The following is a 72,089-nucleotide window of genomic DNA, read 5'->3' on the forward strand; positions in this document are numbered from 1 at the left end:
CATAGTTGGCGCTGTTGTGAAGAAAGACTGGAATAAAAGAAGGTAATTTATAATTAAGATTACAACAGGAATGAGCGGGACCTCTATATTTACCAGTAAGATGACAATGGTCTCTAACTTTAAACTCCTTAATTTCCCCCTCACAAATATGACAGATATTGTTCATTCTAAATTCTAATTTTTCTTCTTTGGTTAATTTCATCGGTTCATTTGTTTCTTTCATTAATTTAGTGAGTCTTATACAATCCTTTTCTAATCGTTTTACAAACTCTTGTGAAGCATTTTTTCCACGATAATGTTCAAGTTTGTTATACTTTTCTCCAACAGATGATTTGATATAATAACAAAAACCACAAGGAATATGTTTTTGATATTTATTTGTATATGGTTCTTTTGGATTAGGAGAAGCAGTATTTATCTTTTTAAGGATACATTCAAAATCAGCGTATATCACAAATGGGTGCATGATAGATTTATTATAATCTTCAAAATAAATCTTTTCACCAGGTTTAGGCATTGTAATTACAGCTGATTTATGATTACTACAATATTTTGAATGTTGTTCTAATCGTTCTTTTGTATGAAATGAATTAAGACATCGCTTACAAGGATATATTTTGTTTGCTGTTCTGAATACCTGAGAAGAGATTAATCTTGATAAATTATTGATGTATGTGTAATGTGAATTCTTTCCAACACTAAAATATAAAAGATCAATGTGTGTTTCTTCATTTTTATAGTTGTTTGAAATTTTTAATATTTGAACTTTGTTTGTATCCGTTAATCCATATACATTAATAGAAAGATTATTCTTTTTCTCAAATTTAGGAATATCTGTTAATGGCATTGGGAATTTAAAATCTTTAATGTCCAAGGTATTCTCATATTTCATATATTGTTTTACTCTTTCTGAATTACATTTTGGTGGATGTAAGTGAGCAAGAACAGACCAGAGAAAACATTTATTATCATTGTTCTTAATATTAACAACTGCCTTCTTTAGTTTTATTTCTTTTGGTAATTCAATATAAGAAGAAGCTTTAAGAGGGTTTGATTTTAGAATGTGTATATCTAAAAAGATGATTTTTTTAATATTGAATCCACTTCCTACCACTGTATTATCAACATCCTCCTCTTGTCTTGATAGTTCTTCATAAACCCCACTATTCAAAAAATCTTGAAATGATGTTATAAAATGAAGATCTGTTCTCATATAAGGAGTTTGTTCTTCATCTTGTCTTTTCATATTCATTTTCACTCCCATATAAAACTTTAAAGTTTTCATTTCTTTTAATGTCTTTTTAATAAATTTTTCAACATCGGGTTTCACTATTTCAATTGATTCAGCTATTGATGATGGACCGGGTTCTCCAAATTGAAAAATCCTTATTTTTATATGCCCTTTAAATGCCTCATCAGTGTTTTTAATATAATAGTCTCCCTTTACTTTAAACTCATTTTTCTTGTGTTTTTGTGATTGAAGATGTTGATTATAACTACTCTTCAAAACATCCTTTGAACAGATATCACAATGTTTTCTTTCCAACTCAAGAGGAGATATTTGATGAAATAGATTAAATGTGTGTTTGTTGGTTCGGAGGTGTTTTCTATAATGTTTATATTCGTGATTACAAACATCGCAGTACGTTGTATTCACCATATTTATAGAATAAAACTTTGCTTGAACTAAAATTTTCTTGATGAAAATTTCGTTTAATTTATAGGTGAATCTGTGCTTAAAAACATTTTATCCTCCAACTTTTTCACTTAATAAATACAATGTTTCAAGACACAAAAGACAAGTTTCAATCAATCTCTTCATCTGTTAAAGATACTGAGAAATATGTCAAGGATGTAAAATTGAACAAAGATAAATATAACAACTATTGGATAAAAACTATTATGGTAAATAATATGAGTTCTTCAATTTCCTTCAGTGGAAGGGCTTTTAGTATACCTGGTAGAACATCAATTAAAGTATCTCTAACAAAAGTTTCTCCTCTCCTTCTAGTAATATATTCAAAACTAGAAAAAGCAATGAAACAAGAAAAAGTATCAAAGAACAAAAACCTTATGGATGAAGCTTTAGAAAGAAAAGATAAGACCATCTGTAATATGCAAGGAGAAATTTGTATTTTTTTCAACAACCCTAAAGATGTAAATCTTGATGAAATGAAAGATGTTAATATATCAGGTGAAATGACATTTCGTTCAATAGTAGTTAACGATAATTTTAAAATTACCTTTAATATAAAAAATGTTGTCGTTGAATCTGATAATGAAAAAAAGTATATCGATATCGATGGTAATATACAACTGAAAGTATAGATGAATTTCAGTTTAAGTAAAGTTTTACTTTATAAATATGCTTGACTTTCCTGATTCTCCATATGACAAATTTGAGAATTGTCCTGCGTGTGAAAGACAGGGATTAAACACAGAGTCAAAAGCCTATAAACAATGTATATTCTGTGATTATCTTCTAATTAATGATAATAAAAAATATAAAAAGGAAAATAATTCTTTTAGATTTACACCAAAAATGAATTACTTTACAAGATTGATTAGAGAAATGAATGTAAAGTATGAGGATGATAACACACCTTTCCTTACAAGGGAAGAAACTGAACGTATAAGAGAAATGTTCAAAGGATTGTTGTTGTATATTATTCATGGATGTAATTTTCAGGAAATATCAACACAAGATATTGTATAAATAAAATAATGGATTATCTTGAAATTAAACCTGAACTTAGGATAAAATATAGAGTTTCTAAAAAAGCTAATAATAAATTAAATAACCTGTTTTTCAAATATATAAATGAATGATTTTTTACCTATTTGGGAAAATAAGATAAAATTTAACAACCATAAAAATCTCCCAAATTCATTAAGATGTCTCATAGTTGGTTCAAGTGGATGTGGAAAAACCTGCTTACTTTTAAAAATGCTCCTCACTCCCAACTTTTTAGATTATGATAATTTAATAATTTTCACAAAGTCGAGTTTTCAACCAGAGTATCAACTACTCTCACAAGGTTTTAATGCTGGTCTTCAAAAAGAAGATATAATAGGTTTATTTAAACGTCAAAAAAACCTAAATGATTATAACATTGAAGATATAATTCAACTATTTTGTGATACACAGAGATGTAAAAAGAAATCAAATCTTATAACTTGTATTCTTAGTGATAATACGGATGATATACCGTCTCCCCAAGATTTGGATAAATCAAAAAGAACCTCGTTATCTTTGATGATTGTGTTAATGAGAGAAACCAAACGGTAATGGACAGCTACTACACAAGAGGAGACATTCTTCTTGTAATTGTATTTATCTTAGTCAATCGTACTTTCAACTTCCTCGTCGTTCCATCAGAAACAATGCTAATACTTTTATTTTATTCAAGTTAAATTCAATAGATATCAATAATTTTTGGAGAGATAATTGTTCTACATTATGTAGTAAAAGAAATTTGAGGATTATATGAAGCACACGACTGAAAAATATAAATATATTGTTGTGAAACAAGATGAGATATTAAGGGATATATTTTTTGTTTTATAAACAACTACATATATAAATGACAACTATTATTATAAATCTTGTGGGTAAATCTGCTTCTGGAAAAAACTTTCATAAATCAAGGTTCTTGTGTAGTACAAATGAGAATATTGTAAATTTACTTAAAAAACACCCCGTGATACGCATTGTATCAACAACAACTAGAGCAATAAGACCTGGAGAAGTAAAAGGTGAAGATTATCACTATATTTCAGTGGAGGAACATATGCGATTGAGGAATGAAGGACAAATATTTGAGGAGGTTTCTCTTGGTATAACAAAATATTCACATTGTAAGAGTGAGTTAAAGAAACTAAAATCTGGTGGTGTTGGGATATTAGAAACTAATCCAGAAGGAACGAGACAAATTATTAAATATCTGAAGCGGAGTGAAGATTTTATCATTCGGTTTGATGTTGATGAAGAAACTCAACACAAACGTATGAAAAGCAGAGATGCAAGGATTAGTGAAGAAGAAATTACAACTCGCATTAATGTTAATAAAGAATTTGATGAAATATTTAAAGAAAAGGATTTATTTGAACACATCTACTTGAATGATGAAGAAAAGGAAAATTTCCCTGTTGATCTTTACAATTCATTAAATGATATTTTACAATAAATAAATGGATACAAAAGAAAGAGCAAGAAGATTTAAGGAACATCAAGAGTTGGTTTCAAAAGTTGTAAAACAACAGGAAGACATAAAGAAGAAACGCAGACAGAAACTAACGGGCGAAGAAGCATTTGAAAAAAACAAGAGAAATTTTTTAAACCACTTTTAAAAACTTCCCAAGAAAAAATGAAAGATGTTTCCACAGTTCCCACAGTAGAATATACTCCTAGAAAGCTTCAAATGTTAAAAGATTTCAGTCAAATGACGGAGGAAGAATTAGAGCATTTAGGAGAATTAGAATATGATGATGAAGGTTTATTTCAACAACTGGAAGAGATTAATCAACCCCTGATTATATTGTGAATGCTGTTCAAAACAATGAATATTCAGCAGATTCAAAAACCAAAGCAGGACTCATTCCAACAGAACAACCAGCAATATTTCATCTTGTTCAAGAAAAGGTATTGATATTTAATGATGAATTAAGGTTCTTAAGTTCTGCTCAACCCCCTGTTAAACTAACTCCGAGATTAATGTTTCTTCTCACAAAAGATGGAAGACAAGGTTCAACTGTGAGGGATGAATCAAAGTATATTGATAAACCATTGGATATGGAAAATAATGATGATAGAGTATATATTGATTTGCTGAACACTCTAAATTATAAGGTTATTCTTTCTGGTAAAAGTAGGAAGAATGAGAAGGAGAAACACATTATTCAGGCTTTAAGTATCCTTGGTTCAGGTATTAGTTTTCTTCCAAATGACCCATCGCAATTAGTTAATAGACTGTTATTGTTGTTCGGCAGTAAGAAGGCTGGAAATAACAATTGTTTTAATGAAGCATCAGCCATTTTAGACCAGTTGATGAACATGAAAATAATTAATAAATCTCAATATAAAGACATTTTATCTCATATTAAATAAGATGAGAAGCACAATCCTGAGTTTTAATTTCACAACAAGCGACCACACATCTTCATTCCCATACCCACTACAACTTGACACAACAAAAGAATATGAGGCATCTTTATTGTCCATGGAGACTTATAATACCTTATTTAATATAACCGAGAAAAATGACAAGTTTAGTTATAATCCGGGAAGTGGATACAAAACGATAACAGTCTCACCCGGAGCATACGAGATTTCTCAAATATCTTCCGAAATTGCTCGTCTTATGAAAGAACAGGGTGATGAACCAAAAAATATTGTTATAAACATTCAAAAACATACTTCAAAATCAACGATTAAAGTTAAAAATAACTACAAGGTTGATTTCACAATTGATAATTCATTTAGAGAGTTATTAGGTTTCTCCTCAAAAAGATTGAAACTAATGGGACGTTTTACAGTGATAATGTCATTCAAATATCCTCAGGAATAAATTCGGTGTTAATTCACTGTGATTTGATTGATGGTGCTTATAATGATGGATTAAAAACAAATACAATATTTTCATTCAGCGCATACTCAACCCCAATTGGTTATAAATTCAATATGGAGCCTAAAAATTTGGTTTATCTACCTGTGTCAGGAAAAACCATACACAGAGTAAATTTTAGGATAACCGACCAAGATAATCGTGTGATTTCTTTTAATGGAGAAGTTATATCCATCAGAATTCACCTACGTGAAGTTTTTTCAATAAATAAATACGATGGTTATTGTGAGGAAGCACGAGTTGGGAAAATATAAAATAATTACAGGGGATGGGATGTTCCTTTCCCCGTACTACAAGGGTGAAGGTATGTATCTTGGTAGAGGATACTATAAACCTAAGAGACAAAGGGGTGTCGGACATCAATTTAGAGGAGATGGGATAATTGATACTCTCATGGGTATTGGTTCAACTATTCTTAAACATAAAGACCTAATTGGTTCAACTGCTTCTGCTGTGGGAAATGTAGCAGGTGCTGTAAAGAGTATAAAAGATGCTCAGAAAGAATCTCATAAATTACAAGCAATAAAAGAAATTAAGAAAGGTAAAACTCAGTTGTCCCCCCAAGAACGACAGAAAATAATTCAAATACTTGGATCAGGGTTTCAAAAGTTTTAACATCTTTTTTCCTAAATAAATACAAGTATGGAAGCAATTGATAGTATCTATGATTTGGATGATACTATTATTATCTCAAACTCCACTAAAAAAGAAGATTACTTCAAGGTAAATGCAATAACTGGAACAGACTGGAATACAAATGGTACAAAAAGTTTTGAAATAAATAATCAACAAACCTATTTGAATCTCTCCGAAAGTTTCTTGTTGTGTAAATTTAAATTCACTAAGGCTGGGAATAACACAAACGCTACACTTGTAAATGATTTCTTCTGGAAAATGTTTGATAGTGTGCGATTGTATATTGGAACACAAGAAGTTGAAGCGGTTGATTATGTCTCTGCTGTATCTGAAATGATGAAATTTACACTCTATACATTCAGTGATAGAATGGGAAAGGGGTCTGTCGAAGGTTTTATTCCTGATATGTCAACGGGAACAAACACAGACCCTGGGTATACTCAAAGGAAAGGAATGTATAATGATGATACAAAAGCAGAAAATAGTTTTACTGTGGCAGTTCCTCTTAAAGGTATATTTGGATTTTGTGATTATGATAAAGTTCTGTATGGTCTTAAAATTAGATTTCAACTACAAAGGAATGATAATGAAAATAGATTGCTTTTTGGTGTTGGTAATGCTTTTGGTGATCAGAATAAATTTGTAATTGAGGAGATGAGTTGGTATATCAGTGAATATACTCCTAATCTTAAAACAGAAGAGATGTTGAATCGAAGACTTAACTCAAAAAACCACTCAGTGTATCATACCTCAAAAGAAGATGTCAACACGTTAAACTCAATCAAACTACTTACACGTGGAATTTGGGTGTTCTGGAAGGAAAGCCACGATATCTGTGGATGATTTTTAAAAAGCCAGATGGTGATACTGCGACTGATAAGAATAATGCATTGAGTGATAATGCTAAGGTGAAACAACTTCGCGTTTCTCTAGATGGAACATTTTATCCACGAGATAGATTGGAAATTAATTGGGAAAAAATGATTTTGCTGAAGCATACAAGTCTTACCAAAAGGTGTGTGAAAGTAATGGAAATAAAGAACCTATTTTGGATATGACAGCATTTAAAAGTTTGTATACAATCTATACGTTTGACCTGAGCGCTCAAAAAGAAACTATAAAGTCTAATCGAGTGGATACTTCCCTATACATTGAAAGAGGAGAGAGTGAAGAAGTTGATACATATTGTTTGCTTTTGGAAGAAACAGAATTGCAGATTAATACAGATAATGGTGTGATGATTAGTCTCACATAATTTTTTGTTAAATAAATGAGTGGCAAAGTACCAACTGGGGTATATGTTAATCAAATCAATCTTCATAAACTATCATCTTGTGTTCAAAATCAAAAGCCTTGTACGATTAACGTTAATACAATTCAGAGAAAAGGAGCAGTAAGAATTGATGTTTTGCTCACAAGAGAACAGGTTAAAATCTTGAATGACACTGGCTCACTTAAAATTAAAATGACAAAACCAATGTTGAAAAAATATTCAATAAGAGAGACGAGTGGAGGATTTCTCCCATTTCTAATTCCTTTATTTGCTGGTTTAAGTGCGGTTGGAGCATTGACGGGTGGTATTTCAACAGCGGTCAAAACTGCCAACGAAAGGAAGGAAGAACTCTAGGATCAAAAAGAATTGGAAAGACATAACAAAGAGTTGGAGAAACAAATTAGTGGAAGTGGTGTAATTGTAGATTTTGCTGAAAAACTTGAAGGTCTGCCTGATAAAGCGAGATTGTTAGTTGGAGATATGCTTTCTTCTATAGCACAAGCAGGTGTAAAATTAACGAAAAGAGGTAATGGATTATATCTTTCTAATAAATAAATGAGCATTGATGAGTGGTTGAAAGAATTTGGAAAGAATACAACATCAAATTTACAACTTGCCAAATATTGTAAGAAATTAAAAATTCATAATGTGGTTATTTGTATGAGAGATGAATTAACAAATGTGTCGAAACATACAAAGAATATTATTATGAACTTAGAAGATAATGATGGGAACGGTTCTCATTGGGTTTGTATTTTTAATAGTCAAGACAAATATTATTTTGATAGTTTTGGTCTTCCACCACCTGTTGAAGTCATAAAATTCTTACAGAATGGTGTTTATCAAACATTTCAAGTCCAAGAATTAAATTCCAAGTGTTGTGGTCAATTATGTCTATATGTGTTATTTCAACTCAACAAAAATAAAAAATTTTATGATATTATTTTTAATCTAATATAAATGACTTATGTTGGTAAAGATGGTTCTATCTTTGGTGTATCTCAAGAACTGGATATTGATTTATCAAATTATTACACAAAGGCACAGGCTGAACGATATAAATATAATATAAACAAAAATATTAACATGAAAAATGCTTATAAATTAAAAAATTATCCAAGCCCGACTGACGCGAATGACTTGGTGAGATTAAGCGATTTATCACAATATATATACTTAAATAAAACGGCTGTGTATTCTAAAGATACAGAAGTGTTGATATTATCTCCAGGTCATACAGAATTCACAGTTCGAATTAAAATAAATTTTTATAAAGAAGGGCGTATCGTTTGTATGAGAATAGAACAATGGGGGTATGATATGAATGATTTAGGGTATAATTGGTCATTTAAAATTAACCTCGAAGACCTGGAACAATTAAATCAGTCTCGTAAGGAAGAATATTATCCACTTGGTATCGAGAATGAGTTTTGTGGAGCCACGATTAGTAAACAACAAATAAAAGAATTTAATAAGGGTAAATATAATAATGGTTTTGCCCTTGTTTATCTCATGAAAACAGAAAAAACAGGATTATATATAATAAGTAAGGAAATACAAAATGATTTAACTATGGGAAGATGGGGAGGTGTTTCGTGCCATAATATTATTCTATCATATATTTCTAATACATAAATGACAGCAAGAAGGCTTCAAGAAAATTATCATTTCTGTGTTCAAGCATACCTTCAAGAAAAGGGTATTCGGTATTTTAATAAATATGTTCTACAACATAAGAATGAGGTATTTTCAATAAAAGATTGGCATTATGCTGATGTTGATAAACCGACAACTTTAGATTTAATTAGAATGTTAAATAATGAAAAAATTATAAGGTTAAGAAAAGGTAAGGCTCTTTTAGAAATTCAAAAGAAATTTTATTGGTATCCTGTTGTAAAAAAAATTATTTTGGATACAGGAATAACAAGAAATCCTGATGAATATATGTATAATATTCTATGGGGTGTAAACGATTCAAGTATAGTAAGGGATGAGGAAGGAGTTGAAGAAGAGAGGGAAGAGAGAGAGAAGGAGGAAAGAGAGAAGAGAGAGAGGGAGAAGAAAGAGAAGGAGGAAAAGGAGAAGAGAGAGAAGGAGGAAAAGGAGAAGAGAGAGAAGGAGGAAAGAGAGAATAGAGAGAGGGAGGAAAGAGAGAAGAGAGAGAGGGAGGAAAGAGAGAAGAGAGAGAGGGAGGAAAGAGAGAGAATGAATAAATATCAAAATATGGAAACCAGTGAGATTCAAAAAAGATTGGTGGTATTACAGAAAATAACTCAACCCACCGAGGAGGAAAACAAAGAATTGACAAGTCTATTTGCAATACTTTCGACAAGACTATTAGCATCGACAAGATATGGATTTTAATTCAAGTTTTTTCTTAAATAAATGGAGGAGAGAGTGAAGGCATTTCTAAGGATTCTTTATGTTTTAAAAATTAAGATTCAAATGTGCATGTTGGAAACTAAAAAGGTTTTTGCACTCTGCAGGAATTTTTCTCATAAATAAATGAGTTATTGTCTCAAATGTAAAAAGAAAACTAATACTAAAATATTTCATATATTAAAAGTAAAAATAACAGGGTTATACAAAAAGGTATATGTTCGGTGTGTGGTTCAAAAAAAAATCAATTTATCTCCAAACACAAACTCGGAGGAGATATACAAAAGTTTTTATCAGGAAGTAAATTTACAACTACTGGAATACCAGGGGAATTACATCTTCCAGGTTATTCTTTCTGTGGTCCAGGCACAAACTTAGATAAAAGATTAGATGAGGCAGACAATCCTAAATCCTGGAGTAAACCAATCAATAGAGTTGATGAAGTGTGCATGAGACACGATATTGATTATGGGAATACCACAACGTTGGAAGAAAAGCATGAAGCCGATAGAGAAATGTTGTATAATTTGTCTCTGATACAAAATCCAACCTTGAGAGAAAAAGTTGATAGGTTCATCGTGAAGAAGATGATTAGTGCTAAATTGAAACTTGGACTTGGAAATTCAAAAAACTTATAGGCTCTAATGATGCCATTAAGACTGAAGAGCAATTAGCTGATGAATTACATAAACCAATATTCACAAAGTTTCAGAGAAGGAAAGTTTATTCCAAGGAAGTTGATTATATCTGGTCTGCTGATTTGATTGAACTCAATAATGATAAGGTACAAGTATGCTTTAACCGTTATTGATTTGAGGAGTAGATATGCGTGGGTTGTCCCTTTAAAAAAACAAAACAGGTAATACTCTTATGTTAGCTTTTCAACAGATATTTAATAAAAGTAAGAGAAAACCTAAGAAATTGTGGACTGATGAGGGTAGAGAGTTTTATAACAAGACATTTATGAATTTTTTAAAAATAACAGTATTACATTATACAGTACCTTTAATGAAGGGAAGGCAGTTGTTGTTGAACGTTTTAATCGTACCTTAAAAGAGAGACTATATAAAAATTCACACAACTCGGTTCACAACAATGGTTATCTTTTATTCAGGATATTGTGGATAAGTATAATGACACGATTCACACGTCAACGAATATGAAGCCATCAGAAACATTTACAAAATTAAAATATGAAAAAGAGATTAATGTCAGAAAACCTAAGTTCAAAGTTGGTGATATCGTAAGAATATATAGGTGGAAATCTCATTTTGAAAAGGGTTTTACTGAACGATGGACGAAAGAACTTTTTAAAATTGTTGATGTAATAGATACAGTTCCTTGGACTTATAAAATATATGATTTGGAAGGGGAAGAGATTTTAGGTTCATTTTATTCACAGGAATTACAAAAGACAAAACTAAGCAGATAATACACCTTTGTGGACACTAGAGGGACAAGTCCGAGGTGTATTACAGTATATAATGTGTGTCAAGGGGGACGTTCTTAGATCTGTGAACCCCAAACACAGAATCCTCAACTGAATAGTCAAGGCTTAACTTTTGTTTGTGTGTGTGTGTGCAATGGGAGCAATAGGTTGGCGCTTCACTCCCTCCTACTATACACCGTTGTGGACACTCGAGGGCCAAGTCCGAGGTGTATAACAGTATATAATGTGTGTCAAGGGGGACGTTCTTAGATCTGTGAACCCCAAACACAGAATCCTCAACTGAATAGTCAAGGCTTAACTTTTGTTTGTTGATGTGTATGTGTGTGTGTCCCAACCCTCACATTCAAAATCTCAACCCTAACCCTCACATTCAAAATCTCAACCCCAACTCAATCCTCACCCAACACAATGTCTTTTTCAAAATGAGATTTCCACCTATATATATATATTTTTACGTTTTTTTTTTTTCTTCTTCCAATTCTGTCTTTTAAGGCTTTCAGGTTTGATGACGTAGAAAGAGGGAGTAAGCCTGCACTTTCTTCCCAGAACAAACAATGTATATTTTTTGTTTTTTTTCTCTTCTTCCAATTCTGTCTTTTAAGGCTTTCAGGTTTGATGACGTAGAAAGAGGGAGTAAGCCTGCACTTTCTTCCCAGAACTTTCTTGATCTTGCTCCCATCAAGCACCATCCGACAAAGAACTACATCGATAGGTTTAGATCCCAAAGAGTGATAGCAACTCCAAAAGTCTCCAAAATATAAATAAATAAAATAATAATAATAATAAATAAATAAATAAATAAATAAAAGCCCCCAAAAAAGTTTCAAGTGTCCAACATAAACCCAACTTTCCAAGTCTTCAAGGTATAACCACATTCCCGTTGAGTTTCCAAGATATGTATCACATTGTGAGTTATCAATCCAGAACCCACATTTCAAGTATTCAAAGTAAAACCAACTTACAAAGTCTCTTAAGGATAACTCATTTACTGATTTTTTCAAAATTTGTGAGTCTCCAAGGTAGGCCCCATATTTAGAACCATCTTGGCAGAACCCTTTTCCTGAGTCTCCAAGGTAGTTATTTAAACCATCAAGGCAGAACTCATTTACTGATTTTTTCAAAATTTGTGAGTCTCCAAGGTAGGCCCCATATTTAGAACCATCTTGGCAGAACCCTTTTCCTGAGTCTCCAAGGTAGTTATTTAAACCATCAAGGCAGAACTCATTTACTGATTTTTTCAAAATTTGTGAGTCTCCAAGGTAGGCCCCATATTTAGAACCATCTTGGCAGAACCCTTTTCCTGAGTCTCCAAGGTAGTTATTTAAACCATCAAGGCAGAACTCATTTACTGATTTTTTTCAAAATTTGTGAGTCTCCAAGGTAGGCCCCATATTTAGAACCATCTTGGCAAAACCCTTTTCCTGAGTCTCCAAGGTAGTTATTAAAACCATCAAGGCAGAACTCATTTACTGATTTTTCAAAATTTGTGAGTCTCCAAGGTAAAACTTGTATTCTGGCTCATCAAGGTATAACTTGTTCAGTGGGTATTGTCTTGATAACTCACAATGAGTACTATTGCTGTAAAACTCTTTTTCAGGATTTTGCTGGTCTCCAAGGTATAACTCTTTGGTTGGGTCATCAAGGACGAACTCGTTCTGTGGGTCTTGGTCGCTCATAAGGTCTTCAACCAAGCCAACAATTTCGCCCCAAGTTGTAGCAAAAGCAGTATTTTCATTTCGTATTTCAGACACAATTTCCTGTGAGAGAAAATAATAATGTATTAATTAAGTTATTTAATTATTAAATGAGTATGCTTCAATCAAAGTTTGAAAATAGGAAAATAAAAATCTTACCTCAATAGATAAGAGGTTTGAATCCAGTTCATCAACTTGAAGGTTTAGTTCCATAGAAGACAGAGAGTTCCAAGGAACACCAAAGTCATCCCACTCAAGGTCTTCAACCAAGCCAACAATTTCCCCCAAGTTGTAGCAAAAGCAGTATTTTCAGATACAATTTCCTGTGAGAGAAAATAATAATGTATTAATTAAGTTATTTAATTATTAAATGAGTATGCTTCAATCAAAGTTTGAAAATAGGAAAATAAAAAATCTTACCTCAATAGATAAGAGGTTTGAATCCAGTTCATCAACTTGAAGGTTTAGTTCCATAGAAGACAGAGAGTTTGAGACAAGCACACAGAACACCATTGCCAGCAAGAACAAATGTTTAAAATGGAGCCTGGGTTTGAAGCTTTTATAGAGAAAGACTGGTGGGTGTGGTTTCCTTTGGAAATTCCCTGGGCAAGCCTAGGCAAGCCTTCATTGGGAAATTTTTCAAAACCATAACATCCTGTAATTTTCTAGTGATTTCTTTGTGAGTCAGAGATGAACTGGAAATGATGTAAGAGTGGGCGGGGCTTAGCAAAAGTAGGCGGAGCTTAGGAAAAGTGGGCGTGGCTTAGGAAAAATACCTTATGAAAAGTGGGCGGAGCTTAGCAAAAGTGGGCGGGGCTTAGGAAAAGTGGGCGTGGCTTAGAAAAAATACCTTGTGAAAAGTGGGCGGAGCTTAGCAAAAGTGGGCGGGGCTTAGGAAAAGTGGGCGTGGCTTAGAAAAAATACCTTATGAAAAGTGGGCGGAGCTTAACAAAAGTGGGCGGGGCTTAAAGAAAAGTGGGCGGGGCTTAACAAAAAATAACCTGTGGCTCAGGAGGTGGTCAAACAAGAGCATTAAGAGAAGTTTATCATTTCGTAATGACACAAATGGGGTATCTTAAAAAATATAAAGATTCAAATGTTTTGTTTGTTAATATTTTAGATGGGGATTATTGTGCAAAGAAAATTAAACTATTGAAGGAATTTGAGAATGAACAAATCTTTATAGGTTCAATGAGTGAGCTGTTCAACCCCCAGGTGTTCAATTCAATGAGGTTCAACCTCCAGGTTAAAAGGGGAGACAAATAAATATACCTTGGGATAAAAAGGGGGGTTTATTTTTAGGGAAAAAAAAAAAAAATCGCTGAAAATCCCCCATTCATTTACATGGGGAAAAGTGAGCCAGAATCAGTATTCTTACCCTACTCCCGTCTAATAAGTAGGAACTGCTGTTAAGTGCATGTGACTGTACATAATAAGTTGACGGTTGTAGTTCTTTTGTCGTGCTTTTGTTGCTTGTATAGGTGCATATGTGATTGGCCTTGTTTAATTGCATATGTGCTTTATTACAATAAATGTCCTTGTGTGAATGTAAACCTGTTCATTGTGTCCATTCCCTCATTGAACTGCCCCATCTTGCACTCCGAATCTAGTTGGTTTTTAAATAGAATCGGGTCCGGCGAGGTCTGGCGATAATACCCCCTCGTTTGTCCAAGAACGGAACGGACTGCTTAAGCGGTTCGTGTCCAAGCAGGCCTTCACCGAGGTACGGTCCCTCGGTAGGTTACCCGCGCGGGTACTTAGGTATATCGATATTCGGCGATTGATCCTATTTCGCGTGGGTAGAATACAGACTGGGCCATGGTGGGATGAAAAACCCACCCGTGACTGGTTTCTGGCATTGTTCCAGAAAGTCACGACTGGATTGTCCGTTCGGTGGGCGAAGTGACCGCTATTGGTGAGACGTGGTCGTTCGCACGACGACGGGCGGGAATTCTACAACAATATATATATATATATATATATATATATATATATATATATATATATATATATATATATATATATATATATATATATATATATATATATTTTTTTTTAACATTGTAGAAGATCATGAAGTTGCATGGTGAATGTGGATCTGCAAAAGTTGAAGGAAGATGGTGGATCAGCATAAGTGGAAGAAGGAAGAAGAGGAGGTAGGGAAGTCATGTGGTTTCGCAGGGTATTAGGTGATATTGGAAAATATTTCAATTTTTCTTTGTTTAAAAAAATATATTTTTTAGATATTGTCATGTATGAGATCAACCGGAAGGGCGGTCATCATGATGTGGGAACATTGCGGCACGATGAAACTGGGCTCATGAATGGTTCTGAGGTTTCTGTGTGTGGAGCACAATAAAAGATTGCTGATGCATTCAAACTGCTTTCCTTGCTTGAGACATTACATGGTGATGAGGATTGGATTCTGGTGAGAGCATGTTAAGTAAGCGGAGCTATTGCAGTTAGCTGTTGGAGTACAAACTCATTATTTCCCTGCATATGCTACTCGATCACTATGTCTCTCAGGCGTATTGATGAGTTCAACCCACGCAAAGCAAGCTGGGAGGCATACATTTTGAGCGTCGACAGTATTACTACCAGGCTAATGGCATAGAGGATGATGCCAGGAAAAAAAGCAATCATGATGTCGGTATGCAGCAGTGAGACGTTTACTATTCTGAAGAATCTCGCCATGCCCAGGACCACGATGGATTTAAGGAACGCCGAGCTTGTGGCAGCTGAAGGAGCACTGCGAACCCACACCCTCGGTCATTGTGAGTCGATTCAATTTTTACGAGTGTCGCCTAACTTTGAAACAGTCGATTTCGGCATTTGTGGCTCAACTGAAATGCCTTGCCCAGCATTGCCAGTTTGGTACTATATGTGACGACATGCCAAGGGACTTGCTCCTTGTGGGAGTGGAGCAAGATTGAATTCGCTGGCATCTACTTGCTGAACAGACTCTGACATTTTCCAGTGCTAAGGACATCTCTATCACAATGGAGTGTGCAGACAAAAATTCTGCAGATATTGCTTGCTCCATCACTTATCAGCCTGGAGCTAATTTGTCATCTGTCAATCGTGTGGAACAACATGCAACCAGAAAATCTGACGCCAAAACTCCTGGAAACTGCTTTGTGGCTGGTGCTGATAAATGCTGTTTCCACTGCAATGGTAAGTATTCTCCCACTTCCTGCCATTTCAAGAATTCCGCTTGCAGCAACTGCCACAAAGTGGGTCATATCACCTCTGCGTGCTTGTGTCGAAAACGGAGAGCAAGGAGAGAGGAATGCAAATACCACCTCTTTGACTCAGAGCATAACCAGGAAGCCATGACTGATGGAGACAGCCCAAACAGCCACAGTATTCAGTCGTATGACCTTTTCCACACACAGTCTGGCAGACAGTCTACTCATATACTGGTTATAGTGGATATAGATGGATGGACCATGGAAATTGAGGTAGACATGGGTGCTGCCATCTCACTTATGAGTGATGCAGCTTTCCGTAACCTGTGGGGGAATTCTGAACAACCCAGCTTCCGTTGATCCCCGATCCGACTCACTCCATATTCCGGTGAATCGATACAAGCCCATGGGTCGTATGATGTCACAGTAACGTACGGCAACAATACTCACCAATTACAACTCTTGGTCGTCCCTGGGGATGGCCCCACACTTCTCCAACAAAACTGGCACGATGTTGTCAAACTCAATTGGGAACACATTCATCGAATGTAGGCTTCCAAGCCACCAACCATACTGCAGCACCTCCTCGCTAGATAGCCGGACATCTTCAAGTATGAACTCGGGACATTGAAGGGTTTCACTGGCAAGTTCAATGTTGAGAAAGATGTGAAGCCAATTTTGTGCAAAGCATGCCTAGTTCCTCTTGCCTTGCAAGAGTCGGTTGATGCAGAATTAGCCAGAGTAGAAAAGTTAGGTATCATTGAGTGAGTTCATTCCTCACTTTGGGCTGCTCCAGTTCCTGTCGTGAAGGGAGACAAATCGATACGACTTCGTGGGGATTACAAAATGTCGATCAACAAATGTTCCACCTTGGACAAATATCCCGTAACAAGGATCGATGACTTGTACACAAAACTGAGTGGAGGACAGTCATTCACCAAGCTCGACATGAGATCAGCCTCCCTACAAGTCATTCTGGATGAGAATTCCAAAGAATATCTCACCATCATCACACATCAGGAGCTCAACAGATACAACTGCCTGAGTTTTGTTGTCAAATCGGCATCAGGAATCTACCAACGTTGTATGGATAGCCTGTTCGTTGCTGATCCACACGTTGTTGTTTTTCAAGATGACATCTTCGTCACTGGCCACTCAGAGCTTCCTCATCGTGACAACCTCAAATGGGTGTTATGCATTATCTATGACTCTGGACTATGCCTGCGCAGAGACAAGTGCAAATTCATGGTTCCATCTGTGACCTATTTGGGCCTTTGTGTCAATGCTGAAGGCTTACATCCCACTGAAGAGAAGATCAGAGCAATAAAAGACGTCCCAACTCCGACCAACATTTCTGAACTTAAGGCATACATTGGCATGCTGCAGTACTACAGCAGTTATATCCCAAACATTGCTACGATGCTTGGCCCCCTGTATTGCCTGCTAAAAAAGCCGTCATCTGCAAATGGGACATTCCATAGTCATCAGCCTTCCAGAAGTCAAAAGACATGCTGCAGTCTTCAAAATGCTAGCTCACTATGACCCAGACAAAAACATGGTCCTGTTGTGTGACGAGAGTCAGCACGGGGTTGGTGCTGTTTTGTAACACTTCCTGTCAGGTCACACAGAGAGACCAATCACATTTGCATCTCGTACACTGTCCCTGGCTGAGAAAAACTACAGTCAGCTGGACAAAGAAGGACTTGGCATTGTATCCGGAGTTAAGAAATTTCACCAGTACGTCTTCGGCCGACATTTCATGATTTATGCGGACCACAAACCACTGATTAGTGTTTGGTCCAACAAAAGCTACCTCAGGGGACTTCCCAACTTGGAATATACACTGGTTACTTTCACACTCGGCTTATGATTACGACATTATGTGGAGACCGGGCTCCACAATTTCAAATGTCGACGCAATGAGTCGCCTGCCACTTCCGGACACAGTGTTTAACCCCTCTGTACCTGGCAGCGTGATATCTCTGATGGAATTTTTAAATGACAAGCAATCGATGCCAACCAGATACGGACCTATACCAGGCGTTACCCACTGATTTCCAAGGTCATCCATGCTACTGGGCATGGGTGGGGCCTTCAACACGATGCTGATCCTGAATTGTATGCGTACAAAGCCAGGCAGAATGAACTAAGTGTCGAGAATGGCTGATTGCTGTCGGGATGCCGAGTAGTCATTTCCCCAACCTTGCGCACAAATATTTTGGATCAGCTTCACGATTGTCATCCAGGCATTGTGAGAATGAAATCACTGGCATGGAAGTACGTCTGGTGGCCTCAGCTTGAGTCTGACATCGAGCTGTGTGTGAAACATAGTTATCCATGCCAAAGCCGTCAAAACGGCTCTGCAAAGGTGCCACTGCACCACTGGGAATGGCCCACTGAACCATGGCAGAAGATTCATCTTGACTATGCTGGACCCATCAAAGGCTGTATGATCCTTTTTGTTATGGATGCTCACACTAAATGGATTGATGCCGATTTAAGACATACAGCAACCTCAAATGCCACCATAGAGATTCTGCGCCAGTGCTTTGCCACTCATGGTTTGCCATGCATGATTGTCACTGACAATGGAACCTGTTTCTCAAGCTCTGAATTCAATGAAGTAACATGCCTGAATGATATAATTCACAAGTTTGTGAGGCCACACCATCAAGCTTCAAATGGACTCTCCCAATGCTTTGTGAGTTTCATCAAGTCTGGTCGAAATAAGATACATGGAGTTTCATCAAGCCTTCTGACCAGACTATCACATTTGCTTTTCACTCACCGCATCACTCCCCACACTACAACGCGGGTGAAAACAGCTGAGCTGCTGATGAAACGACGTTTGTGTAGACGACTGGGTTGTGTAAGAGCAGTCGTGGCATCGGTCACATCTCAAAATCAATGGAAACAGAGACTTTATCATGATAAACATGCAGTCCAGCACTCTATAAACATCAGGGACCCGGTGTTTGTGAAAAAAAAAACTTTGGTCTCGAAAAGGCTTGGCTACCAGGGAGGATTTACAAAAATGAGGGACCATTGTCCTACAAGATCAAAGTCGAGGACAATCGAGTCATCCTGAGGCACCTTGATCATGTCCATTATCGGTCTTGTGATCCTGTTATCTTCTAAAATGATGTCTCGCCACTTCCTGAAGAGCGACGTTGGTGCTGCAGATGGAACTGCACCACTCCCTGAGGCTGACCCCAATAAATTTGTTGCAGTGCCCCCAGCGTGGCCGTCTGTCGGCTCTGTATCCAGATGATCATTCAGAGTTCAAAAGGTGCCTCTCCGCCTCGATTTGTAGTCAAAACTCATATATTCATTATCTTTGTATTATTTAATAGTGTCTTCATTAGTCTTGTGTTCATCTTTAATACATGTTCACACTTTAGAGGAGGGGGGAGATGTCATGTATTCAGCTATTAGTTCAACCGGAAGGGTGGTCATCACGAGCGGGAACATAGCAGCACGACGAAGATGCGCTTATGAATGGTTCTGAGGTTACTGAGTGTGGAGCACAATAAATAATTGATGGTGCATTAAAACTGCTTTCCCTGCTTCATACATCGCACACATGAAACAGAGTGTATTGATAGAGTGGAGGAATTGTGAAAAACAATTGACGGAAAGATGTCAAAAATGCAATAACAAGATCGTGCACACAAAGGAAAGGGTAGGCCTCAAGGAAACGTGATTTGAAAACATCAACGCATACTCACCAATTAACACAAGTTTTTAACAAAACCGTATGACAAACACACAGTAAACTCAGACAACAAAATAACAGCAAAACCTGATAAAAAATGACCAATAAATTTATATTTGAGAAGGTCAGCAGAGACCCTATTGGACACCACTTAAACTCAGGAACTGGAACTGGAATTTTGGTGAAGTTCCGAAACCAGATCCTCATCTGATAATTTTTTTGGTGATTCTTCATCATTGTTAGACGAGGCCAAAAAACACGACATAGCATGATATCTCAAAACGTGGACAGAGTATGACAAAACAAGGTGGATGAGTTGGTGATATGACAAGAACAAGTCAATTAGATTTGGGTTCAGGTTGGGATCCAGATCTGGCCTTTCAGTGGGATACAAGACATAAACATGTTCAACCTCGCAGATGTGTACACTGAACGAGTGCTTTTCGGGTTACTACAATAACTACAGAGAAGTGCGACATCAAAATAGCACTAAACTGCACATTTACCACGTTCGAGCTCGATTATTTACTACTTTACCAGTTGTTATTGCCGAGACTTTCTTTGACCGTCCCAATTATTGTGAACACCAGGTATTTCATGACCTCGGGTTCATACTTGTATGGTATGAGAGCACCTTACACATCATGATTTTGACTGTCTTCATCTGAGGATTTTTGATCAGAAAATTCTTCATCAAATTTACTTTCTCATGAGTCACAAGCGAGTTGTGCAGCCATTATCCTTTGTGTGATGAGAAAATCACAGTACATGTTCAAGATAAAAGTCAATTTCAACCTGAAACCAACAATACACAAATTTATCAAAAACAAATGTCAATTCAAGGACTTCGTGTGATGAAAGTAATAATTAAATTTGCTTCCTGATGATGTTTGATCAAAAGTTTAGGAAATAATATTTTTAAAAATTGCATTTCATAATTATACTGAATTCTCGTGGATAAAACATTGATCTGCCTTCCATGATTTACACTTCCCTCAAAAAGACAAATACAAATCATATTGGTGACAAAAATAATGAGATTGCTTCAAATGAAAAACTAAAAAGAGAAGAAAACCCACTTTATTGGAATGAGAAATCATTGAATGACTACGTTGTTGAATTGTGGGAAGACATTTTCAGATGCACCTGGGATGGAGAAAAAAATGGCATTTCATGGTGCTCAGGTCAAGAATCATTGGAAAATGTGCACTCTCATTTTACAGATGTTTCCAATTTAATGTATTCATCCTATACCTATCAGGCTGTATACATTGTAGCACATGCCTTGATGGACATCCAATTGTGTACATCCCAAAACACTCCATTTCAAAATGGATCATGCACCAATATATATGATTTTCAATCCTGGCAAGTAAGTAGAAATTGTTCATTTTTTATTTTACAATTAGTCTTTTCTTTTGCAAATTATTTGGTCAGAATCAGAGCCAAATCTCTGATATTTCCACAAAAATTTAATTTAAAAATTGGTATCTTACATTACTCACCGACTCAAATATAATTGAATTAATTTGTCATTGATTCTTAGCTGTTGTTGTATCTTCGGAATGTGCGATGGAAATCGACTACTGGTGCTTCAATGATTTTTGATGAAAATGGAGACCCACCTGGACCACATGAGCTCATAATTTGGGAAAGAGATGCAAATGGAAAAATATTTTTCAAAAATATTGGACATTTTAACTCTGATGCCTCACCTGACAAAAAACTTTCTGTGAATATTGGTGGATTTTACTGGAGTGGTGGGAGTATGAAGGTAAATTTCCTTATAAATTAATTAATACCAATTATCTGTGAAGTGTAACCTCAATGGAGTTTGAGGGGGTTAGGGTGGATTCAGGGTGTGGTTGAGGGAGTGAAGTGTTGATTTGCTTCTGAAAGCATTATTTTGGTGTCTGCCTTGAATACGGGACTTTCAAAATGACATTTGAATACTAACGCGGCCTTTCATGTATTGTGCCATGGTCCATTTTCAGTGACATGCTTCAACGAACTGGAGCACTTTTAACTTGCTGTTGCCGGGAGGAAATCTGTTGGTCAAATCGTCTTTTAAACAAAAGTTTCAACTTTTAAGTGAAACAGTGGTAATTTCAAAGTGTTTAACCATAATTGTTGTCTTCCTGGATGCAAATCTGACTCACCAGAAAATGAGAAATATCCGTTGATGTGTGGTTTCAAATTCGTAAAATTTCCTCTCTATACAAAAGAGCGAAAGCATTGGATAACACGCATGCATGCGCACACACACACACACACACACACACACACACACACACACACACACACACACACACACACACACACACACACACACACACACACACACACACACACACACACACACACACACATCTTCTTTTAGAAAGAGGTGCAAAAGTCTAGTGCAACTTCTCTTGTGGTACCGGAAACAAACAATTTATTCGTTGATTTTAAAAGTACCATGCACATTCACAAGCCCCGTATATGTCCTTCACATCGGTGTTCAGAAGAACCCAAACAATCAATGTGCATAAGCTTTGCAAATTTTCACATTACAAAGAAGTATTTTGTGGAAGAGTTGTTTCGCTTGACTTGGTAATGATGCACAGCATCATCTTTCCAATATTTTTTTCTTTATATTTACAACGTCAAGGCTCAAATAAGAGCTAACACACATGACGTTTAACAAGAGGATAACACACACGCACAGAACGTGTGCGTGTTTTCCATTTTTTTAGGATACCTTGTCGAGGCTCGGATGAGAGCTAACACACAAAACACCTCATGGGGGCATGAGATGGCCACCCGAATTCCATGACTTATTGCAAAGTGAAGGAACTTAGTGATATTCAGGTTCACAGTTCCAGACACATGGGGAACAACAACATCTCATAACCATCCCGATCAGTTCCAGTCGATGCATTGAAATCCCCCAAGATTAGAAGAGTATCTGGACTGGGGCACTGATCAACCACAGACTCAAGCATGGTATAGAATGCATCCTTCATGGTGAGATCACTCACCTCAGTCGGAGCATAAACAGAGACCAGGAAAATGACACCCAAGGAGTGATGAATCCTTAATCTCATAATACGCTCGTTGACCGGTGTTACCTCAATTATCATTGGAGTCAGCTTATTGGACACAGCGACAGCAACTCCTTGGGGTTGTTAACTATCAGAGCGACCAGACCAATAGTAGATGTAACCACCTGCCATGATCTTGCCGCAATCCAGTCTCTGAACCTCAGAGAGAGCTGCAATACCAATGTTCAAACGCTTGAGCTCAGATGGTAACAGAGACAGTTGATCATCCTCTCTTAGGGATTGGACATTCCAGGCACCCACCTGTAGGGACCGCCTCAGGTTAACCCAAGGATACCGCCGTCTGGTGGACAACACCTCAGCACCTCTTCAACACACTCTCCCACAATCTGACCCGGGATTGTTTCACCGTGGTTTCCCTCCTGTCATTAAAGATTGGGGGTCCCGAAGGCTTTGCCCCAATCCAGCCATCCGGTGAGCTGCTCTGCAAAGGGAAGCTGCACAGAAGGTACTCGCACGGAGTGGGTTTTCAGATTTTTTGATGCTTCGAGAATGTTTTGTGGAAAAAATGGTTTTACGGTGGTCGGAGTGCAAATCGTGCCACCAACCTCCTAATATGAAGTAACCCAACTGCAGGAGGACGTCCGCTGATACAGTTGGGCACTAGCTATCGATGGCTATTGGCTCACAACGAGCTCCTCTGCCCTTTGACAAGTTTTCTTTTTAATCCTGCTGGGTGTCCACTGTCCATATCCAAACACCCTCCTCACCAGGAAACCTGGTGGGGGAGACAGTTTAGTTTCCGACAACCCGACCATGGAACAAGTTTGCGCAGGTTTACATGATACCTTCAGCAAGTCACAGATCTGATCTGGCATGACTGACTCATATTTTCGATACCTATGAATCGCTGGATACATTGTAATGCTTATAAATGCCGGGAGACGCCAGTGATCATGGCTTTATTTCATTTGTGCTTATGCCAAAACCATGCGAATCTCAAAATCAGCGAAATGACAAAATTTCAGATTCTGAGTTGAACTTAGCAGCAGTTCCGACTGCTAAAAATAGTGTTAATTTGTCCAATTTGGACACTGGTTGGGAGTTTCTGGGTGCATGGGTGTATTGAGGGCAATTGTTAATCACTTGCCAAGCCAGGCATTCCATTGAAGTGCTTTATTGCTTAAAACATTGATCGAGCTGGACAGTACAGTTCCTGTTCTGATCGGGATGTACAATCGACAGTTTCTACAAATTAGAGGTACGTTTACAGCACACACGGGCCTGGTACATATGTATAGATTTGGATCTGTATCGACTCTCCGTCGGTGTGTGGTCTGTTCGGCGTGCCATGATGGTAAAGTTTCATCCCGTATATTTTGGAAGTTCGATCAGGTTTTTCTTTGTCCTCACACCTGTTTCTAAAGCATTTGGTTATTGGATTTGCTTTACAATAGTTATATGTTACCCTTTGTGAGTTTCATCGCAAAATATATTTGATTACGCCTGAATTTCCAAGCCATTTGCAGTGTTAACATGTTTTCTAGATTTCCGAGATTTTTTTCCACCCATCACACGCATTTTTTTTTAAAAGAAAAATGTTTGTGAACATGTTCTTAAAACGTTGATATAATTGTAACATGATAACATGTTTTTCAGTGAAATCGACTCAAGGTTTCTGGGTTGTATGCAGACCATACTGCAATCAGTAATCAAACTGACTCTATCCTGCCGATTCCCGAAAAATTGCCGATATCGGCCAAACGTGTGTGTGTGTGTGTGTGTGTGTGTGTGTGTGTGTGTATGTGTGTGTGTATGTGTGTGTGTGTGTGTGTGTGGGGGGGGGAGGGCGGGTCTCCACATGCGGTGGGTGGGTATTCGGACCTGAAACAGATACCGATATTAGAACAATTGCACACACACACATTTTGCAAAATCACCAGAGAACTGGAAGAGAGATCTTTTTCAGGTTCCACTGTCGGTGTGCAGCGAGCCGTGTGTCACTGGAACACGGAAGGTTGCGCGTAAAGGGGAACCGTTCTGCTGCTTTGACTGCATCCCATGCACGAGTCGAGAATATTCCAATGGAACAGGTTTGTTTTTCATAAGTGCTTTTCATTTAAAATCGAGGAGAAAGTGAAATTTTTATATTCAGTCACCGATAACATAATTGTCAGGTCATTTTTTAAAGCATGCTCATGCACCTCTTTTGAAATTTATTGGACTGGGTTGCGTGTGCAGGGTATAAATCCACATTGTGGGGTTGATTGTCAAACTGGCACTCTTGCAGTGGATGTTTGTTCTCAGACAGAGATGCAGGACAACTAGCATAAAGGCCCGGTCACACCTTGACGTTTTAGCCAGCGGTGGCAACGTATTAAAATGTATCTAAAACGCTGGCTTGCGTTGAACGTTTGATATTTTTTTAAAGTTTCGGACGTATTCATAGCGACTTGGTCTTATGTATAACGCATTGGTAATGGACACAGAACGTTTCGTTGTGTTATAGATAACTTATACCAACGAATGCTGAACCTGTTGTCGGCCTACACAACCGATGCCCAACGATAGTCTAACTTAGGCATAGCGCGTTGCACGCATCGCCGACGATGTCGTGACGTAGCCTATTAAAAGGCTGACGCACAACGATTCGAATCATAACTGCCGTAGAAATGGAAGTGCCAACATCGCGGTCACACCTTGGTGATCTTGCCAGTGTATGCCGAACCTAAGAAAAATGTGTCTAAAACGTTGGGGCACGTCAAATACGGTATGAGTAAGTTTGGTATACGTGAGTACAACGCTAAAGTACGCTATCATACGTCGTAGTAAGTAGAGTACGTCAAGAAATTTTAAACATGTTCAAAATTTTACGACGTACTCGGCGTATGACACACGTTCCGCATGTGATGGGGATAAGTTTTACACACGATATGTGGACGCTTACACACGACCACAAAGGCTACTTATAAGCTACTCATAAGTCGAAACACGTCACGTTAATGTCTTTTTTACGCGAAACTTATTTCTAACTTATGTTTGACGTGCTTTGAACCAATTCTTTATGTAGTCCCAACACACATCGAAGTATGTAGACGTATTCCAATGACGTCTTCCGGTCGACAAAAAAATAAATTAACGTGTTTCCAGCTTACAACTGCCATACAAAGACGTGTTCCCAGCGGTTTTGGGAATTGGTATATAAAAATGGTGTTCATAAAAGGGGAACCCAACAGTGTTTTCGAGTCCTTTTTGAGTCGATGTCCATGTCAGCAGTAACAGTATCAGTATCAGTATCAGTATTAGTATTAGTATTAGTATTAGTTTGTTCATGTTGGCAGTAGTAGGTGAGTGTGAGGGGGAGGGTGTGGGTTATGATGGATCGTCCTTGCGTTTAACGATTTAACGATTTAAATGATAAACTCAACGATTTAAATGGCTGCATCTCCACTATTGAAAGTAGACGCTTGCGCTCAACAATTCGATTTTTTTTACACTCAACGACTTTTAAACGGTACCACTCAGCTATTTTCATTGTTTACAATGAACGATTTAAATTGCTGTCACTCGCCTTTGTTTTTTGACGCTGGGGTTTGGAAATTTGAAGCGTTTCTTCTGAACGTGTTAAAACGCTCAAACTCGACTATTTTAAATAGACGCTGCCGATGGACAATTGGAATCATAGCCAAGCTGGACATCGAAGTGTGAACATCCTCGTCATGCCGAAGAAAAGTTTGAAGAATGCTGCAAATAAGTGTCCTGGCCGTGACCGTGGACGCTGACACAAGGACGATCCATTATACCGACGTCTTTCAGCCTATGAGTAACTTAAAAGTAACGTCTGTCGATATGTGGCAACGATCGCGTAACGTGCCAACAACACGTTAATCATAGGTTAGAAATAATTTTCGGGTACGCTAAACATTACCCCGGCGTGTCTCAACTTATGATTAACTTACAAGTAGCATGTGTTGACGTCTGTCAACAATCGCAGACCGTGCATACAACTTGTGGCCAGCGTAGCGGAACGTGTGAGTCATACGCCGGCATACGTCGTGAAATTTCAAGCATGAAAAAATTTGAGGACAACCAAAAAGTACAACGTTTAAAGCCAGCGTACAACGACGTATGGCAGTGTTTTTCAGCGTGCTCTCTATGTTATCAAAACTTACCCATAACGTATTCAACGTGTGCCAGCGTTTTAGAAAAAAAATTCAAAAATCGGCATACGTTGGCTAAAACGTCAAGGTGTGACCGGGCCTTAACCTCGACAAGGTCATCACCATGGACATAAAGTAGCTTATACCTGTTGCTTCGTTTGAGCCTGGGGAGTAACTGTTGAAATCTCCCTGTCTGGGTTCTTCCCAACTTCTTTCTTCGTTGTTCCTTTCACAATTCTTTCTTCTTTTTCGCATTTTGCTTTGTTCATTCTAATTCTTGCCTTTTAATTTATTTGATCTCTTTGACTTTATATATCTTTCTTTGTCTATTTGTCGAGGGAGAAGTGAATCCTTGCAGAAAATTTTTCTGTAAGGCTCACTGAGCTCTACCTGGATTGGTTGGGGAAGTGGATTAGCAGCGGAAATCCTGAATTGTAACCAGGTTCCTCCTGATGACTCCATCTTTGTTTTTTACTTATATGAGTTATTTCTGATGAGTCAAATGCAGCATTTGGTGTTCTGTTTGATTTCACTGACATTGTTTTTTTTGCCACAAATTCAATTGTATCACAAATGTGGTTTATTTATCCCTTGATCCACATCCACATGCTGGGTTCAGTCAACCTCTAAATCTATCAGCAAATTTATGATTTAGGAGGGCTTTAGCCAGTCACAGCTAATGGAGGATAATGTGACTGAGCCAGGAGGATGGAGCGACAGATTTTGGAGAAGTTTGTGAAATTTTTTGTTTGTTTCTTTCCAGAGTGATGATCGTGGAAGAGTGAGTACGAATACAATGAATGGATCAGAATGCAACAGGACAAAAGTAGCAGGTGGAGAGAGAGAGAGAGGGAGAGAGAGAGAGAGAGAGAGAGAGAGAGAGAGAGAGAGAGAGAGAGAGAGAGAGAGAGAGAGAGAGAGAGAGAGAGAGAGAGAGATAGATAGAGAGAGAAAGGGGGGGCACTGACAGCAGAGTTGAGGCAGTCTCAGTTAAACAATGTGTCTGAGAAGCAATGGGGTGCAGGAGAGGATGCATGGGGTGGACAATGAGTATACAGAAGGAAACTCTCAGGAGAGAAAACTGGAAATTTTGGAGGCCACATTGGATTGGGTGAATAGGGGGGAGGGGTTTTATTGAGGATAGAAAATATCATGGCTTTGGAGTGGGGATGATTTGAGACGATGGTGAACAACTGGACGGTGTGGAAGTAATTTCAGTCAGAGGAAAATATAATTCAAATCCAAGCTGTTTATTGAAGAAAACAAAAGACACTCTTGTGCACAAGAGGAAGGCTTCATCTCTCAACAATATTGCGAGCCAAAGACTTAAAAACCACATAGGATATGGAGTATATGTCCAGTTTTTTCATGCAGATGGAACTTTGTGGACTTCAACTTTGCTACATAAAGGGGTTTTGGTTTGTTTTTGGAGTTTCTTTACGGCCTCGGGACGGGGTAAATAGAGATAGGAGAGAGAGTCATTGTTTTGCCCTGCTGATTAAGATGGTCAACAAACAGATAAGGTTTTACAAGGGTGTTTACAACTAAAGTAAAGATCATGTGTGTATTCTGCTTCTTACTAACATTCTCAGTATGTATACTTAGCTTTCTCAGCATGTATCTTTATTAAATTAATTCTCAAAATGAACGAAACTAAGTTAATTTGCATTTTACATGATTATAAATTTGATTTTAAAAATTCAGTTTCCACAGTTCCCCCTTTGTTCATACAGAACAACCTAGGGTTTGTTCAGGAAGAACAATCCGACTTAAAATCTAATTTTTCGTTTGCAAAGCAGCAGGCTCATTTCCACCGTGTCACCAAGACTTGCGCTCTGTGGTGGGTTAACACCATGGCTGGTGGATGCAACCCCGGGGGCCACCACCTCCCCATTCCCACAGAGTTGGAGCACCCAGGTGATTTTTGAAGAAAATAACCCAGTGCACACCGAACATATACATCGAATTGGCAATTGCCTTTTTCAATGAAACTAATCAGATTTAATTTGGGCAAGCCGTTCAAATTCTTTGTCCCCTGAAGTTTTAAAGAAATCTCTATTATTGTACATCTCTTCATTACAATCATCCATCTGATTTTTATTTGGTTCTTTAGCAATAATTGTTGAATTCTTTAAAAAGGGTTTTGTCAATCCCAAAGGCACAAGTATCTGTACTTTCATATTTTCTAAAAGATACCACCGTCATGGTGTCTTGACCAAATTTTCTACTAGGTTCTTCTTTTTCTTCTGGGTTTTCTAGATCTTCTGGATCTTCAGGATCTCCATAGAAGCTCGGTTCAGGGAAACTTCGTGCAGTAGCATCGTTGTTACTATGGCAAATTTTATCACACACACACACACACACACACACACACACACACACACACACACACACACACACACACACACACACACACACAAACACACACACACACACACACACCGATCATTACTTTTATGCACATTATGATGACAACAATAGCAATGAACATCATAAGTCCGTGAAGAATATGTGGAGGATCCATGCTCCCCATCCACCAAACATCTTTTCCATCCATGATCCGAAGTTCTTCTTCTTCTTCTTCTTCTTCTTTCGGCTGCTCCCGTTAGGGGTCGCCACAGCGGATCATCCGTATGATCCGCATAGTGATTTGGCACATGTTTTACGCCGGATGCCCTTCCTGACGCAACCCTGGTCGCCTCTTACGACACAGGGATATGGTACACCTATTTTAACCGGGGTATACACCGGCCCAGTATACTGGTACTCATTTCGCTGACTTCGGAAGGTTGACAGGCTGAGTCAACCCCCTGGTGTATTAATTCAGTGGCCCAACGGGGCTTGAACTCACGACCTTTTGCATCCCAAGCCACTGCCCCAACCACTGCGCCAACACCAAGCTATCAGTGATCCGAAGTTTTATCCCTTATGATAATCACGATATTTGGCGCCATCCGCTTTAATCTTCCCTGTCAGATCGTCAATTTCTTCTGAGTTATCGGGGATATAGGTACAACATTTTGACCCTATTACTGTGCATGTGCCTCACTGTGCAGCCAATAGGACATCAAGGTCGATACAATTCTGCAAAGCTACTGTCCGTATGGTAACCATTTCAGCATTTACTTTGGTAAAACCCTCAGCAGGTTCATTCGCAAGTTTCTCTGAAGAGGCTACCAAATTAATTGGCTTTACCACCGCCATAAAATGGAAAGGCTCTGATGAAAAATCGTTCAGTTTCTGAAATGGATCTCTTTTGTTTATTCTGTGACATCAAAGGTGATTGGTCAAGAATACAAATTTGGGGTATAACATATCCTAAATAACAAGTTCCCGTCCAACCGGTTCGTAAGCAGGAATATGCCCTACACCCGCAAACAAAATATGTGTCATTTAATGGTGCCTGGGGTTTCAGGAGATTATTCATTCGTATCTTTATATTTATCCTTGTCCCAGTAATTCGTCCCCCAATGGTTACCTTTTTTTCCCCATCTTTGACAAAGTGTTGGCATGTCGAGATAACCAAGTAATGTCCATTTCCTCTTTTACTTACGAGGCAAACTATACCTTCCTCTCTACTTATCACCTCATAATGTGTTGGGTATTTCTCCAATCCTTCCCCCTTAGATAGAGAGGCAAAATCAGTCCTATATCGGGGAGTGTCGTCATCCTTTTCCCGTGTATATACGAAGTCACATTTCACCCGATGCTTAACCCAGGCTAGGTCGGGATTCAAACCCAGGCGAGGCAGCTGAACCTGAGCATGCGTACCTCTCGTCTATCCCATTGTGATGTGCTGGTGATTCATTGCTTTGTGAGAAGTGAAACCATTTTTTACTTTTTGTAATAATATAATTTTATTTTGCCTTCCAAACTCCGGTATCAAACTGCAGTATCGCCATCAATCCGAGAGACGGATCACACATTGTTGAATCAACCTGGCTGTGAAACACTGGGATGAGAGTTTATAGCTGGGTTGGGATTCAAACCCAGGCTAGACAGCTTAAAGTGAGTGTGCGTACATCTCAGCTATCCTGCCGTAATGTGGCATTTCATTTCTTCATAACAACTGAAAACATTTTTTACTTATTGAAATCATCTCGTTTATTTTGCCCTCATACCTCTGGTATTTAAATGCTGTATCGATATTGAAGCTTGAAGAGCACATGCCAAGTGACATCACCAATCAGTCTACAAAACAGTTTGAAGGAACATTTAAAAATGAAATGTCTAATTTTCATACGTATTTATCAATGCCGAAGTGAGGCATCATATGACAGAAGAAGATTGTACAAAAAGGGAAAATGTGGTGTGAAATAAAATTTCAAATTTTCAACGAGCCAGCCATTGCTTGCTTCGCCTTAACCACCATGCCTCCCCCCATCCACTTTCTCAACAATCCTCTGGAAGAAGTCCTTTCTTTCAAGCTTCTGGGTCTCACTATCTGCCATGACCTTTCCTGGGAGAGCCACATTTCCAACCTGGCCTCCAAAGTCAGTCGCCGACGAGGAATCCTCCATCGTGCAAAGTCCTTCCTCGGCCCACCTGAGCTCCTGACCACTTACAAAGCTTTCGTCCATTGGCTGATGGAGTACTGCTCTCCCCTCTGAGCTGGAGCTCCTGCCTCCCACCTCTCTCGGCTTCACGCTGTGGAAACCAAAGCATTTCAGATCATTGGCATCTCCCGCAATGAGGCTGTCTTTGGGCCTCTCACTCTCTCAACGGAGGCTGGTCGGTGGTCTTTATGTCTGCTACCGTCTTCTATCCAGCCTCGCCCACCCTCTGCTCTCTCTGTGATTTGTCCCCACCACATTTCCGCAAGGCGCTCAAGGTCCGCCAACAACCCCCTTCTGGTAAAACTACCAAAGTCTCGAAACACTGCTCACCTTCACTCTTTCATTTCTCTTTTTTCCCACCTTTGGAATAAACTCCCTCACTATTCAATCCCATTCTTCCCTCCAGGCCTTCAAAACAACTGTTCACCACCATGTCTTATCATCCCCCATCCAAATCCTCGATCTTTTCTACCTCCGATAATCCACTCAGCCCACCTCCTTCAAATTCACTGCTTTCCTTCCTGAAAGTCCCTGTAATGTCCATATTGTATTCCCCATGTTCCTTGCCCCATTCCTCTCTCTTCCACAGATCTAATGTCTGTACCCCACTGTTTTGTCCTTCTCACTCCAGCCCCTCTTGTCTCATGCCCCCCTTGCGGTGTGTTATGTGTTAGCTCTCAAACGAGCCTCGACAAGGTATACAAAACAAACAAAAAAAAACAACAATTTGCGGCCAATGCAGGCAAGTCGATTGATGGAAATTGTTCAGTGATAGTGGAAATATTGTTGAGTGCTCACCAAGTGGCTTAAGCACTCAAGCAAGCACTCCAATGAAGCGTTAGATGAGAAATATTTTGCTTGTCAATCGATTGGCAATCACAGATATGTCACATAAAATACCAACTGGAGACGCCCAAGCAATGTCCGAATGTGACAAATGAACACTGTTTTTAGCAGTCAGAACTGCTGCTAAGTTCAATTCTGGAGCCTAAAATTTGTCATTCGGCTTCTTTGAAGAATTTCTCGAGGTTATGGCATGTGTGAAATGAAATGAAGACACAAACATTGGCGTCTCTGGGGGTTTATAAGCATTGCAAGGTATCCAGCGATTCGGAGGTATGATGAACAGGCATTCGATGATATGAGTGAGGATGATATCAATTGATGATAAAGGCACAGTCACACCTTGACGTTTTCGCTAACGTATGCCGATTTTTGAATTTTTTTTTTCTAAAACGCTGGCACACGTTGAATACGTTATGGGTAAGTTTTGATAACATTGAGAGCACGCTGAAAAACACTGCCATTCGTCGTTGTACGCTGGCTTTAAACGTTGTACTTTTCGGTTGTCCTCAAATTTTTGCATGCTTGAAATTTCACGACGTATGCCGGCGTATGACTCACACGTTCCGCTACGCTGGCCACAAGTTGTATGCACGGTCTGCGATCGTTGACAGACGTCAACACATGTTGCTTGTAAGTTAATAATAAGTTGAGACATGCCGAGGTAATGTTTAGCGCACCCGAAACTAATTTCTAACCTATGATTAACGTGTTGTTGGCACGTTACGCGATTGTTGCAACACGTCGACAGACGTTACTTTTAAGTTACTCATAGGCTGAAAGACGTCAGTATAATGGATCGTCCTTGCGTCAGCGTCCACGGCCACGGCCAGGACACTTATTTGTAGCATTCTTCAAACTTTTCTTCGGCATGACGAGGATGTTCACACTTCGATGTCTAGCTTGGCTATGATTCCAATTGTCCATCGGCAGCGTCTAATTAAAATAGTCGAGTTTGAGCGTTTTAACACGTTCAGAAGAAAAGCTTCACATTTCCAAACCCCAGCGTCAAAAAACAAAGGCGAGTGACAGCAATTTAAATCGTTCATTGTAAACAATGAAAATAGCTGAGTGGTACCGTTTAAAAGCGGTTGAGTGTAAAAAAAATCCAATTGTTGAGTGCAAGTGTCTACTTTCAATAGTGGAGATGCAGTCATTTAAATCGTTGAGTGGCAGCCTATGAATAGCAAACCCCACGTCACCGGCAAAGATAAACTGCTGCACGATATGGATAAGTTAGGCAATCGTTGGGCATAGTTTGTGAACGCCGGCTACACGATAATTATTCATTGTTATACCATATCTATAAGTTCTCATAGCGCTCTATGTACATTATTAGTTCATTGTGCATTTGTCCAACCCGTTATTAATAGACCTAAATCGTAAAAACAAGTCAAAGCTCATTGTTGAAAAAGCCCAATAAAAAATTAGCCGCGAAGAACTTCGAACAATGGAGCAAAGATGTCTCCTACCAGTGGACACGCGGACGCAAGGAGGATCCATCATAACCCACACCCTCCCCCTCACACTTACCTACGACTGCCAACACGAACAAACTACTACTAATACTGACACTAACACTGATACTGATACTGATACTGTTACTGCTGACATGGACATCGACTCAAAAAGGACTCGAAAACACTGTTGGTTTCCCCTTTTATGAACACCATTTTATATACCAATTCCCAAAATTGCTGGGAACACATCTTGATATGGCAGTTGTAAGTTAGAAACACGTTCATTTATTTTTTTTGTCGACCGGAAGACGTCATTGGAATACGTCAACATACGTCAATGTGTGTTGGGACTACGTAAAGAATTGGTTCAAGGCACGTCAAACATAAGTTAGAAATAAGTTTCCCGTAAAAAAGACATTACCGCGACGTGTTTCGACTTATGAGTAGCTTACAAGTAGCCTTTGTGGACGTGTGTAAGCATCTGCATATCGTGTGTACAACTTATCCCCATCGCATGTGGAACGTGTGTCATACGCCAAGTACGTCGTAAAATTTTGAACATGTTTAAAATTTATTGACGTACTCCACTTACTACGACGTATGATAGTGTACTTTAGCATTTTACTCACGTATACCAAACTTACTCATACCGTATTTGACGTGCCCCAACGTTTTAGACACATTTTTCTTAGGTCGGCATATGCATAGCAAGATCGCCAAGGTGTGACTGCGATGTTGACACTTCCATTTCTACGGCAGGTATGATTCGAATCGTTGTGCGTCAGCCTTTTAATAGGCTATGTCACGACATCGTTGGCGATGCGTGCAACGCGCTATGCCTAAGTTAGACTATCGTTGGGCATCGGTTGTGTAGGCCGACAACAGGTTCAGCATTCGTTGGTATAAGTTATCTATAACACAAAGAAACGTTCTATGTCCATTACTAATGCGTTATACATAAGACCAAGTCGCTATGAATACGTCCGAATCTTAAAAAAAAAAACATCAAAAGTTCAACGTAAGCCAGCGTTTTACATAAATTTTAATATGTTGCCATCTCTGGCTCCAACGTCAAGGTGTGACCGGGCCTTAACACAAAAACACTTTATCATAAAGAAATTGTTGCGATCTGTATCAGGTCAAGGTATATTGTTGAACTGGTCAAAAATAATGCAAATTAAGACCCCATCGACTCTCGGGGATAGCGAGAAGGTGTCTAAGGGTAAAATTAAATGATAAAGGACAAAATTAAATATCGCCATTAATTATCTTCAAAAGGGGTGTTTTAATTAATCGAAACACAATTTTGATTCCGCACTCCCTTGGAGTTCCCTTTGTATGTATGCAAAGTTTCAGGCTGCTCGGTTTCATGGTTTTGGAGTTACAGAGGAGACACACACGCACACACACACACACACACACACACACACACACACACACACACACACACACACACACACACACACACACACACTCATATATGAGTGCAGTTAAAAGAAATTCGATTTAAAAAAAAAGAAATATAAGAAAACTGTCGGCAATATAAATTATCATTCAGGTGAAAATGCTGTCTGATTAGTTTTTGTAAACTGCACTTAAAGGTTGTTCAGGTAAAATCGAAAAGTTTAATCAGAATTTGTTTTCATTTTCTTGAAAGATGCTTCATGGTGTCAGTGTGAAAAAAAACTAGAACAAGGTCGGTAAATGCATGTCCGAGAAATGCTTGAGGATGTGTTTGAAACCGTTGTTTTTTCTTACAACTAAAATGGCCGCCAGTCTACCAGTTGGTTATCTTTGATTGAATCGCAAAACAAAAGGATGTGCATATGTGTACCATCATGTGTTTTCTTTTTGCAAAGCACGAATAAAATTGGTCCATACATGTCCGTGACATGATTGCTGATGCATGCACGCATGCACATATTCATGCACGGACACAAAAATTGAGACCAAATCCATAAGCCCCCATTTCGGACAAGTCCAAAGGGAGTTAACAAACTGAATAGTAAATATGCAATATCGTCTCTGTTTATATCTTGAAATGTTTCATTACTGATGCATAGTCTGCTGGAAATGTTCCAGCCCTACAGAGGGAGTGGACCAGTAATTCTGGGAATCTTCACTCAGACAGTAATTAGTGCAGGAAATGGTCTCCTTGAAAAGGAAGTAGCAGCAGAAATAGAAGTTAGCTTTAATCGAGAATTAGACACCTCAAAGCATTGGAGATGGAGGTAACATGGACATTGGCAGGATGAGTACATAGATTGGTTATGGATGGGAGACAGCATGTACCTACAGTAATTGTTATGACTGTGTGAGGGTTTTGGCAAAAGGTTAATGAACTGTCATTGTTTCATCATTCATCACCTGATATCACTCTTCACCTTGCACACCACTCGCCTGAAATATTATATAAACGAGATAGTTAATTGAACAACTTAACCCACACAGTATTGAGAAAAATATATGGGAAGTTATAGGAGCAGCAAATTTTATTTGTTGTGATGATGTAAGATGCCTTAAAATGTTGTCCAAGTTCTGCTGAATGGAAGGTTTTTGAAAGTGCTAAGAAAGCAATTTGTCTTCTGCACTGGTAAAGTCTATAATTCAATTGAAATAAAAAAAAAATGAAATTTGTAGGAAAACAACTTTTTTCAGAAGACCACCGCCATTGTTCCAGCGTTTTTGACACCACCTTGATTAACACATTACATTAGTTATTTGTGCCTGTTGTTTGTGTCCTTCATGACCTTTTAAAATCATTAAATTTACAGTTGGGATTGATTTTCAATTTTATTTGATCCCGACGCAGTCATGCAGACAAAGTAAAAAAAATTACCAGACTCCTCTCTGCACATTTACAATCACAATGAGAATCTGTACAATTTACCAAATTCAGTGACAAAGAATTACTAAACTGCAGGTTTGTTAGTGAAATGGTCACCTCCTGTGTTGACATTCCTTGTATATCTATTTATATTGTTGTGCATTCTTGCTACATGTATTTAAGATTGAAATTATATAAACCCCAGAATTCCTGTCCCCATCCCTCTTCAGAAACTATCACTTAATATCCATTTATACCCTTTTCCATCTCTTCCTTTAACTCTGATACGTTTTCAAGATTCTTCAATATTCTCTAAATCTTCACGATGATTTCATCTTTGCTTGGTTTGAAAATATTCATTTTGAAAATTTTTCTCCCTCAGTTGTGATTGTGGGATCATTAGCAGTGTTTAACTTTCTTGTTTCGTTTGAATAGATTCCCCAGAATGCTTCCGATGTTCCACTTACTATTGGTCCAATGAAGATAAAAATGGCTGCGTGCCCATGCCTGAAGATTTCCTTGCGTTCACGAACCCTGTAGCCTTGGTTATTGTGAGCTTCACTTCACTGGGCATTGTGATTATAGCAATTGTGGGAATTATCCTGTTTCATGGTAGAGATTCACATGTGATGAAGGAAACTGATGGACGTGTTGTTATGCTTTTCCTCTTCGCTCTCACGCTCTCTCTTTTGAGCTCTTTGATATCCATTGGAGCTCCATTTGATAAGAAATGCCGGATATGTGATCCACTGGTTTGTGTGTGTCTCACATTTCCTATTTCGTGTGTATTGATCAAGGCGTGGAAATTTCAAACACCTTCAGGTGAGCAATTTACTTATTTCATTGAATTTGTTCAACAATGAATTTGCAAAATGTTTCAAGCTGTTATAAAAATGTACTTCTAAAGCGATCAGTGTATAGCAGTTATCTATTGGAACGTGATATTACCTGAAGTATTTCTTGACTTTAGTCAGTAAACACACTTCAGGGTGTCATGTAGAAACTGGTATCCATAATCTTTATTCGTGTATTTGCGTTCCATACATCCATTAGATTATTTCACAAGCTCAGCATCAAAGGATATTACAATGAGCATGAGCAGTTACTTTTCACAGGAAGCAACACGCTTCCCTCCAAGTATGGGAGTTCGTTCGTTCAATCCCAGGCTGTCATCCCAAAAACTTTAAAAATTCAATGTGATGATTTCTTGCTTGAAGTTCAGCAGTTAATAAGTTAAAAGTTCGGACAATCCACTTAGGTTGACATCCATGGAGAGGAGGAAATTCCTCTTTGGAAATGCTCTGATGAATGCGGTGAGAAAAGCGGTGCCATTGTGGTGTCGTTACACGTCCCGCAAATACCAGGGAAGTTATGCCACTTCCCCGAAGCTCAGTTGCTGTGCTTGTCTCGTCTAACATTCTTGTGTTCTGTTATATATGTGTGTGTGTGTGTGTGTGTGTGTGTGTGTGTGTGTGTGTGTGTGTGTGTATGTGTATGTTTGTGTGTGTGTGTGTGTGTGTGTGTATGTGTATGTTTGTGTGTGTGTGTGTGTGTGTGTGTGTGTGTGTGTGTGTGTGTGTGTGTGTGTGTATCATCACCACAAGCCTTAAAATCATAAAAGAAAACAAGAAATCCTGTGACTCCAGTGAATTAATTTGATTGTGGCTGGCAATGCACCGACCACTCGTGGATGGGAGGGCAACAACCTCACAGTAAATGCAATGCAGTGACGGCAGCTATCTATCGTCCATTATAATAAATGTCAGTGTGAGTCAGTGGTCTCTTCAATAACTCCAAAACCATGAGACCGAGCAGCCTCAAACTTTGCATGCATATGAAAGGAACTCCAAAGAAGTGTAAGAATGAAAACTGGGTGTTTGGGTAAATTGAATACACTCATTCTGAAGATCATTTAGGGGGTGCTCATTACAAAAAAAACCCACATAATAAACCTCACAGGGATGGTGGTGCACGATCTTGGTCAGCCCTCTGTCAGCTCACTGGGTTCTTCAAAGTCTGCTCAACAATGCCTTGATTTGGAACAGGCCGCAAAAATTTCTTCCAGATAAAGCGCTCAAATCATTTTTCACTTTGCTCACTCATATAATCGAATATCTGTTGTTCATATCTGTGAATCGCTGTATACTTCACTTTTGGAAGTGCTAGGTCAGGTATGGGAGCATGTGCCAGAACAGTGCGTTGCTGCGTCCACTTTCCGCCGGTACTCCAGGGGCCTCCATCTGGCCATCCCCCAGGCAGATGCCAGGCCCATCCCCATCTCCTTGAGATGATGGTCAACCTGCTGCAACCACGAGGCACGTGATAGGCCCACTGGCCTCCTCCACTCATGAGACTCCCTCGCTGAGAGAATCTGATGAGCAGGATCAGCGTCAGGAAAACGAGCCACATGTCCATACAGCCGCAACTGACGCTCACGGACTATGCAGGTAACAAATCTCATCCGAGTCTCTCTCAGCAACCGCTCGTTGGACACAAAATCTGACCAGCGATAGCCAAGGATTCTCCGAAGAGACCTGGTACCAAAGCAATTGTATCCGTCTCAGATCCCTGGTCAGAGTCCAAGTCTCGCATCCATAGAGCAAGACTGGAAGTACCAAGGACCTGAAGACTCGGACTTTCGTCCTCCCGCACAGGTAACGGCAGCGCCACACCCCAGGATCTAGTGAATCCATGACTCCCCAGGCCCGACCCAGACGTCTATTGACTTGTGACTCACAGCCAGCAGAGACATGAATATCACTGCCTGGGTAAGTGAATCTCTCCACGACCTCAATATCCTCACCACAAACAGACACAGACAGGACAGCAGCATCCAAGATGTCACCAAAAGCCTGGATCTTAGTTTTGACCCAAGAAACCCGTAATCCCAGCGGCTCCGACTCCTCATTCAGCACTTCGAGGGCCCCCAAAAGGATGTCTAAAGTCTCCGCAAAGATGACTGCATCATCTGCAAAATCGAGGTCCGAGATCTTGACATTCCCAAGCGATGCACCGCAGCTTGATCTCTCCGAAATCCTCCCTAAAATCCAGTCTATACAAGTGCATAAAAGTGTGGGAGCCAGTAAACACCCCTGACGAACTCCAGTAACAACTGTAAATAAGTCATAGATGGTATCACCACACTTCACAGCACGCTCAGTACCAGAGTAGAGTTCAGACATCAGATTCATCAGTTTTGGTGGCACCCCACGAAGACCAAGAATCCTCCAGAGGACATCCCGATTCACTGAATCGAACGCTTTACAGAGATCAACATAGGCTGCAAGCAGCCCCTTCCGAAACTCTCATCTGCGTTCGGTGAGGACATGAAGAGCAAGGATACGGTCAATCGTTGACCTCTTTGGTGTAAAGCCTGACTGCTCTGGACGCTGGTGCTCAAGCAGATGGTGGCGAACCCGATCAAGAATTATCTGAGCAAAGACCTTGCCCGGCACTGAGAGCAGCTTCACCCCTAAGTAGTTGTTGCAGTCTTGTCGATCACCCTTCCCTTTCCAGAGAGGAACAACAAGGCCCCTCTTCCAATCAGTTGGGATGATGCCTGTGTTCCAGGCAGAGCACAAAACTGCATGCAATGACACGAGTGCAGCATTTCCACCAGCCTTGAGAAGTTCAGCATGGATGCCACAGATCCCTGGAGCTTTGCCCCGTTTCAACTGGTTCACCGCAGCCCGTGTTTCCACAAGCGAAGGTGGACCACAGTTGATTCGATGGTCAGCAACAGGGATTGTAACACCCTTGACGTCCAACTCAATACATGGGGGATCAGGCTGGTACAACCGCTCAAAGTAACCGGCCCAGCGGGCCTTCACTTCAGACTCCTCTGTCAAGAGCCTACCACACTCTGCCCTAACTTCAGTGCTCCGAGGGATGGGCTTGGATGAACGCAATGCGCGAATTCCCATGTATGTGGGACGAGAATCACCTGTCCACAGGTGATGCTCTACCCCCTCACAAATTCCTCGCACAGAGGCCTCCTTGTCCACCCTCAGTGCATGTAGTTTTACACCTCAGCTCCCTGAACAGTTCAGCTCTGCCATTCAGCCTGGCCCTGCGACTCTGGTCAATGGTATCCAATGTCCCTTGAGAGACAAAATTCTTCTTTGCCCTGCGGTGAGTTTCAAGACATCCACCGGCAACATCAAGGACGGTGGTATTGAAGACACTCCACAACTCTTCAGGACCCCTCAAAGCACCCAGAACCCCTAAGTATCCACTCAGCCTGTTCGCAAACTCCTCAGCTCCTCTCTCATCCCTGAGCTTGCCAACATCCAGCCTAGGCTGGAATGGTACCATTCTCCACGATTTAAGGTGCAGCTTTAGAGTTGCTACAACAAGCCTGTGGTCAGTATTGAGGAACTGTGCACTCCGGTAGACCCAGCAGTTCTGGATCATCCTCCAACGACCATCAATGTGGACATGGTCAATCTCCTTTGCCACACCACCAGTGTTGGGATACCAAGTCCAGCGATGAGCTTGTGGGCGCTGAAACCATGAACCAGCCACCCTAAGTCCATGACTTCTTGCAAAGTCAAGGAACTTAGTGCTATTCTGGTTCATAGTTCCTCACCCATGGGGATCAACACACACCTCATAACCATCCCTATCAGTTCCAGTCGATGCATTGAAATCCCCCAATACGAGAACTGTATCTCGTCTGGGGCACTGATCAACCACAGACTCGAGCGTGGCGTAGAATGCATCATTCACGGTGAGATCACTCGCCTCAGTCGGAGCATAAACAGAGACCAGGGAAATGACACCTAAGAAGTGACGAATCCTTAATCTCATGATGCGCTCGTTGAGCGGTGTTACCTCAATTATCATTGGGGTCAGCTTATTGGACACAGCTACAGCAACTCCTCGCGTATGGTAACCATCAGTGCCACCAGACCAATGGTAGGTGTAACCACCCACCATTATCTCGCCGCAATCCGGTCTCCGAACCTCAGAGAGAGCTGCAATCCCGATGTCCAAACGGTTGAGCTCAGATGATAACAGAGACAGGTGATCATCCTCTCTTCGGGATAGGACATTCCAGGCACCGACCCAAAGGGTTAACCCAAGGAGACCGCCGTCTGGTGGACGACACCTAAGCACCACTCCGACACACTCTCCCGCAATCTGACCCAGGGATGTCACCCCATGGTTTCCCTCCTATCATCAAAAATTGGGGGTCCCGAAGGCTTTGCCCCAATCCCGTCATCCGGTGAGCTGCCCTGCGAAGGGAAGCTGCACAGGAGGTACTCCCATGGACTGGGTTTTCAGATTTTTTTTGCGTTTTTGTGTTTTGCGGAATGAAGGGTTTTACGGTGGCCGGAGTGCAAATCCTGCCACCAACCTCCTAATAAAAAAGTAACCCAACTGCAGGAGGACGTCCACAGACACAGTTGGGCACTAGATATGGATGGCCGTTGGCTCACAAGGAGCTCCTCCGCCCTTTGATGTGCTACAAGTTTTATAATTAGGAGCTTGGAGTGATTTCATGTATTTTATGATGTTTTCCATGATGGACTGTCAGGGATTAATTCCATTCTGTAATTGAAGTAGGATTTCAGATTTGAGGATTGAATGTCATGGACTAAATTAGTTTCAAAATCTGGAGTAAAATCTGAAAATTTAAAGAAATTCGCGATGTTTTTGTTTGCGCTGGTGTGTCTCATGAACAATCAGTTTGCTGTTGCTTGCCAAGCCAGCCGTTCCTTATCAACTCTCATTGGAGTGCTTTCTGGAGTGATTAAGCCACTTTGCAGGCGCTCCAATGGCTGCTTGGATGGTGGATTGCAAGCCATGGTGATACACGGCAAAGTGCCTGCACTGTCAATCTGCACTGTCCCTATGTTAAACACAATTTTAAAAAGCACATCAATCGATGCGCAAAGTTCAGCCCCACCCATTTGCATTGGGCACCTCGGTGTCATGTGGTGCCAAGCCTTCCTCTCCTTATTAAACAATGTTTGTAAGCCATGGCGAGACAGGAGAAAGCTCTGCAATTGACTTTTTTTTTATCAAAGCTGTGTCTTTTTTGAAAATATAATTCCAAATTGACATTGATGACAAAGTTAAGGTGATAATGTAAATGAAGTACAGATATAAACATGTGTTTTGTTGTCTTGTTTATATCTGATAAATGTTTAATATGTAACCTTCAACCTTGGAGTGGTCATGCTGAGCATCTCCCAGAGTTAGACCTCCTGATGGAGTACTGAAGATATTATTCGGGGAGAGTTGTTTCCAAAACCCAAGCTCATTGCAAATGCTGCAGAGAATGTAATATCAGACAATGGAACAGCAGGTGGGAACTCATTCATGAATTCAGCATTCATTCCTTCGACCTCATGTTCACTCTTTGAGATTTGAGTATAATTTTGTGTTCATGAACAACTGTGGAATTTACTGTGAATCCACTTTCCATCTTTCCATCTTTCCATCTCTCCATCCCATCCATTCCTTCCTTCCTCCATTCCTTCCCTTTATCCATCTCTTCCCCACATCTCTTTGTTTGTCCTCATTCCCCACCCTCCTTCCTCTCCTTCCTCCTTCTCTCACCCCTCTTCTAACTTTCATGAAGTGATAAACAATGGGAGGTTGTGATAGGTCCACATCGGTGGTTGTGCTTTGGTTTGTAATTCTTTATGTTGTGCTATGGTGTTTGTGTTGCATTTTGAGCCTGGAGTATCGGAGAGTGTACGGGTTGGGTGGATGGGTACTTTTTTGCCAGTCCGTGCTGCTGCTGGGTTCAATTCCTTGGTTGGAGTGTTGGATTTTGGTTTGGGTTGAGAGATACTAGGACTTTTCACATTTTAGTTGTAAAACGTGTGCTGAAATTAAAAAAACCAAGAACACTAGCATCCTTGGACGTTTATGAGCATTTCAGCTAAAAATTGATAGGCTCGAGAATCTCTTTGCCTGAGCTGGGTTTCAAGGTTTGGACCACAGGGTTGGGCTTGATGACTGGTCCGGCTGCTGGAAGAAAGTTCGTTTGTCCGGATTGTATGTTCTTTGGCACTACAGGTGTCTCCGGGTGGTGTTTTGTGTGACACCCTTGGAGCATTCCAGTCCCAGAGGGCACTCAGGTTTGCAGTCATAGATTGAGTCACATACCTCAAGGGAACCCAATGTTATCATCTCTTTAAAAATGGTACGTGGTGTTTGAATGTGATGGGTGGTTTTGCTATCTTGTTTGAACATATTGTTTTAACACACCCCAATTTCATTCAATCCTGTCCTTATGCTGGCAAAAGGGACCATCCCCCACCCCCCTTTACTCATTCCCCCGAGGAAAAGCAAATTAACCACCCCCCCCCCCAATCTTCCCCTCATTCCACGACCAACGCATCACCTCGAGACAGACCTCCTGTTTTAATGTTAAATTCTAACACAAGGACAGAACCACCTCTTTCAATTTATGAGATTGGTGCAATTTGACACCTTATATATGATAGAATTTTCCACAATGGCCTCTCACAGGTAAATTAAAGTATTTAATCGAAACATGATTTGGAATTTGAGGAACGGATCTCATGGATTAAATAAGTGTCAATTTGGAATGAAATCTGATTCTTCAAATAAATAAAGATTCTTATAACTAAGCAGACATACCTATATACATTATGCAAGCAAGGATGTGGTCCCTCCTCTATAAATACACAAGTAAATGTGAAATTTCCAAAGCATTAAACTTAACTTTTTTTGCTGTTTGGAGAAATATACTGAGTGAAGAAAAGATTAAGGAATGTGCCGAAATTAACCAGCTTCATTGAGCTGGTTTCATCGAGTGCAATGGAAACAAGTCTGAAGACGACAATGGTTCACGAGCGGTATTTGACGATGTAGATTGTTTCAGAAGTCAAGGATGAGACAATGTGATAATTTTTGACCAAGTTATAATTAATCGTAGTGGCCTTCAACAAACAGCTGCAAAATGTCGAAAACCCGGTTTCGTTCAATAACTTTCAAAATTTGACCTTTGCACAACCTTTAAAGGTCACAGAACAATGTTGTGGACATTACAATAAGGAAACAGGATATGTCCTATAGCTTATTGGAGTTAGTTTGTGGAAGAAGGTCGAAAACCAGGTTTGATTCCCACATCTTTGAAAATTTGACCTTTGTGTCCTTTAAAGGTCAAACGTCAAGGATTATGACCTTAGGTGCAAAACTTCCTCTGGAACATTACAGGAACAATATAATGTAATATAGGCTATATAGCATTTCACACTCCTCGGATTATCCATACTTTGATGAAATCAGCGTAAAAACAAACTTGAAGGGGGCGCCACGGGCAAGGTGTTCGAGATAGAGCAAAATGGTTTGAAGACTTTAGGTGGGGAGTGACCTCAAGATTATGTATTAAAAATATTGTCATCCTCGCTCTCAAAGTTTGGGCGGTTGTATGATTTTTACGTCAAAATTCCCAATTTTCTAAGATTTTGACCTTGTAACCTCGACCTTGGGACGAAAATGAAAAATCGGACAACGATAAGTTTTAGATTATGCATTTTGCTATTCAAATAGCGAAGAACCCATTCCATTCAGTAAATTCCCTTGGAGAAGATAGATTTTTAATCCGACTACCTCCTAAAAATGGCTATTTTTTGGGCGTTGCTTCACCCACAATGGGCATCGTACGTCCTCATCCAGGCAAACACAACTAGACATTGATATCGAACACATAACTAAGTTTCATCAAGATCAGATCAAAGTCCACAGAGTTATGCTCTGGACAGATGGACACACATGCACACAGACAGAAACAGAGACAGACACTCAGACATAACGAATATAGTGGTCACTCTGGCTGGCGCTCGTGAACCAATAACTTAATTATGTGCGATAAAAATAATTGTCAGTGGGATCGCCGCCTGGGCAGCTACGACTACGTTCTTCATGGGGAATCTCTGGCGTTTGGAAGGCAAAATAAATTACATCAAAGATCAAATTAAAACGCCAAACGATTAACATAAAAGGAGGATTATTGTGAGTAAACAAACTGATTGGGGTGTGTAAATTGACTGATTGGAGTTTGTAAATCAACGGATTAGGGTGAGTAAATCAACAGATTGGGGTGAGTCGTGTGTTTGACAAAAGTAATTGTGGCTCCAGGATCTTGTGACTCATGATTGATAAGCTACCCTGAATGCAGCGCTCTCGAGGAGTGAACATGGCCCTTGTGATGAAGTTTGTTTGTGGTGATTGTACCAGCTAGAATATACATTTGGTGATTGGGATGGCTGGTTTAAAGTTGCCAGCTCCACCTCCCTTCTTTGCAGCTTTTCTGACATACTTGGAAGCTACGGACCAAGACAGTATGGATGTCACAGACATTTGTAAGCAAGTGATCTTGATTCACTGCTTGGGCACTGAGGGGCAGCGTGTGTTTGCTCAGTGAACACCCAACACTTCCACATTTGGAAATGTGGAGAGTGCACTTGAGGGCAACTTTGGGCCAAAAACGAGCATGATGATTGAGCCATATAAATTCCTACAGCATGACCAGGGAAACAGCAAACCTGTCCCACAAAACGTTGCTTCATTTCTGGCTGCTACCTGTAATTTTTGGTTTTTAACAGAGGAATTCCTCAGAGATCAGTTCAGAGAAAAGATTTCCATTCCTAGGGTTCAGGAACAGTTGCAGATGAAGGATGATCAACCCGCATTAGAGAGGGCTACAGCCCTGGCTATCCAAATAGTCAGCCATGATGAATTATATGATGGAGTCAGGTTTAATATGAACCATTTTGCACAAGTATGCAGGTCAACAAAGAAGTGGACATCATCCATTCATCAGGTTGATGAACCAAGTACTTCTGATGTTGAAAGATAACACATGGTGGACACCATTGCAGACAAAATGCCTTTCTGTCCTCAGCAAGGGGGCAAGTTCAAGAATTGTGACTCTGATATCACGTGGATTTCGGTATCACGACTCATTGATGAAGGAGCAAAATCTCCATTGTGAGTGATAATCTCTACCACAAGTACTTTTCATCTTATCCACTCAACACTTCCTGATCTCCACTTCAAGCCTACAAAGATTCCATGATTCGGCTGTTGGGAACGATAACTGTTCCTGTGACCTCCAAGCTCCAATATATCATGCTCAACAATTTCACCTTTTATATTGCAAAAGGTTCAACCTAATGGGTGTTAATCTGTTCGACAAGTGTGGGTTAAAACTTTCCATCATGACGGTTGCACACATCCACATGATTGCAGGCAAAAACAATGCATAGAAACACATGCACCCTTCCCTGTTTATTGGGTCCGGGGAGTGTAAGTAGTGTCAAAAGGGAGGGTTTGACACAGTAATGTGTCCCATTTCTCAAAGTCGCAATTGGGTGGCTGGTTTTTACATCTGACTTGGCAGTGACTGGTGGGGAGCTTGGCGCTCTGGGAGAGGGTGTCATTGGTGCCATTTTTTGGCTGACAGTGGAGCTGTTTGCAAGGACAGTGAGCTGAGCCTTTTTGAAGCAGATTTCGCATCTTTTATCTTTCTCATGCTGGCTATATGACACAGGCTGGACAGTGTCGTCTGGAATCTCTCAACCAGGTCGTGCCAGATCGAAGTCTCTGAGTTCCCTGTCCCACGGAGGAGGAGCAGGGAACACTGTGGTCAGGAGCAGGGAACGCAAATGAGGACATCTGCACTGGCTGAGCATGTGAGTCCAGTTATGGTGATTCCAAGTGAAGAAGAGTCAGATCTTGAACTGGAACAAGAACCACAGCCTTTGCCGATTCTAGAACCACAGCCTTTGCTGATTTGAGAACCACAGCCTTTACTGATTCCAGAACCCAGCATTATAGAAGCACTCAATCTGTTGATAGAGAGCTCATGCCAGAAGAACAGAGCATTGAGTACTGAACTGCAGTCATTCATGAACTAAGCCCAAAATGTGATGAAATGCAAACAGAAAGAAAAGGAACAGGGAATTTGAGCAGAGAAGCGAGAGCAAGAGCTGCATGAGGCCAAAACACAACTCAACTCTCATCGCAGGCAGCTGAGCAGATGAGCATAACAGCACAAGGTCAGGTGTTGGCGTTCATGTTAAACATAGTGGCTGTTTGTATGGCTTTTGTATATCGTGGATGGAGAAGTGCGGTTGCCAGTGTCCATGCATGCCTGGGAATTGACCTCATGCTGGTTATGGTTCGGCCAGTCATGGCCTTGTTCCGCCCTCAGCCTGGCACGCCCAGGAGATGCAGTTTTGTCTGGGTCCACTGGGCTGTGGCATGTCTGCCTGTATTATGGCTCTGGCCACGGTTATCCTGCAGGGGAATATAGGCATCGATTGGGACAGGATGAGAGAACTCCAGGTTACCAGATCCTGAAGGAGAATGCAGGTTTGTGGAAGTAGATGAGTTAAATGTGGATTTACCAGATCCCAGAGGATGATGTAGGCATCGATCGGAGGTCAATGAGAGAAATCTCTATGTAACAGATCCCGGAGGAGGATGTAGGCTTCAGGCAGTGAATGAGAGAAATTTGGGTCTGTCAGACATTGGAGGAGGTTGTAGGCTTCTGGGAGTGGATGAGAGAAATTTGAGTCTACCGGATCCTGAAGGGGGATGCAGACAGAGATCCTGATGCCTCTCGCAAGAATGTGAGTCATTACAGTTCTTGTGGCTGATCTGATTCTCTGACATCTCCTCATCGAGGGGTCTGCTTGAAGTCTACGACTGCAACTAATCATTCGTAAAATTTTGGAATAATCGGCAAATTTCGAAGAAAAAACAAGAGTTTGGAATCCAGGGAGATTGAAAGCAACGAATCCACAGGGGTGAATTAGAAGGTGTGAAGTAAACTAGAAAGGGGTTGGAGTAGTATCAAAAGGGAGGCTTTGATGCAGTAATGTGTGCCATTTCTCAGTCGCAAAATTTGCTCACTTACGCTCACTCAAATTTTTCCTTTTCAAACTGGAATACTTTACTTCGATAAACACATCCCTTTTGACACTACCTCCATGCCGGGGGCTGTGGCATTGTCGTCATTTCACATTATCATTTCCTCAATCAAATTGAGTAGTCAAATAGACATCCTATCAATATTTGTTTAATTTTGGGGAATAACTTAACTATTTCATCAACTTAAAAAATGTGGTGGCCATCCATCAATGCACCCAATCCCATTTTTATTATCCCTTGTGTTGGATTAATGGTTCGGGTGGTGGGCTTGGGATCCGAGGGTCTTGAGTTCAAATCCCGCTAAGCTGTTGAATTAATACCAGGTGGGGTTAACTCGGCCTGTCATCCTTCCGAGGTCAGCAAAATGTGTGCCAGCATGCTGGTATGCCAGCACACGAGATTTCTCAATATCTTCTGAAACTCAAACTAAAGCAAGAATGTTATCAACATACCGATTGTTCACAATGGGGGAATCGACCCCTTTCTGACCAGTCAGTTTCTGCATTTCATGATAGCATACAAATATATCTACAAACGCTAGGCCTAATGGAGAACCCATGGCCACACCATCCGTTTGAACATACATCATGTTGTTAAAACTGAATTCCACCTCCCTTGTTGCTGTGTTCATTAATTTCACGAAGACATGTTCCGAGATCATCAGTTGTTCCAGATCGGTGTGATACAGCAAATGTACGCATATCTCAATCGTATCCATCAATGGTGCATTCGTGAACAAGCTTTTAATATCAAAGGATGCCATTATGTTGTCCTTACTTGTCGGTGTTGTAGCGCGAATTTATTCTCCAAGTCTGAAGGAATCCTCAATCACGAAATGAAATAGTGAATCCAATACTGGTTGCAGTACCTCTACCAACCACTTGGGAAGTTCATGTTGTGCCAATCGCACCATGGACAGTGTCACTCTAAGAGGGATTTTCTCCTTGTGAATCTTCTGCAGGCCCTACATTCTTGGACGTTGGGCTCCAACAGGTTTAATTCTGTCGTACGCCTCCTTTGATAGTTCTCCACATTTGAGAAGCTGTAACAGTCCTTTGACGATCTGACCTTCCACCTGCGGTGTGCGATAATGTTCCATGACACTGCCAAGATATTTAAATTTGTTTTCATCTTTCAGGATGTCCATCATCTTGTCGATGCAATCAATCTTATTCATGATTACAACTCCAGTGCATTTATTTGGTTTGTAGATGTGAATGGCAGCATTCCTCCTCAATCCTTGTATTGACAAGAGAGTATCCCATGTGAAAATCTGCGACGTCATTCGGGATTCCACAGTACGCATGTGCACCCAATCTCATCCAGAGTAAACATCCACTCCACTTTAGTGCTGTGCTTCATTTTAGATCTTACAATGCACTTTGTGATAAAGCCTGGGACCACGTTGTGCTGCAGACAAGCCGGGAGAAAACTCTCGGATAACTTGCCCTTTATGACACTTACCATTAAACCGAACCAAGCCATTAAGCTGCTCGACTTGACATTGTGAGTACCGTTATTTTAGATAAATAAACAGATGTTTGGTACCACAGGTACCATCCCCCAGGCAGATGCCAGGCCCATCCCCATCTCCTTGAGATGATGGTCAACCTGTTGCAACCATGAGGCACGTGGTCGACCCACTGGCCTCCTCCACTCATGAGACTCCCTCGCTGAGAGAATCTGGTGAGCAGGATCAGCATCAGGAAAACGAGCCACATGTCCATACAGCCGCAACTGACGCTCACGGACTATGCAGGTAACAAACCTCATCCGAGTTTCTCTTAGCAACCGCTCGTTGGACACAAAATCCGACCAGCGATAGCCAAGGATTCTCCGAAGAGACCTGGTACCAAAGGAATTAAGTCTCCGTCTCAGATCCTTGGTCAGAGTCCAAGTCTCGCACCCATAGAGCAAGACTGGAAGTACCAAGGACCTGAAGACTCGGACTTTCGACCTCCCGCACAGGTACCGGCAGTGCCACACCCCATGATCCAGTGAATCCATGACTCACCAGGCCCGACCCAGACGTCTATTGACCTCTGACTCGCAGCCAGCAGAGACATGAATATCACTGCCAAGGTAAGTGAATCTCTCCACGACCTCAACATCCTCACCACAAACGGACACAGACAGGACAGCAGCATCCAAGATGTCACCGAAAGCCTGGATCTTAGTTTTGACCCAAGAAACCCGTAATCCCAATGGCTCCGACTCCTCATTCAGCACCTCGAGGGCCCCCAATAGGATGTCTAACGTCTCCGCAAAGATGACTGCATCATCTGCAAAGTCAAGGTCCGAGATCTTGACATTCCCAAATGACGCACCGCAACTTGATCTCTCCACATCCTCCCTAGAATCCACTCCATACAAGTGCTGAAAAGTGTGGGGGCAAGTACACATCCCTGAGGAACTCCAGTAACAACTGGAAATAAGTCAGAGATGGTACCACCACACTTCACAGCACTCTCAGTACCAGAGTAGAGTTCAGACATCAGATCAATCAGTTTTGGTGGCACCCCACGAAGACCAAGAATCCTCCAGAGGACATCCCGATTCACTGAATCCAACGCTTTACAGAGATCAACATAGGCTGCAAGCAGCCCCTTCCGAAACTCTCATCTGCGTTCGGTGAGAACACGAAGTGCAAGGATACGGTCAATCATTGACCTCTTTGGTGTAAAGCCTGACTGCTCTGGACGCTGGTGCTCAACCAGATGGTGGCGAACCCTATCGAGAATTATCCGAGCAAAGACCTTGCCCGGCACTGAGAGCAGCGTCACCCCTCGGTAGTTGTTGCAATCTTGGCGATCACCCTTCCCTTTCCAGAGAGGGACAACAAGGCCCCTCTTCCAGTCAGTTGGGATTATGCCTGTGTTCTGCATGTAATGACACGAGTGCAGCATTTCCACCAGCCTTGAGAAGTTCGGCATGGATGCCACAGATCCCTGGAGCTTTGCCCCGTTTCAACTGGTTCACCGCAGCCCATGTTTCCACAAGCGTAGGTGGACCACAGTTGATTCGAGGGTCAGCAACAGGGATTGTAACACCCTTGACGTCCAACTCGACAGTTGGGGGATCAGCCTGGTACAACCGCTCAAAGTAACCGGCCCAGCGGGCCTTCACTTCAGACTCCTCTGTCAAGAGCCAACCACTCTCTGCTCGAAATGTGGTGCTCCGAGGGATGGGCTTGGATGAACGTAATGCGCGAATTCCCCTGTAACGGGACGAGAATCACCTGTCCACAGGTGATGCTCTACCCCCTCACAGATTCCTCGCACATAGGCCTCCTTGTCCACCCTCAGTGCACGTCCAGTTTTACGCCTCAGCTCCCTGAACAGCTCAGCTCTGCCATTCAGCCTGGCCCTGCGACTCTGGTCAATGGTATCCAGTGTCCCTTGAGAGACAAAATTCTTCTTTGCCCTGCGTTGAGCTCCAAGGCATCCACCGGCAACATCAAGCACGGTGGTCGTGAAGGCACTCCACAACTCTTCAGGACCCCCCAAAGCACCCAGACCCCCAAGTGTCCACTCAGCCTGTTCGCAAACTCCTCAGCTACTCTCTCATCCCTGAGCTTGGCAACATCCAGCCTCGGCTGGGATGGTACCATTCTCCAGGATTTAAGGTGCAGCTTTAGAGTTGCTACAACAAGCCTGTGGTCAAAAAAAATTGAGGACCTGAGCACTCCGGTAGACCCACTGCAGTTCTGGATCATCCTCCAACGACCGTCAAAAGGACTGTCACGACAGACATGGTCAATCTCTTTGCCACACCGCCAGCGTTGGAATACCAAGTCCAGCGATGAGCATTGGACGTTCGGATTAACTCTGACGTCATTACGGTTTAACCTATCAGTGTCTACCATATAGAGACTTGCGTATTTCAGCACACGCCTTCACTTCCTCCTTCACTTTCTGCAATCTTACCCTGAAGAGTGCAGCACAAAAAGCTTCAGTCACTATTATGTCGTGTTTGTTTGTATCCATATTGAAGTTCTGTAGTACCAAACATCTTTTGATTTGGTTCTGTATAAAACAACAAATAATGAATTAGTTTAAACATAACTCACCTTTCCTCTTGTGAAAAAGATTCATCTGCAAGGTCAGAATACTCCTCAATTGACATTCTCTGAATAAAACAAGCCAAACTTTGTGTTCTAAAATAAATAAGAGGAGAGGAGGAGATTGAGACCATACTCTTTGCAGAGCATAAGTGCCTCGAAGCAGTCTCCTTGGCTGTTGGGCACAAGCTAAGCAGTCTCACCACTCCAACACAGTATACCAGCATGTCAGCACTCATTTTGCTGATTTTGGAAGGATGACAGGTCGAGTTAACCCCACCTGGTATTAATGCAACAGGTGAGCGGGATTTGTACTCAGTACCCTATGATCCACAGCCCACCACCCTAACCATTGAGCCAACACCAGGCATAATAAATTTGACAAGTTCATGAAATTACAGAAATGAAAAAAAACAATTTTTTTGGGGGGGCGTGTCTCTCTCTCTCTCAAAAGAAGGAATGTGCATTTCCATCTCCTGACCAGCATTTTTGTCTCATGCAAGACAAAGCTGACCTACAAAGCTGACTAAGACAAAGACCTATTCTGTAAAACTCGTTTCTCGATCAGGCTGGCTGATTTTAACAGAGAAAAGATAACAAAACCAAGTTTTCAAAGAGTTTCAAAAAAATGAATACAATAATATGTTATAAACATCATTTATATACAGAGGAAGTAAATAAGAAGGCATTTGTGGCTTTTGATGATAAGAGGTTATTTTTGAAAATGGGATTGGCAGCCTCCCTTACGGATATATATATATATATATATATATATATATATATATATATATATATATATATATATATATATATATATATATATATTGGAAGAATAAATTAGTTGTTGGGGGGTTTCAGTTGGCTTCCACTGCCTTTTTTAATTGATGAATGAATTAAGTCATTCCCCAGAATAAAACAAATATAGATAGAATCTCTATTTGATGACTCAATTTGGTGAAAGAAACATGAAAGGAAGGAGAAGCCGCAGCCCGTGCCATGTGAATAGTGTCAAAAGGGAGGTATTCAATGCAGTAATGTGTTCCAGTTTGAAAAGGAGAAAAGTGAGTGAGCGTAAGCGAGTGAATATTGTGACTTTTAGAAATGGGGCACATTACTGCATAAATTCCTCCCTTTGGACTCTACTGAGATGTGCACTAATAAATATAGCATGAATCTTTATAAAACAGCTGCGTGAGATGGGGGTGAAAAATATTTGGCTCTCGAATTTAGAAAGCACGTTGGTGCAGCAAACGCTTCAGACATCGGGTGTTATCAAATATATTTTACTTTGAAACTCACAAGGAGAAAAATGTAACCTTTGTAAAGCAAATTGGAAACCCAAATGCTTTAGAAACAGTCGTGAGGACAAAGGAAATCCTGATAAAACCTCCATGAGATATAGGATGAAACATTGCCACCATGGCACCCGTAACAGGCTTTGCATGCCCACACACCCACAAAGAGTCCCTCCAGATCCCAATCTACCCGTATGCACCTAGTACGTGTGCGCTGTATAAGTCTCTCTACCTGGGAGTAATGGTCAAATGTACATCCCAAACGAGACAACAACTGTGCAACTATGGACTGTTGGGCACTCGGTAACTGGCTGAAGCAGACAAGAAAGCACTGCAACGGAAAGCTTGCTTTCACAAGCGATTTCCAATTGCCATCGATAAAACTATGCACTCGGAAATGCCGAAGCAATGTCCAAATTGGACAAATGAACACTTTTCTAGGAGTCGGAGCTGCTTCTAAGTTCGATTCTGGAGCTTAAATTTTGTAATTCAGCTTAGTACATGAGATTCCCGAGGTTATCACATGTGCAGAAATGAAATATAGCCAAGAACGCTGGTGTATAAGAGCATTGCAATATACCCAGTGATTTATGGCTATGATGAACAGGCATTTAATGAAATGAGTGACTAAAGTGAAAATAAATAATTATCAGGAAGAAATTGTTGTGGCCTGTTCTAGGTCAAGGCTTGCTTGAGCAGGCCAAAAAAACATGGCGGCTTCAGATCCTATCGAGGTTACCCAGGGAACTCATTAAGACACCATCGAGAGTGTTGACCAAGGATGTGCATGATAAAGGATATAATTAATGATGGCTGTTAATTATCTTCAAAAGGGGTGCTTTAATTAACCCAAACACCCAATTTTCAGTCATGCACTTCCTTGGATTTTCTTCAAATGGAAGCAAAGTTTCAGGCTTCTAAGTTTCATGGTTTTGGAGTTATGGAGGACACAAACAAACTCACACACAAACACACACAAACACACACACACACACGCTGACATTTATTAGTATAGAGGTCCTTTGCTTGTTTCAGGAAAATACCCTGTCATCAATCCATGCATCACACATTTATTGTTTTCATGAAAAGTATCTCTGTGTGAATGCTTTTTGTTGTTTTCTCAATTCTGTGACATCTGCGTACGGTTTACATGCTTATTATTATTTCTCTTACTTTCTCCACAGTTGGCACATTGTTAAAGTTTAAGTTACTTGATGATCAGTTCATGGTGATAATTTGCCTGATACCACAAATAACATTTTGCCTTCTGTGGGCTTTTGTTGGGAAACCAAGGCTCGTACGTAACACAGAGATCCGTCCCAATACGGTAACGTTAGAATGTGGAGGAACATCAACGGCATGGCCAGTCGGTTCCCTTTCATATCTCGTTTTTCTTGCTATTTCCTGCTACGCTCTTGCTTTCAAGGCACAGAAGTTGGAGTTTGTTCATAAGGAACCAAAGTTCATTACTTTCAGCATGACTGTTTGCCTCCTCGTGTGCCTGGCCTTTGTTCCAGCTTACAACAGCACAGAAGGAACATTCAATGTCATAACAAAAATATTTGCTGTCGTCGTTACGTCGTTTGGACTGTTGGGATGTATCATGTTTCCAAAATGCTACATGGTCTTCATTAAAAGTGATGATTAGATTGTGGGACTTTTTATCATATGTGTTCTTTTTTACATCTATAGGAAGAAAAATATTTTTGACGAAAAGCAATGAATTCATTCATTGTTGTTTTTCTCACTTTTTGACTTGTCAAAATCAGATGTCCGAAATTACTGAATATTATCATTTCTGTTATTCAAAACAATAAATTAGTTTCTTCACTGATCATTCAATCTTTCTGTTTTAGTCATTGCTTATATCTCAATTAAACTTAAAAGAGAAATAATCCTTGATATGAATTATTTGAATGTGGAAATTTTCCTCATATTTAGTGTTGCCTTATTACCCCTCAAATGCGAAGCAAAAATTGGGGTTAAGCAATTGGACCTTTTCCGACCTTTTATATTCTTTGGGACTTTTAAGACCATGTAAACCCCCCTTAGATTTATACCCTCTTAACCCCGTCAGACATTTAGACCAAGTAGACCCTGTCTGGACTCCTTCGACTTTGAAAGCCCCGATATATTATAAACCCATTAGATCTGTAACTACTGTTGAAACATACCCTTTAGACCTTTAGACCCTTTAAAGAATTTTGGACCCTCTTCGACCACTTCAATCCATTGACCTTATGGACATGCTCATAGACCCCTTGATCCTCTGGTGTGCCATCTGTGCACCCGATGTGTGCTTTCTCTCCACAGAGTTTCAGAGCTTCTTTGCACTGCGTGTTCTGCTGTGTCCTTCTTTTCAGCTCCTCTTTTTATATAATGCCTTTTGTCCATCATTCACTGTGCCGTGTTTCAAACATTGCGCTTCTGTTCTGCTAATCCCATCATTATTTGAGTTAGAATGGAATATAAAAATGAGTTCAACATGAAAAATAAAAAATTGTCAGCGTTAACTCTTCGGCTACGAAATACGCATTGTGAAAATCTCTCACTAAATCACAAAAAGAGTCAAATCTAAAAATTCAATAAAAATTTAATAAAAAGCACATTGTAAAACCAATTTATTGAGGCGAGGTAAAAGTTCTTCTTGAAAATAATAATGACAGCATGCTGTCCAAACATCGAACAACTCTCCAAAGAAACTACAGAGGAGAAATCGAGCCAAACTCTAAGGGCACTCGGGAGAGTGCATACATAAGCCAAACAATGCCTGATCCAGTGGAACATATCAGGCCCAAAAAATTTTTGAATTATCATATATGCCATATATCGTTTTTGGTCCCATCTCTTCATGATGAAGAATCACTTTAAAAATTGAAAAAGTCTGTGATCTGGATATGGATTTGGAAATTCACCAACACTGAATACATTCTTCCTTGTCACATAACCAACCTGTCCACAAAGTTTCTGCGGAATCCGTCCAAAACTTTTTGAGATATTGTGCTACATATCATTTTTGGCCCAATCTCTCAATGTTGAACAATCACTGAAAAATTATAGTTGTCGGATCCATATCTGGATCTTAATCAAAATCAATCAGTTTCTCATTGTCAAACACCAAACCTGATCACCAATTTTCATTTGAATCCATCCACAACTTTTTGAGATATGCTGTACACAAAGAAACAAACATATACACAGGGTTGAAAACACAACCTCCTTCCACGTTATGTGGCAAAGGTAAATATGGGTAAGCTGACTCAATGTATTGAGGAAAATTTAATGGACCCTTTCATTGATACCAACTTAATAAACATCTGTTGCATCAGTCAATCAGCATTCCTGGCCCTGTTCATTTTCTAGTTTTCAGCTATCATCTCTCTGACTCTGGAAAATCCTCATTATCTCTTTGCTGATGACTCTACCCTCTGTCCTACCATCTGCCATCCCTCAGATTGGCCAAAGGCCGCTTCTTCGCTCTCTGCAGATCTGGATAAAATCACAAACTGGTCCAACACGTGGAACATGTCTTTCAATCCTGACAAATCTCACAATCTCATGATGTCTCTCAAAAAGGACCATTTAGAAAACCACCCCATCTACTTTCACAACAATCCTCCGGAAGAAGTCCTTTCATTCAAGCTTCTCGGTCTCACTATCTGCCATTATCTTTCCTGTGAAAGCCACATTTCCAACCTGGCCTCCAAAGCCAGTCCCCACTGGGAATCCTCCATCATGCAAAGTCCTTCCTTGGCCCACCTGAGCAACTGACCATTCCCTGGTCCATTTGAACTGACCTTTATGCAACAACAAGGAGATGGATGTAAGGGCTGCGCAAATGCAGTCCCTGATAATGCGGCTGCCTGCAGGGCAGTCCTTGCACACCCTTTCAGAGAGAGTCCTGGAGCACATGGTGAGGTTGGTATGACATGGGAATGCAAACAAAGGCATGGGCAGTTATGACAAACGGAGTCAAGGCAAAGGCAGGAAAAGCATGGCTTGGCAAGTGCAGACCAGGTAAGGTGCAGTGCAACAGATCGGCACATGAAGCTGGCTGGCCTCGGTGTGATCTCGTGAGGTGGGGGAGTGAGTGTGTTGGCATTGGCCGGTCCGAAGATGGGCTCGTACCTCCCCTACGGGCTCCCCGCAACCAATCGCCTATGCCTGTCATTATCCATACCCACCCCCATTAGCTTGAAACAAACTCAACAAAATTTAGACTTTTTATTCTTTTTATTTTTACTTTTTATTTATTTAAAATTTTATAATTATGCGTGTCCCTAACCCCCTTATCATCTTTCTTCGGCTAATCTGTCCAAACTATCTACTCCCAATACCTAAAATTCCTTTTTAGGAGATTGAGGAAGAGACGAGTGAATCTATCTCAAGGCCCAATGCAACCTCAGAATAGCTCCCACAGATTTCAGCAATTTTCGAAGGTGAGTCCAGTGGCCTATGGACAGCGAAGGGATGGATGGTGCAAAGGGGCACACGTTTCCTATCTATCCTAGCATTTATTAATCTTTATTCTATCCCCGGGGCTTTTCAACATGCCTGTCACTTTAAACTATCGGTTCTAGCAACCACGATTCCCTTCACCTCTGTTGGTGTTCGTTATTCAATTTGGGCCTGGCCCTCAAATTTTATCTCGTGCTTTTGCACAATTTCGTGGCTGGGCAGCGTGGCTCCATTGGCAGGGATACCCATCTGCCGAACTCGAACTTTGGCACCCCAGGGTCGCTGAGGCTGTCTCCAAGCCTACGTACTCCTTACAAACATGGGGAATGCCCTCTCTGGCATCTTCCCCGTCGATGCCCACGTGGCCTTCGTGCTGAGCAATCTCAGCCAACGTCACTCGCACACAAACCGCCCTGTGAAGCTTGCCACGCAGACGGAACTGGCTGTGTCATCCCCGAGACTCACTCCATGCGTCACGTCGGCCTATGTGCACATGGTCGCATGGGGCCACGTGCTTTCCAAATTCACACCATTCTCATCATCGCCATTTTAACCATCCACGTGATGGTCTCATTCCAAATATATTATTTTTTCGTCACAAATCTTCCTGGAGAGGAGGAGATTGGTCCATACTCTGTGCAGAGTGTTGGTCCTGCCGAAGCAGTCTCCTTGGAGAGTGGGTACAATCCTGGATGGGTCGCCACTCCAACACAGGATACCAGCAAACTGGCACTCATTTTGCTGACCTCGGAAGGATGACAGGCAGAGTCAACCACACCTGGTAATAATTCAACAGCTGAGGAGGATTTGAACTCAGGATCCTTGAATCCCAAGCCCGCCACCCCAACCATTATGCCAACACCAGGCATGTGGAGCCAATACTTGGCAAAAAGAAGTACCTTCATTGTGTTGTTGTTCAGGAAAAGTAAAATTGAAGCCACATTTGGAGCTATGACCACCATTGAAAGGTTTGCTGGGTGTACAATACAATGATTCACAACACTTCATCTCAATTTTTTTTTTTTTAAACGACAACTCCTGCTCCAAAATGACTTCATTTGGTGCTAACCAAATGAGAGAATTTGCCAATGCAGGCCATCATTCAAAGTGCAAGGTGAGGTACACCACCTTGCAGGATCATTTCAGCTTTTTCCATATGACCCTCCAAAATTCCTTCAGATTTATTTCATGTCAAATCTTCAAGAACATGCAAGGCAACATTACACAAACTTTCCTAACATTAAGGAAAAATCTAATTTCTCAATTACAACATATCCTGCTTGAAAATAATGCCCACATCAAAAGCTTCAGGAAATGGGTTTGGGACAGGTCTCACCTATGAACAAGGTGAGAAAACCTGAATACAAATTTGTAATGCATGCTGATAAGACTCCTTCTGGACTGCATCAAAGCGGATTCAATACACCAACAACAAATGAGTTGACATCCTCATGGTTGGTCATGAAAGGGGCACAAGGGAAATTGTTCTAGATAAGAGCAATGTAACACTCGGCTTAAATAAATCAGTGATACCAATTGGGCAGATGATGCACTCCAATACCCACTGTTGTTCTCAGATGGGGAATGTGGCTGCTACTTCCAGATATTGCAGCACAATATTCACATTGGCAAGTCAATACTTGGGATAAAAAAGTGTCTGCTCTGCAGCTACATGCATACAGAATGATGCATACATAACATGACGACAATATAATTTTACGGTCCAAACAAACACCTTGCCTATCAGTTTTTTTGTGGATATGCATGCCAAGATTGAATCAGAGAAACTGCTCTTCCTTTGAAACAACCAAAATAAACTTGGATCAGAGGAATATGTTCAACTGTGATATGAATGACGGCAACGCCAGCATTTTAGGATAATTGCTCATCTTGTCTTCCAGCTTCACAGGGGGCCCACGATACATGCATGGACGAACACAAGATACTATATGCTATGTGATGACACGCTGACGTCCTGATCTCATCACATTTACCTTCAACCCAAACTGGGATGAGATTGTGCAAGAACTTGTGCCACAACAGAAACCACATGATGCCCTGACCTTATTTTTTAGGTATTCCACCTCAAGCTGCAAAAGCTGATGATGCTCATAGACATCTGGTCTTTGGCTCATTGTGTTACCACATGTTCACCACTGAATGGCAAAAGCCAGACTTATCTCCTGCACCTATCCTCCTTTGGCTCTTCCACAAAATACAGCCACATCAAATTGACAACATCATATCTGCAGAATGATTAAATCCAAATGAAGATCCTGAACTTTTTGAAGTGAAAAAACACATGATGCATGGTCCATGTGGACAAATGAACATATTATCAGCTTGCATGAGGAAACTATTTGCACCAAAAAGTATCCAAGGATGCTCATCAATGATACCAAGACTGGTCACGATGGATACTCATGTAGAGGAGAAGGTCAACGGAAGATGGCAGCTTCAAAGTTATTCTGACTATCAAGAACGAGCAGGTCACAGTGGACAACAAATGGGTTGTCAGACATAATCAATACCTTTGTCAGATTTTCAATTCCCCATAAATGTGGAGTTTTGCAACTCCATCAGAATCATCAAATACAGTATGTATGTACGTCCATCAACAAAGTGCTGTCTTTCAAAACCAGAAAGAAATGCCCACACAGACAAACTCCAGTGCTACAAGATGAGCCACTATGTCAGCATAAATGAAGGAGTTTGGAGAATACTGGAACTCACAACACTATACTGCCATCCATATGTTGACCATCTTCAAGTTCATCTCCAGAATGATCAAAGAGTATTCATCACAGAGGAAAATGTACACCAGCATACAGTTGAATCCCCTACAACAACATTGACTGCATTCTTTCAGTTGTGTGAAAGACTCAACTTTGAGAAGACACTCCTTTACAACTTGATCCCAAAATACTGCACATGAAATTCACAACAGAAGAAGTGGAAACAAAGATGTAAGGGAGCTCCCCTCGAGGTACATCCTGGCATCAAGGGGAATGATGCAATAGGCAGGGTTTCCACTCGACTTCCAGACAATGCTGAGTGCTATTACCTCAGGTTGCTACTCCACACAGTCAAGTGCTAAACCAGCCATGATTATCTCAAAGCATTGGATGATCAAGTCGGCGACATTTTCCGATGATCAAGTAACCTCCAGTGTCTTCTCGGGATGTCATGCACTGGCATGAGACCTTGGAGGAAGCAGCATTGTCAGATTCTGCATCAAGATTGAAAGAGCTTTTCACACTCCTGTTGCACTTGTGTCATCTATCCAATCGAGAAAAAACATGGGAGGAACGGAAATCAAATATTTCGGAGCATTTCCATCACCAAGTGCAATCAGGCAGTCATGACAGTCACATTGGGTTCACTGATGGTATCTTTAACAAGGCTCACAATGCCATTGAACACAAGCTGATGTCTTTCCCAGGTAGCAAATCACTCCACATCCATGGTCTACCCCTTGAAGACAGAACTACTGAGATCCAATGAGCCAGAAACCTATCATGGGAAATGCGTTATGAGCAGGATGACGTGGCCAAAGTTGAGTGAACAGAGTCAAGTTTGACTTATGATCAAGCTTCTGCATATGATATCATCATGCAAGTCTTTGACAGCAGTGATGGCTGAATGCTATTTTTGGATGCACCTGGTGGCACTGGAAAACATTCCTGATTAATCTTCCTTTGACAAAGATCATCATCATCAGCATCATCGTCATCATTTTACGGCAGTTTCCATGCTTGCAAGTGTAAGCCGTGGTTCACCCAATGGCTGCTTTTCAGGCTGCACGATCCCTTGTTAGCCTTCTCGTTCTGCATATAACTCTTAGATCGTCTCGAAGCAACACATCCCATGTTTTTCTCTGATGGCCTCTTGCTCTCATTCCATTCACATTTATATTTACACAGCTCTTCACACAGCTGCCCACCCCAACCTTTCAACATGATCAAACCACCTAAACCTTCCGCTACACATAACCTCACAAATGCTTTCTATACCTAACCTATCTCCTAATTCCACATTTGGTTTCCTATCTTTCAGTGTCACATTACAAATCCATCTCACCATTCTCATTTCATTCCTTTTATCCTCCTTTTCGTTCACCTTTGTTTCACTGCCATAGAACATCACGTTTCTAACGCAAGCTGCATAAAGTTTTCCCTTTCATTGGAGGGAGGTCACTCTCGATGTCAATCAGGGTCAAAACTCCCGAAACTTTTTCCAGCCACTTCTAATTTCTGCAGTCGATTCTGTCACTTAATAACTATTTATTATAATCCAGAAACAGAATTCATTTTAACATTCCAGAGTTATATCCCCATAAACTAACCTTTCTGCTCTTACTGGCGCCACTTTTTACCTGTGCAAACAGCACATTTGAAGTCGAGATCCACCTGCAGTCAACCCCTGATGCCCCTACACACACCTCTTTTCCACCCAACAGATTGAGAGGCAATATTTCACTTGCTGTTGTATATTCTGGAATTGCAGCTACACTACTTAAAGGTGGGAGAACTGCCCATTCTGCATTCAAGTTGCCACTAAATCTTGCAAGAGTGGATAATGTGGTCTGTAACATTCCAAAAGGCACAGCAACTGCGGAGCTTTGAAAGAAATGCAAGCTCAGCGTGTTGGATGAATGCATGATGTCTCACAAGCAGGCATTTGAGGCACTTAATTTCACATGACAGAATATTCGAGGAACACTTGCCCCATGCTGTGTCCGAATAATGGGGCGGGGTCTGATTGATATATATATATATATATATATATATATATATATATATATATATATATATATATATATATATATATATATATATATATATATATATATATATATTGTTACGGTTGTGGAAATTCACAGATCTCCATTCAGCTTCCACGAAGATCAGTTATGTCGATAAGTGTGTGTTCAAGGTTAGGTTTCCCCACCGATGTATAACGGGATTTGTTCGTGTGCCAGGTTGTGAACCTTTGAGGTAGTGTAATTCTTTTCTGTCTTTTATTATAAACAAACATCTCCTCACCATCTTCTCCACAACAAACAAACATCTCCTCACCATCTTCTCCACAAACGCCATCATCTCCGCACCATCTTCTCCGCAACCGTCATCATCTCCTCACCTTGTTCACCATGTCCGCGTGAAGATCGTGATCTCAAACACGTCCGCGTGAAGCCGATGATTTCAAACACTGCCGCGTTCTGACGGTGATTCCAAATATGGCCACGTTTGACGGCAAGATCGGATCCAAACGGCGAAAGGGGGGGAGCCAGCCGGGGGTGAAGGGTCGAAGGTTAAGGAGCGAAGCCTTGGGGGCTATAAAGGGCCCGGTTCGCTCGCCGTTAATCAGAATGAGTTCGCGCTGCGCTGTTGTGGTGGAGTCGGGAAGAGAGCTTGGAGAAGAACTAACGTGGAGAACGAGCGGGAGTTGGAGAACAAACGAGGAGAATGAATGAAGAGAATGAATGCGGAGAACGAACGAGGAGAACAAACGAGAAAAAACCAGTGGGAGTTGGAGAGCGAGTGAAGAACGAGGTGAGGAGAACGAGTTGGAGTACGAGTGGGAGTCGGGAAAAGCGCTTGGAGAGAGTGTTTGAGTTCATGCTGTGCTGGTTGTGTGGTTCGTTCGACGCCCGTTGGAGAGTTTGGAGGTTGGAGTGTGGGCAGAGACACCCAGGGTCGCCGAACCAGGTAGTCCGCTCAGTCTCTCGGAGCCCCTTCAGCCATCGCGGCTCCGAGCAAATTATAAAGGCTCACGAGCCCGGTTCTTCCTTTCTTTTTTGGGTTTTGCATGAAAGTCCGTGGCGCCTTGTCCGTAAGTAACAAACTGATTAAGTGCATGTACATAATAAATAGACATCGGCTGTAGGTTTTTGCTCGTGTCTTGTCCCCATCCCCCCATTCATTGCATATGTGCATTGAAAATAAATACCCCTATTGTTTGAATGTTCACCTGCTCTTTGCGTCCCTTCCTCCATTGACTGCCATAATTGCGTTTGGGATATTAGCTGGCTGATTAATTATAAGCCGATAAAGCGTACATCTGGTCCGACGGGGCTTGGCGATATAAAACCGCTCAGCAATCGCAAATGGAACGAGCTGCTTAAGCGGCTCGTTTTCATGCAGGTCCCGTTGAGGTATAAACTCCCGGCATTTTTGTCCGAGCAAATAATTAGGTACATCGACAATTCGGCGATTGACCCTGTAGCGCGTGGACAGAAGAGTTGGCTGGTTTATGGTGTGTTAAACACACCCGGAGCTGGGTTTCGGCGTTGCTCCGGAAGCTGCGACTAGATTGCTTGTTTGGTGGGTGCGCACGGCCACAATTGAGCTAAAGGCAGTCGCGCGCACGCCGGATGGGCGAAAATCCACAAATATATATATATATATATATATATATATATACATATATATATATATATATATATATATATACATATATATATATATATATATATATATATATATATATATATATATATATATATATATATATATATATATATATATATATACGGTGCAGTGACAGAACACCTGGTATGTTTACATGAGGCACTGTGGACTTGCTTCGGTCCAGGGTATGGTGGAGTGGAATGATGCTTGGTGCTTCTGGTGCTCTTTGTGCTTGGAGACTTCCTTCATTCCACTGTGTGGTGGGGTGGATCAATGGTTGGTGCTACTGATGCTGTTTGTCCTTGTTGACTTGCTTCAGCATTTGATGCTGTGGAGTGGATCGACATATGGTGCTGTGGGTGCTCTTTGTGCCTTTGGACTCGGTGATTGAGATGAGGGTCAAAGTGAGTGACATTTGAACTGTGATTTTTATGATTTTGTGTTGTTTGAGATAATTAATTGACTTTTGTGAAAATAATTTACTTGGTGTGAACCGAATAATCACAAATTTAGTGGATTAAGGACAGTAGGGAGAGCTGGACAAAAGGAAGGGGAGAGGTGGTTGGAGAAAGAAGAGAGGGAGTGAGTGGGGTGGGGTTTGGGATGAGAACCTCAAGGTTAGAGGTGAAGAATCAAGTGTGGAGGGTAAACCAAGCTGTGGGAAGGGGGGTAGGTGAGGAGCAAATTGAGAAAAAGCGGTGTGTGTGTGCACACACAATATTATGATAAAGGCTTGTCTCGTGGGTCAAGCAAGTCAGCCCGGCCATCGCTGATGATTGATGACCAGAACATCCCAAACTGATGAAGACGCACTGGCAGGTGGGCAGCGGTTCAGAAGCAAAGTCAGGCTAAATAGTTTGAATGTGGGATCAATGGAGGGGAGACGATTTGAAGTGGTGGAGATGGTGAAGAGGAAGAGGTTGGATGTGTTGTGTGTGTAAAAGACCAAATGGAAAGGAGATAGGGTGAGGTGGTTGGTAAGATGATACAAGGTGTTGCACGCAGTTGGAGATAGAAGGAGTAATTGCATGGGAATAATAGTATCAGAAGAGATCAGCAAGCAGGTGGTCAGAGTGGAAAGATGGGAGGGCTGGATAGGTATGGTATGGGTGTTTGTGCAGAAGTAAAATTTTGAATCTCATCCTGTGGAATGTGTTATACCAACAATTCATGGAGACATATGGTGATAGCAGGCTCTGAGGATCACATGAATATTGCAAAGCATTTGTTGTCTGTGTTGATGATGCTGAAACCAATTTTTTTCATTTTGGGATAAGTGCTCTTCGTCCACAAATTACTGACTCATTTCTCTTTAAATGCTTTTAAACAATCTGAAGGTATGAAATCTGTTGTACAACATTTGCTGAAGTCATTTTGTCACCATATAAGGAATAGTCAACCTCAAAGCATCATGGGTAAAGGCACTGACACAGAGTTATGCTTAAGATTTAAAATGCCTGAAGCATAAAACATACTTCTTTGGTCTCTGACAATGAGAAAGTCAGAACTCATTAAGTTTGCAGAGTTCACTGCCCACCGTTTGTGAGTTTATTTGTTTTACTCATGCAATGTTTGCCTGACGGGCCATGAGTGAATGGAATATAATCTCTGTTCAAATATAGTGTGGTCTTGTTAGTTCCATAAAACTGTAACAAATCTCTTGAAAAGTTAGGATCATTGATTGATATATTGTTTGCCTTTCTCAATGTTGAGAAAGTGCTCTGATGAATCCACTTGCAAATGCTCAACACCAGCACTGTACCACTCAACGTGAACATTCCAAACCAGATGACTTTTAAACCATATGGCAATAATAATTACGAATGTCTCATCCCTGTCCTGGCACAAGCACATCTGGCCCTGGTGAAAGATCTGTTTATTCATCCATGCTTAGCTTAAATATATGTGAACCCATCTCTTGTGTTTGCTGCTCTGATACTTTTAAATATACTTGATAATGGATCATCGCATACTGATGGTTGTTTTATAATGAATAGATATTGTGTGTTCTTTAACTGTGTAACAATACAATCATTTATTTATTCAACTTGGTTGGTAAGTTAAGTTTAATGAAAGCTGCCTTTCTTCAGGCACCAGTGAGTCAGGCACCAGTGAGACACAGGAATGCTTAATTCTAATTAAGGAAAAACAAATTTGCTGTGCAGTAAATCTCTTGGAATCACATGAACACAGGGCATTGTTATGTTTGAATGAAGTATACATTATGCAAAGTTGTGAAGTGGGAGGACAGCGAAGCAATGCAAATATCTGATGGAGCTTGAAAGTGGTCAAGGATATACCATAGGAATTTGCATTTGAAATAGTCATGACCACGTCCTTGAAAACGTTCTGTTTGTCTCATCAGAATGTGATTGGTCAATTCTCTTCACCCTTTCATTTCTGTTCCCCAGATAAAAAACTCTGTTTGGAGCATCAATCCAGAAAGCAATCATGTTTCATTGATTGTCTTTCTCCTTTGTCATGTATTAAATAAAATATTCAACCTGCAATATGACTGAAGTTACTTGAGTAAGGTTTTGAGTTTTCCACAAAAAGTGGTACAGAGATAAATAGTTTGTGTTACGTGGTATATGCGTCACAAACTGGAATGACTGGGGCAGAGAATCAGGAATTCTAGGATGCACTGGAGAGGATGATGGGAGTGGTTGAGCTGGATGTGATGCTGTGCATTGCAGGGGAATTTAATGTGAATGTGGAAGTCACAAAACCAGGGGAAGAGGAATTTCTTGGTAAATTTGGTTGGGGAGTGAGGAATAGAGAGTCAAGAGCTCGTGGTGAAGAATAGCATGGTGATAGCCGGTTCATTCTTTCAAAAGCAGGAAAGCCAAAAGACTACCTAAAGTAAGGGATATCATAGAGCAGAACTGCATTTGGTGGTGATAAGGCAGCAACAGTTGTGGAGGGTTCAGGATTGGAAGGCAGTGGCGGGAGAGCATGTTACAATCCAGCACAAGCCTGTGATTTTTGTTGTGTGGATGGAAAAAAGGAGGGAGTTTAAGAGCAGGGGTCAGATGATTATTAGGTGGGGCAGTATTTAATGTATCAGAAGGATATTTCAAAGAGCTGTTGAACCGGAACGGAAGCAACGGCAAACTGGAGCTTCCATGTTCGGTAAAGTGGAGTTGGTGGAGATCACAGCGGAGGAATTGCGGAAGGCATTGAAGGGGATGAAGGAAGAGTTCCAGGCATTGATATGGTGTGTACAGAGATGGTAATTGCAGTGAAAGTCAGATTCAGTTGGATAAAGAGGCTATTGAATATATTGTGGCATTGACAGCTCAACTAACGTCAAGCTTGTTACAGCGGAAGGTTAAAATCCCACAAAGTCTCAGCGACTTAACTCAGAGGAGATGTTCCTTTCCAAATTATGTACGCGGGGGCCATGAGGAGAGACCTGAGAAACCTGAAAACTTTTAAACCCGACGGGTTTATTTCCCAAACCACAATATTAAATATAGAATCAGGAATATTGGGCATGATGGTGGGTTATGGTGGTGAAGAAAATTGGGCACCACACACGAGACGCAGTCACTCACAGGAGGGGACAAAAAATGGGGGACTCAACTTTTGTGGTTGCGGGTACGAGCAAGTGAGAAGGAGGGATGATGAGCAGGATGATGAGGCGAGCAGAAGACGAGGAGACTATGCACATTGGCAGAAGAAACAGGCACAGGGTGAAGACAAACAGGCGGAGGCAGGAAGTATGACCTCCTCAACTTTTTTTCCTCATTCTCGCACACACCAAAAACTCCAAGCCGCATTCTCCTCTGACTTCTCCATGTTATCTGCAGACCAACTCTCTCTCCTACTGTCATCTTCACCTTGGCCTACCAACTGCCAAATAGGCTCCTCCCTCTGTTCAACCTGGGCAAAGTTCTGCCCCTTTTTTGGGGAGGCGGCTATAATTCCACCACTTTGGGAGGCATCTATAACTCCGCCCCCTCGCTTGAGGCCTACCAAGCTCTGCCTCCCCTCTTTTGTGCCAACTCGCCCCCTGGCGCTCCCTGATGGAGGTTGACATTGAGGTTATCCACACAATTTCCTTTACCATAATCTCTGATGAACTATGACCAAGCACCACCCTCTGCATGGCAAGCAAACAAGAGAATTATTAAGCTGACTTTTCCCTACTTGTACATCGAGGTGGTTATCCACTCGCACATGGACCATGTTACTCTTTGTATTCCGATCTACCATCTGGGAATATCTACCTCCCTCCCCTCCCCCCACAAAGTTAACAATATGTATGAGAGAGGGTTCAATTCTGAAGGAGTGTAGGACAGGGTTAATTGTGCTGATATGGAAGGGGAGGGCGATGTTTAAGATCTGGGGAAGTACAGGAGCATAATGCCCCTTGCACAGGTGTGCTGTGATGTGATGTGATGAAGATGCTGGTGAGGATTTTTGATGGGAGGATAAGGAAGAGGGTGGAGAAATAGATTGGAGAAGAGCAGCAGGGGTTTTGGAAAAAGTAGCAGGACAACAGGTGCGATGTTTGCGATCTTTTGGAGAAGAGGTTGAAGGTGCAAGGTGAGATGGTGTTGGGATTTGTGGAGCTGGGGAAGGTCAATAATACTGTTGCGAATTCGCGGCCACTGGCGTGCGAATGGCCACGTGACTCGAATCGCGGCACGTCGCCCACCGGACGGACAATTCATTCGTGACCCTCAAGGAACTATTGCCCGGAGCTAGTCACGGGTGGGCCTTTCGGCCTCACCACGATCGTGCCAATCGGCCACCCGCGTGGGATAGGGTTGTTCGCCAAACTCGACCTACCTAAGTACCCACGCGGATGGTAGACCGGGCGATCGCACCTCACCGCAGGTCGACTCCGGACACGGGCCGCTTAAGCGGTCCGTTCCGTGCTATTGGGATAACCAAGTGGTGTTATCGTCGGCCTCGACGGTTACGATTAATTATCGGGCATATTAAGCCCACTACAAACCCTTCATGTGAAGCAAGATGGAGATTCAAATGAAGGAAAGGACGCAGCAAAACGGGGAACAATTCAACATAATGCACTTTATTTACACGACACACGAAGAGCACACATATATCAATTTAAAACAAAAACAACAATGCAGAGCTAACCAAATACACGAACACACGGCAACACTTATACAGTTTTACTTTACAAGAAACGGCGCCACAAGATCCATACAAAAAAAACAAAAGAAAAGGCCACCCTCAAAGACAAGGGGGCAGACGGGGCCCGGGGGCCTTTATGGCGTGGGACTTGGCAGACCGAACGAGTCCCACGAGACCGTTGCAGGTTACCTGCACCCACGCGGTGCGATGGTGGGCAAGCTCTCTCCGGCGCTCCTTGTACGAACGCGCAGGTCCATGCGACACAGCTGGCAGAGCGGCACCTCCAGTCCGTGTCCCCTCTTCATAAATGTCTATTCCAGTGAATAAAATGAACCTAAAATCTCTTCCCCTTCCAAATCTTATATCTTATAAGTCCAAGGAACCGTATCTATTACATCAACAATTTAAAAAAGTTTGTTCGTCCATCGTTTATTATAACCCTTTTCAAAATGAGATTTCCACCTATATATTCTTACGATATCACCAACTTTGAACTTAGGTTTTCTGACATTAATCTCTTTTTCATATTTTAATTTTGTAAATGTTTCTGATGGTTTCATATTTGTTGACGTGTGAACCGTGTCATTATACTTATCCACAATATCCTGAATAAAAGATCACCATTGTTGTGAACCGAGTTGTGTGAATTTTTTATATAGTCTCTCTTTTAAGGTACGATTAAAACGTTCAACAACAACTGCCTTCCCTTCATTAAAGGTACTGTATAATGTAATACTGTTATTTTTTAGAAAATTCATAAATGTCGTGTTATAAAACTCTCTACCCTCATCAGTCCACAATTTTTTAGGTTTTATCTTACTTTTATTAAATATCTGTTGAAAGGCTAACATAAGAGTATTACCTGTTTTGTTTTTTAATGGTACAACCCATGCGTATCTACTCCTCAAATCAACTTTATATAACAAATAGTTATTTTTAACTTTAATCTTTGATTTTGAAGTATGTTTTTGAATGTCTATAACAATATTTTTGGTTCATCACCCTGTTCTTTCATAAGACGAGCAATTTCGGAAGATATTTGAGAAATCTCATATGCTCCGGGTGAGACTTATCGTTTTGTATCCACTTCCCGGATTATAACTAAACTTGTCATTTTTCTTGGTTATATTAAATAAGGTATTATAAGTTTCCATGGACAACAAAGATGCCTCATATTCTTTTGTTGTGTCAAGTTGTAGTGGGTATGGGAATGAAGATGTGTGGTCGCTTGTTGTGAAATTGAAACTAAGGATTTGCTTCTCATCTTATTTAATATGAGATAAAATGTCTTTATATTGATATTTATTAATTATTTTCATGTTCATCAACTGGTCTAAAATGGCTGCTGCTTCATTAAAGCAATTGTTATTTCCAGCCTTCTTACTGCCTAACAACAATAACAGTCTATTAACTAATTGTGATGGGTCATTTGGAAGAAAACTAACACCTGAACCAAGGATACTTAAAGCCTGAATAATGTGTTTCTCCTTCTCATTCTTCCTACTTTTACCAGATAGAATAATCCTATAATTTAGTGTTCAGCAGATCAATATATACTCTATCATCATTATTTTTCATATCCAATGGTTTATCAATATACTTTGACTCATCCCTCACAGTTGAACCTTGTCTTCCATCTTTTGTGAGAAGAAACATTAATCTTGGAGTTAGTTTGACAGGAGGTTGAGCAGAACTCAAGAACCTTAATTCATCATTAAATATCAATACCTTTTCTTGAACAAGATGAAATATTGCTGGTTGTTCTGTTGGAATGAGTCCTGCTTTGGTTTTTGAATCCGCTGAATATTCATTGTTTTGAAGAGCATTCACAATATAACCAGGGGGTCGATTCATCTCTTCCAGTTGTTGAAATAATCCTTCATCATTATATTCTAATTCTCCAATATGCTCTAATTCTTCCTCCATCATTTTACTGAAATATTTTAACATTTGGAGCTTTCTGGGAGTATATTTTATTGTGGGAAC

General features: G+C 40.8%; 1 protein-coding gene and 1 long non-coding RNA gene across 2 annotated transcripts; one reads left to right on the forward strand and one right to left on the reverse strand.

Moving 5' to 3' along the window:
* Positions 1–11,921: 11,921 nt before the first annotated feature.
* Positions 11,922–14,395, reverse strand: LOC147035724 (uncharacterized). The gene is made up of 2 exons (XR_015049511.1): positions 13,216–14,395; positions 11,922–13,119 (listed from the first exon to the last, which is right to left on the reverse strand). It is a non-coding gene; the product is annotated as an uncharacterized LOC147035724 (long non-coding RNA).
* A 10,530-nt stretch (positions 14,396–24,925) lies between these two features.
* On the forward strand, positions 24,926–55,813 carry LOC147035725 (extracellular calcium-sensing receptor-like). The gene is made up of 3 exons (XM_085898414.1): positions 24,926–25,093; positions 37,282–37,668; positions 55,308–55,813. Exons 2-3 carry the CDS (start codon positions 37,350–37,352, stop codon positions 55,769–55,771), a joined length of 783 nt encoding a protein of 260 aa, XP_085754540.1. The 5' UTR covers positions 24,926–25,093; positions 37,282–37,349; the 3' UTR covers positions 55,772–55,813.
* The last annotated feature ends 16,276 nt before the right edge of the window (positions 55,814–72,089 follow it).

Source organism: Eptatretus burgeri, chromosome 1 (assembly GCF_056783735.1).
Source record: "Eptatretus burgeri isolate ZD-2024b chromosome 1, Ebu_testis_v1, whole genome shotgun sequence".
Lineage (NCBI taxonomy): Eukaryota > Metazoa > Chordata > Myxini > Myxiniformes > Myxinidae > Eptatretus > Eptatretus burgeri.

Excerpts from the sequence above, each read along its gene's own strand:
- LOC147035725 (XM_085898414.1), top strand. The coding sequence starts at position 37,350 with ATGCCTGAAGATTTCCTTGCGTTCACGAACCCTGTAGCCTTGGTTATT. Across the intron at positions 37,669-55,307 it reads GAAATTTCAAACACCTTCAG|TTGGCACATTGTTAAAGTTT; the intron begins GTGAGCAATTTA and ends CTTTCTCCACAG.